Raw genomic sequence first — 72,089 nt, 5'->3', positions numbered from 1 at the left:
TAATATTTAAGCACACGGTAAGTTGATAATTTACAGAGGGAAGGGGTAATTCGAGCTTTCAAAAATAAAGGGGGACACGCCTCCGCGCTGCCGTAACTGTAGGGGGGAGGTTGGTAAAAAATAAAGAGCTTTTTGCGGTCGTGTGCCGCGAAGCTATATTCAGACCAACATTACAATGTATGTATATCCCACATATGTATTTTAAATACATGTGTATAAAAATACAGATTGAAAGGGTTAGGAAATATCTTTTAGTACATAATACGGTATATAGTATAATGAAAATGGACGCCTAGGAAAACGTTTAGTTAGTATTTACAACATTTTGAGTATGTCCAAATAATTGTTCGCAAAATCTGGATTATCTCCAATTACAGGAGTTATTTTCATATTATTCAAAATGTTGTAAATAAATCATCTGGTCAAATTATAAGCTTGAATAATAAAAACGAAAATGATATTTTCTGGCGTTTCTCATGGATGTGATTATAATCCAGGATTCAGACCTCACATACTAATAACAGAGTTTCTGCTCAATAAAAAGCTTATTTTCATCTCACCAATAGATGTCTCAAGTGAAGTTCTAGTGATTCAAGAACAATGTTTCAAAATTGGTTCACATATATACCATAGAACTTCCAAGAATTTGAGTAGTGTGGTTGTCAATAATGGGTAGAATTGGTAAATGTTAAACGTGTGTAAAGTGATCACTTAAACCAGCCTATGATGGTCGTCAGCCCCGTAAATGCCCAGACATCCATATTTTTCTTTATCCCTGATGAGATGTCAAAAAATAATTTAGTTAGTATAATGATTCTTTATGAATTTTAAAGAAAACACTCGTTTTTTAACACTAGAGTTGTATTTATTTTATTTAAAAAAAATAGTTAAAATAAAATAAATACAGCTCAAGTGGTAAAAACAAATGTTTCCTTTTTAAATTTATCATGTCTTACCACAAAGTGAATGCCGAAACAATAAATAAAATACGTTTCTCCATATTAATTATTGATTCGGCATTAACTTTGTGGAATGACATGTTACCAAACTCTGTATATACCTGAATTATTCTATTTGCTTGTTAGTTTTGCTATTCACCTGTGGATGAAAACGTTTAGTTTTTTAAACTAGTCATATGTATTGAAATAAACCTCATTAAGTGGTATTATATAAGTGTTTATTTAATAAAAATTAATGAACGATTTTTCGTTGTTTCAGTGCTTATACCAGAAGGTTTTTAATTGAATTGCCTAACGTCCTAGTGACTCTAAATATAGCTAAGGCTTATGCAACACCGCTTATCATGACCCTATTTAGGCTTCAAATGTATGAGTTTTAGAGCTTTTACCTACTTGCGAGTGGATTTACTTTCTATGTTATTAATATTTGAATTTAGTACTTGACTTTAAATTGTCTTAGTAGATATAAATACATAATACATATCGCTCACTCCTTTCAAGAACGTCATAAATCAAAAATCGTCAATTTTCAGTTGTGCATGTTTTCAGAATGCCCAGAATATGTACAGTATCCCAGCAAAAGCGGCATATGTTTAACTTAATATTTACCCGCCACAGGGCAGAAAGTGTTGTTTTTGCATTTTGAGGAAAAGGTATTGTTTAATTGTTTTTTAAATATACTAAATATTTTTCGAATGGAGAAAAAACCTTCAGGTTTTACTTAAAAAGATCTGTTGCTCAGTAAAAAGTTCAGTAAGTGGCTTGATATTAATTTTTAATACGTCGTGTTATATTTTAAACTTTAAAAACGTTCTCCTGAAAAATGAAGATTTTTGATTTATGACGTTCTTGAAAGGAGTGAGCGATATATAATGAGCTTTTAAAAGTATTCTTCTTTATCTTTGTTGAGATGTCAATATAGATGAAGAATATTTGGCACACTCCAAAAAATGTTGTGGTCAATTATTAGCTACATAAAAATTGAAAATCATTTTCAGGCGTTTCCCAGTATGTAAAATAATCCGGTTAGGATCTTGCATACATCTAAATAAAAGGGTCTCCGCCAAATAAAAGCTTTCTTAAACCAACCATAGATGACTCCCGTGACCTCAAACATAAAGCATCTGAAGAAATAGTGGTATCTGGATAAATATTACCAATAAGTCGATAGAAATTGCTAAATTTATCGTATTTGTAAAATTACTATATTTAATGTCTGTATTTACTATCCAAACAACTACTCTTTGATACTATTATGTATAAATCAATACACAATATGGCTCCAGAGTATCTTAAGGAGCTGTGTATTCCGGATGAATTGGTTGATAGACGTCTCACGCTTCGATCGGCTACAACATCTGCAATGGGCAAAGTTATCTTACCAGCTCGCAACCAACGCACTAAATTTGGCAAGCGTGCCTTTGCTGTTGCGGGACCGACGGCGTGGAATGCTCTTCCACCAATGGTTAGAAATAGTGAGAGTGAGATGATCTTTAGAAAAAGACTAAAAACACATTTGTTTGCTAAATCATTTCCACCATAATATTTTCCCCAATGAATTCACCGTGAAGCGCCCTTGAGGTATTTTTTTACGAAAATGGCGCTATATAAGTTATCCAAATTTATTATTATTATTATTATTGATATTTCAATGAGAAAAAGTAACAATAGTACACCTTTCCACAACTGCTTCAAATCCGTCGCTAATGATGAGATAACATGTGTACCACGTCACCAAGTCAAAAATGAATTGACCATAATATGTTCATCTCTTCATCTGCTCCTAAAGCCCATAATAGGAACGTAATCTCTTCCCTGAACGAATCCTCACGACCCAAATATATCGAGAGCGAATAATGATGCTATCATCGTGCAGAACGTGCGACTTATAATGTGAATCTAGTGTTGCATTTTATTACGTATCGATCAATCGAAAAACGCATTGATTTCGAGAATAGAGCCATTGAAAGGTATGCTTATTCATATAATCATCTTTACGTCAGTGAATGTTTTATTTACCTTTAAAAAAATTTGCTAGATGCAACATATGTATATCTACAAAATACTTAAAAAAAAATTCATTGTTTGATTCGCTAGTCACTTTGTGGTGTTGTCTATCCATTAATTTTAATAAAATTAAACACTTGAATAATCCACTTAATTGAGTTTTATTTTTATTTACGACTAGTTTCGAAAACGACAATTGTATTCATCTTCTGGTACAAATTAAAACTAACGAATAAAAATATATTTAGGTTAATAAATATAGGTAGGGGGGTTAAGGAACAACATTTTTTGTAAAAGGAAACATTGATAATAATGGTGACGTATTTTGAAACAGTATATTATTAATTATTGTTTTATATGAATTTAAATTTTTATGTATTTCTAAATTTTCTAAATTATTCATCATTCGATCTTTATTTGTAACAGAGTGTAATAATTTAAGTGTATGAGAGTCAAATGAGTGGTTAGTTTCCATGATATGGTTTGCTAATTCCGAAAAATAATTACTTGTTAGTCCACGACGATGTTCTCTAATTCTAATTCTTAGACTTAGAGATTTCTCAGTCTTAGAGTACAGAGAATTCTCGCAGTTATCCATTAAATTTAAATGATACTTGACAAATACCACTTTTTCTTAAAATCTACATAAATTGATACGTATTTCATTGCGTTTTATTTATTGGACGATTTACGTAGCGCCGTTTACTTGAAAAATCACTTCAAGGGTTTCTCACAATTTAAGCACCATTATCAAACACTGCCATCATGATTGAAACACGTTTCATGATAGTTTTAAGAAATTGTGGTAATTTTCAAGTAAATTTATGATTAAAATTTGAATTTATTTGTCCAATAAATGCAAACGTCGAAGTATGCAAGTGTGTGCCGACATACTTCAACAGAGATCTGTGCAAACAAAATAGACCCACGCAACAACTTGACCATAGCCATCCGATTCCCCGACAAACATTTGCAATAAACAAGTAATAGTTATATTTTCTAACAAACAAAGGAGCCTGAGTTCCCACGCCGTTTCTACCTGAGCCTTGATGTTAAGATATTGACGTGGGCATATTAAATTATTATTGATCCTTTTGCGCAAAAGCTTCCGATCAGTCATCCCCTTCGGGCACACATGGGTCCACATTCACACGGGGCGTACTGGACAATGAGTATTGCCGAATCCTTTATGCGGGGAAAGTCATAATACCCTTTATTCCGTCACATTGCATATTATTATTTATTTAGAATTCTTCGACTGCTTTCACAACAGATTTTCCCATGACGAACAGATTCTTGACTCACGCAACGCATAGGACTTGTGGGCTGGTAAACAACGATTATTATTGTTGCGGGTAGTCCTTTATGACGTGACATTAAGAATGCGAGCAGGTAAGCAAAACTGTATTATAAATGCTATTTTTAAATTCATATATCGATTATAAATACTTTTGCGCGCATAAAATTTGCGAGGTCATAGATATTTTCATATAAAATTGTAAAAGAAAAACACATGTTTTTTACCACTTGAGTTATATTTATTTAATTACAACTACTAGTTTAGATATTTTTAAATGAGAGTAATGAAAGAAAATAAAGTATTTATTTACTGCTAGCTTTACCCGGCTACGCATTTCTGTGGCTTAGTCTGGTTAAATGAAAAAGAAGGAATACAGAAAGTACATATTTTAAATGCATATTTACATTTTGAATTTATAATCAATTTAACAATGCTTGTGAAGCAATGAAAATATAAAAAAAAATTAAAAATGCAATCGAAAACATTGAAAGTGCTAAGCAACAATAATTTGGTAAGAATCACGCCATTCGCCATTCGCAATGTGTATTTATCAGTGTGTTTCTGTTATGTTCAATAGATGGCGCTGCCATTGCAGTATAAAAAGCTGCCTTTAAAAAAACTTATAACAGCTGTATATAAAAACAAGCGCGTATTTGAATGCAATGTTATGTCAAAATTTCAAAGTAATCGGTGAAAATCGGATTTAAGATTTTGAACAATCCAACATTTGTTACTTTTAATTTGATAAGTTTCCTTTTTTCATTGAGTTAATAAAATGCGAATATTAAAAACTTAAAAAATGTTTTAAATTAATAACATGATCGAATTCTTAAACAATTTTTTTTTTAATTTTAAAAAATTATATTAATGGTAAAATCTAGTAAATAAGTATGTAAGTTATTTGTTTATTTGTGTTTTAATGCACCAATAAAAATATTTATTGAAGCTCGTATAAAATTATTTGCCTGATTAAAAAAGGTTAAAACTTGTAAATTTGTATTTCAGTTCAACATAATATTCATTTTGAGTACGCAGTGCAGTACATCATATAATAATTTTAGCAGTCTGTGCGCATAAAACGATAAAGTTTAGTGCAAAATAAAAGAAGGATGTTTCGAGGTTTATGATTATGGAGCATTTCAGTTTGGGACTGTAAGGATCACCGAGTATAGATGTATAGAACAAGGATAGGAATGGGGTCGTCACACTTTGCGGCTCTTTCACTTTTACTTTTAATTTCCTAGAAGGATGATGCCCGAGGATGCAACCCATATCAGGGGAGCAAAACCATCAAAAAAACACGTCGTGAATATTTTATTTTATTTATTTTTATAAGAGAGAAGAAGAACTGAAATGCCAGATGTGTAGATTTTTCTTCAATTACATCGCTTTATTTTTATTATTTTTTAAAAATATTTTTTAAATGTAGGTAAGTATATGTATATTTTATTTGAACGTCAGTGTAAATATAATACTGCATACAAATGAATAGTTAGGAAGAAATACCAATAACACGCAATATACAATTCTATATGTTAATCTTTTTAATAAATAAAATTGGGAATAACACCACCATTTAAAATAAATAAAACGTCAACTTTATAGTTTTCTCCACTTTCTTGTTTCATATATTTATTGATTTTTTCAGTAGAAATAACTATATACATGTAGTGGTTGTTTTATTATATATTATAAAATGCAGTTCCTCCAAGAAATGTCACTTCAAAAATTAAACCCCTTTTTTCTGTATGTCAATGTGTCGTTGTAACATGTTAATACATGAATAAAATAGTGATTTCTATCTAAAAAAAATTAAGAAAACATAAGCGATACTTTTTTCTTAATCAGTCTATCTTTTTTATTTCGTATTCCATACATTTAAAAAAACTATTTTTTAACTATTTTTTAATATAACATTAATTAATCTGATAAAATGTTTACTCCAGCCCTTTAATATGAATTATAATAACAGTAAAACTAATAAACATTTTTAGGCAAATATTTTACGTATCGTAATTCTTATTATATTCTTTAGATTATGTTACGGATCCTTGTGGAAGTACTTAAAAAATAAAAATACGTAAAATAATTTAATTGCGATTAAATAAAAATTGCATGAATATAAAAATTACAAAAATATTTTTATTTTTGTATTATTTGAAATTGGCCTATTATTGGCAATGGTTTATCATCCATGTCGACTTTTGGCAAATCTATTCGGGTTACAATTTTGCCCAATAATGCTGAACACTTTCAAAGGAATATGGATCTGCAGCAGGTAGCTGGTCCTGAGACCTTCCCTCAGGCTTTTAGGGCCTTATTAAAAACCATGCAAACACCCAGTCTCGACGATCAGTGTCGAAAAATGCAAAAAGAAAAAGTCCACAGAAACGAGAATAAGTGTTTCAAGATGTTGTGATTTCTACGGTCCCTTACTATTCAAATGGCTTATGGCAAAAAATCGGTATCTTCCTCTTTGACCGATCTACATGTCTCCTGTTACAATAGAATGATCAATATGTCCCGAAACAAACGAAATTTGGGTTGCGGGTTCGATCCCAGATAGGATATTCGGCCATTTTGTTATTTTCTTAGATTTATTTCTAAAAAGGGTGTTGTATTTCTTGTTGCACAATACGAAGAAAACAAATCATCTATAATATTTATGCGCTCTCGGGAAGGATTTGTAAAATGCATTTTGTTTGGCCGAAAAGAACACGAATTCTCGGTATTCATGTATCTTAGATCTGTGTACAAAATGTCAGAAAAAGTTATTTAGTTATCTACTATAAAATATGTTGTTTTATTGAAGCAAAAATATAATATATTATTATAATGTGTCTATTTATGATTTCAACCTGCATTTTCGTATAGTTGAATTATTGAAATGAACACTTATGGTAAATATGTCGATAATAATAAAAACAGCATATTAATAATCGTCGGGTATGTATGAAGAGATACATGAATGTAGAAGAGGCGAAGACTGTTTGAAAAGACAGGGTGGTGTGGCGTTTTGGTGTCGATTTTCTCTGCCTACTCCTGCGGGGAAGCGGCGTGATGGTTAGTTAGTTAGTTAGTATTTGGCTCATTTATCATTCACATAACGATAAAACCGAGAGAATAAAACGCCATTTTGTCTTTGCAAACAGTCTTCGCTTCTTCTACATTCATGCAACTGCTCGTGCCCGCTTTCAAATATTTAAAATACGTCAGCATGCCAAGTTTTTCTCGGGCTTCCTATTTTTCTCCACTCATTCGATTCACATGCCCAAACCATCTCAACACACCTTTCTCAATTCTATCCACAATATTTACCTCAGCCTTGCATTCTTTCATAGGGATGTAGATCACCATTCGAACATCTATCATCTTCGCTTTCGTCTGAGAGATCGTTATATGTATTATTCTTCTTCATTACCTCCATTTACATCTAATGGTATATAGGACGCTGAGTCACATTGATGCAATGTTTAGTTTTTACGCTTCAGGCGTCAGTCCAAGTTAATATTAAATAAATATTATACTGTAAAGCCCTTTCATGAATTTCGACCCTCTCTGGGAATCGAACCCAGGGAATCCAGCATGGTAGCCAAACACAACAACCACTGCACTATAAGAAGACGAATGTGCGGCAAAACGAAGGATGACAGAATATAACTAACTAAGTAACTAACCGTTGCGCCGCTTCCCCGCAGGGATAGGCAGAGATAATCGAACGCCACACCACTCTGTCTTTGCAAACTTTCGCCTCTTCCACATTCATGCATCTCCTTATACATGCCTTACAGAATATTCGCCATGTAAATCATCCGGACAGAATATTCGCTATGAAATATCATCCGGACAGAATATTCGCTATGAAATATCATCCGGACAGAATATTCGCTATGAAAATATCATCGGATAAGATAAAATCTAACACCGAAACTACATTATTCAATCTTTACCCTTCTCATGTTTTTTTTTAAATCGCTGAAGCAATTACGTGTTCCCTTATGAGACTGTCCATTACGCCTTCGAGTGACCAAAACCGTTTATCATTTCTTCCCCTTTTAAATTTTGGCGTAACCCGACACAGAATACCCTCAGCAAATATACCTGCCAACTTTTGTGTGATGCTGCGATTTTCATAACATTTGGTATACCTTCATATCTAGCTAAGATATTAGTGAGACACCGTTTGCAGAAAATATCGGGTGACTTTCGATATTTTTCTAAATAATTTGTGAAAATTTAAAGGAAGACTTTGACCAGATTAAGTTATTTATTTGGTAAAACTATGGTACATTTCTAGCTAGGCATATTAGTGAGACACCGTTTTATTTATTTGGTAAAACTATGGTACATTTCTAGCTAGGATATTAGTGAGACACCGTTTGCAGAAAATATCGGGTGACTTTCGATATTTTTTCTAAATAATTTGTGAAAATTTAAAGGAAGACCAGATTAAGTTATTTATTTGGTAAAACTGTTGTACATTTCTAGCTAAGATATTAGGAGTCACCGTTTGCAAAAAATATCGATGACTTTTGATTTTTTCTTAATAATTTGTAAAAATTGAAAGGAAGACTAAGACTAGATTAAGTTATTTATTTGGTAAAACTATGGTACATTTCTACCTAAGATATTAGTGAGACACCGTTTGCAGAAAATATCGGGTGACTTTCAATATTTTTCTAAATAATTTGTGAAAAATTAAAGGAAGACTTTGACCAGATAGAGTTACTTATTTGGTAAAACTATGGTACATTTCTAGCTAGGATATTAGTGAGACACCGTTTGCAGAAAATATCGGGTGACTTTCGATATTTTTCTAAATAATTTGTGAAAATTTAAAGGAAGACTTTGACCAGATTAAGTTATTTATTTGGTAAAACTATGAAACCTTTCTAGCTAAGATATTAGATACACCGTTTGCTAAAAATATCGACGGCTTTTGATATTTTTCTAAATAATCTGTAAAAATTGTAGGGAAGACTTAGACCAGGCAGAGTTTTTTGCAACATTTTGAGTGTGTCCAAATACTTGTTCACAAAATCTGGATTATCTCCAATTACTGGAGTTATTTCGGGTGCGTATAAGAGTGGAATATATTTTTATGAAAAGAGATAAAATAAGTAAATGATCTCAAAAGACTTTACTGGTATATATATATGTAGACATAGGAACAGAGGAGAAATTAGTAAAATTATACAGTTTATTAACATTATACTTTTAAATCCTGTAAAGATTGAACAATATTGTAAAAAAACGAGTTAAAAATCTACTGAAGTTGTATGGTTAAAATGAAAATAAAAGTCTAAAAGTATTTTTAGTTACACTATAGATTCAAAATAATAAATTCCCAAAATTTCTGCTATCGCAGAAACTGATAGAAGAAGCAACAAAGGAAATTAAATAATAGAAAGGGATCTCCACCCTTGAATGTATCTACTGAAGAACTCGTATTTGCTCTCTTTTCACCCATTCCTGCTCTTCATAATGGCATTGAAAATAACCCACCCCTAATAACAAGCAAACAATATAAAGCACGATAGTAAAAATGATCATACTAGTTTGCGAAACTGTGATATTCATCCAATAGTAAGGCAAACTTTTTTGCTAGGTGGTGAAATTACCAAATTTTTCATTTGTTACATTCAAGCAGCGGTTGTAGGAAATTAAAAATGCATTTGCGTCAGAATATTGCACTTGCACTTTTTACCTGAGTTACGCATCATTAGGATTTCGCTAAAATATATGCGATGGATATAGGATTCATGCAATAATACACATGTATTTACTTTTATTTACTTTTATTTAAATAAATAAAAAAAGGCGTTTAATTTGTAGAGGTCCATATTTTCATTTCAAATATTAAAATGAAACACAGATTTGAGTCTACTAAGATGTTCATTTGATTTAAAACAAAAAATTACTACTGTACAGTAGTTTGATAATTTAATGTTTAAAATATATACTTATATGGACTAACTAGACTCAAATTAGTGTTTGATTTAAATATTTAAAATTTAAGAAAATATAAATCGTTAAATATACAAAAAAGAATAGTGAATAAAATCAGATGTAGAAAACAAAGGCTTAAAAGCAAAAATTAAATTAGTAGTACACAATTGATTTCAGGCACTAACCCTAATGTTAAAGAGTATTGAGTGGAGTTGGCAAAAGAAGATGAAAGTAGACGAATGTGCGGGAAAGCGATATTAAATAGATTTATAATTCTTAAAAACCCCAGAACTAACCCTTCAAAATTAGTATTTGAAGAACTTAATGAACCAACAATTGAAGATATTTTTAATAAAGCCTCTATGTTACAAACTTTTAAAGAAAAAACAACTGAAGTGCAATATTCACGTAACTCTAGATTTCCTAATAATTTAATATTGCTCAGATGTAAAACAACAGCAGCGTTAAACCATTATACGTACGTTGGTAAAAAAACACTTTATAAACTTCCGGAAAACTAAAAATCTATAAAAATTTTATTAAACCTTTAAATCTAAATTTAATAAACATATAAGACTCACCCCAACCTAAACTCCATACCGAGGAATATTTTTTTATTCATTTAATCTACTTTGTTATAATTTGCTTTGTTTATAAAAAATAGTAAAACGAACTCCCTCTCTAAACACAAGTATCTACTTTGTTAGACTACTCTGAGAGGTAGAAACGTTATATTTTCAATATTTTGTATATTTACCAAAGGGAAAGTAATATATGTTATAAATGGAAGCAGAGAAAAATTACACAAAAATGTCAGTTTCTACAGAAAGTCAAGATGTTGATAATATGTAGACGAGGAGATAAAACACGTGAAAATAATAATACGAGAGAAAAGAATGTCATACCATTCTATCTTGAGTGCAAGTTAAAAATTGTATCAATTTTATGACCGAAATGATTTGAATGAGTTGCAAATCAATTTATCGATCTGGGTACCTACCTACCTGGGATGAATCTCCGCATTCAATCACCCAGGTAGGACTTTGAATATTTGAAAAAGAACATTATGAAGATCTACAAAGGGGATGCACGTGTACGTCGGGAGTAACATTGAGGACGACATGCAGAACTCACGAAAGCGAAAACATTCAAAGGATAACAATGGTAATAAAAGACGGATACTTTCGGTTTCTAAGACGTGGTACTCTGATTATGTTCTCCGCACATACCGACATGCATTATACATGAATGCATGGTTCGTGTGCAATTCGCGTATAATCGCAGTTAAAATTTCTTGCAAAATATGATAAATCTAGTAGAATGTAAGGCTGAACTCCGTCCGCCTCCGTGGTGTAATGGTTAGCGTGTTGGAGGTCCCGGGATTTTACACTCTAATATTAATTAAATATCACCCTGGACTGGTCCATTTTGGTGGTTTGGTCGTTTGGAGCGAATGGATGACGAGAGAATGGCTAAGAAAATATAATTGGCAAATGTGAATAGGAGAAAAGAACGAGAATGGCTTGGTAAAACCAAATCAATCTAATTTAATTAATTGATTCGGCAGTCTTACTTTGTAAATACCACTATTTTAGTGGTATTTAATATAAGATAGTGGTATTTACTAAGTGAAACTTAATAATAAATCAATCGAACTCGGCAGGTTTTAGTCATTGTCATTGAGTTTATTATTATTTATATTTTTATGAATTTCTATTATTTCAAAACGTAGCAGTTTATAACTTTTCGTATTAATCATTTTTAGGATATCTACGTTATGGATGTCATATTTGTGATTTTATCTATTAAATGGTCGGTGAAGTCAGAAAAATTATAAATTACTAAACATTATTAATGTTTCCTGATTCTTGTTTCGAATTTTCTAGAAGTCATACCAATTTATGCATTTCTAGTCACAGTTTAACTAATCTGTGTTAATTCTTAGTAATCGTGTATAGTATGTGGATATCCAAAATGCATTAATTCATCTTTATCCTTCATGTTTCATTGGAATAAGGTATCCTTAAAAGTGGAAGTGTTTCATTACACAAAATTTATAAAATTAGACAGTTCCGTGAAGGAGGCAAACATATTTTTATAACCATTTCCCCTGCGCATTTCCTGACCGCAGTTTAGTCCTTTTTACACAATAAAAGGATCGATACCGCGATCTATTAATTTTCAAGGAAGGATCGTGTCTAATTTATAAAAATGATGTTTCTTAGAATATTTGATTATTAGTACTTCGGCAGACAGGTTTTGGCAAAAAAATATTATTTTAGCAAGATAAGTTTTTTACTTTCGTTTTTTAATGATGTATATCACTGGCGCTTGAAATCACAAAAAAACTCAGAAATCCACTTATTGTTATTCTTAACACCTACTAAATAAAAGGCAACAGACGGAGAACATTAAAAAACACGATTTTTCGTTTTTAATTTGTAGTTGTATTACCAATCTAAGCCCTAGGATGAATAGATAAATAATAATAATAAATTTGGATAACTTACATAGCGCCATTTTCGTAAAATAATACCTCAAGGGCGCTTCACTGTGAATGAATTGGGGAAAATATTATGGTGGAAATGATTTAGCAAACAAATGTGTTTTAGTCTTTTTCTAAAAATCATTGGTGGAAGAGTATTCCCCGCCGTCGGTCCTGCAACAGCAAAGGCAGGCTCGCCAAATTTACTGCGTTGGTTGCACGCTGGTAAGATCACTTTGCCCATTGCAGATGTTGTAGCCGATCGAAGCGTGAGACGTCTATCAACCAATTCATCTGGAATACACAGCTCCTTAAGATACTCTGGAGCCATATTGTATATTGATTTATACATGAGTAGGCAGAGTTTACACTTAACCCTTTCGGGAAAGCGTAACCAGTGGAGTTTGTGAAGTAAAGGGGTGATGTGAATTTAGAAATTCCAAAAATCAGTCTCGCTGCTGCGTTTAACACTGATTGCAGTCGAGTCATTTTATTGTTTGGTAGACCCGTGTATATACCATTACATATATAGATTAGTACTCCTTCTACCAGTAAACTCATCTTCTAGTTCTTTGTCAGCCGTTTTTCCACTGCTGCACACAAATCTCTTCTGATCCCTTCCAGACTTCTCTCGATTTTTGATTTTTCATTCCACTTACTACCAGTGAAGGGGACAATGTCATTGCCCATCTTTTCTGGGGCTGGCCTATTCCTCTCTTCATGTCCCATGATCTCCACCGCAGAACTCTGGATGCCCATCTGTCCATTTCTTGTCTCGAAAGATGACCCGCCCATTGCGATTTCAGTTTGGCAATTCGATCTATCCTAAACTCATATCCTATGGTACATTACATATCCTAAGTAAACTCATACATATCCAAGTAATATCATAAACTAAATTAATGCACCTAAGTCAGTTTATTCCTTAACGAGAAAGCAAGCGCTTTTGCCTAGAATTTTTCACTCAATAATTATTGCAAGAAACTATAATCACTTTTAACTTAAAGAGTAACCCACGCACAAGTAGGAATAAAGTTGGAGTTTAAGCAGGGACATGCTAAGCGGTATTGCATAGGCCTATCTAAATTTTGGAGTCACTGGAACGTTAGGAAATTCTAAAAAAAATAATCATTCAAACATACATATCGCTCACTCCTTTCTCATATATCGAAAATCGCAAATTTTTAGTTGTGCATGTTTTCGGAATGCCCAGAAAATGTACCTACTATATCCCAGCAAAAGCGGCATATTTTAAACTCAATATTTACCCGCACAGGGCAGAAAGTATTGTTTTTGCATTTTGAAGAAAATAAATTGTTTAATTTTTTTTTAAATACACTTAATATTTTTCAAATGGAGAAAAAACATTCAGGTTTTACCTTAAAAGATCTGTTGCACAATAAAAGGTTCAGTAAGTGGCTTCATATTTATTTTCAACACATTTTATTATATTTTTAAACTTTAAAAACGATCTCCTGAAAAATCAAGTTTTTCGATATACCTATATGACGTTGTTGAAAGGAGTGAGCGATATGTATTTTAATTAAATAAATAAAATAAAAACAAATTTTATATACAAAATTACTAAAGAACATTTAAATTATATTTATGTTGTATATACACCTATTTTATAGTTTCTGCAAAAATGTTGTGTTTCATTTGCTCAAGTTTCTCGTACACAAGCTTCTGCGAATGTGAGTAAGCAGTCCGAGTGCCATAACATCGATACTAATTTATTTTTCTACCTAATCTCTCCACCATTTCCTTAACCATATAACATTCCTATTATTTATCTTGAGCTCTTCAATTATCTTCAATTACGTGATCTCGTTAATATCTCGTAAAAAACCTGTAGTATAGAACAAATCAATAATATGTAGGGTTTTCACTCTTTAAGCTTTCATTCCAATATTTTAATTAAAATTTTGCAAAATCCCTAAAGATAGTCAAGGCCCAAAGATCGTTACATTGAAAGAGGGTTGTGATTGATCCTTATTCGTGAAAGGAAGATGAAATCCTTTTATAATTATTTACGAATTCCTTTGAAAGTGAAAACATCCCCCGCCGGACCTCGACCCTGGTTTAGTGGACTGGGGGTGTCAGGTTTCCATGGGAACATTTTGTAGAACTTCACGTAAATTACAAAAAAAACACAAGGGCCGCTTTAAAATAAAAGATTTTTGAGGGTAGATTAAGGCTGATTAATTTTACGTCATATTATATTTTTTTTAGTCATCATTAAAATTTTTCTTTCACAGTAATAGTAATATTTATCTATTTATTGGACATTTTAAATAGGATCGTTTTCGTGAGCAATCTCCTCAAGGGCGTTTTACAAAGGGCTCTAATTTCCAGTACTCGATAGCTAAAAAGGCTTGAAGTGAAATAAATATGCTTATAATTCGTTAGAAGCAGGACTGCTTCGAGTTGTTGTCATACTAAAAATATGATATGAAATAGAGAAGAAAAAAAACTAGGATTAAATTAGGATTATTTTAAAATAATAAACCAGTCTGACGATGTCAATAACGACGAAACCCGATCCAAGTGATCGAAGAACGAAGAAACCCGATCCTTGTGATAAAAAAAAATGAAAGTGGATATATAGTTGTTGTATTATTATATAAAATGCAGTCCACCAAGAAATATCAGTGCAAAACTTAAATGTAATAAAATAATAAGATTCTTCAAATAAGTGTTAGTTAATAAAAATATATTATTCAAAAATAATGGTAACAAATGGCATTTTTTTAAATTACATAAGTTGTGTAAAATAACAATTATAAACTTTTATATATTTTTTTTGCACCACCTTGTGTGTCTTGTCGGTGGAGTTCTTTTTACATACGGTTTTCTCTTGTTTTTTTTTATTATCTATTTTAACCTAATATACACACAAAAAAGAGAGAAAAATCCAAGTAATGTAAAACAGTAAGTAAATAAAATAAAGAAATGGAAATATATCGAGTAAAATAATTGTAAGTGAATTTCTGTTTAACTGAAGGGAAATCCATTAATTTTATAGTAATTTTCGGCTCCCCAATGTTTTAACATTGATTTGAAAGGTAAAATTTAGTATTTGATTTTCTTTCACAATCGTTTTGTTAGGGTTGAGAGTTTGAAAGCTGATGCTCCATCCACCCCTGTATAAATTTGCCTATTTTACCTAAAATTCGCAAATAATAAATGCGTAACAATAATGCAAAAGTGGTCGGTTGCGTAACACAGAGATGGAAACCATTCCCAAGGCTATTCAGCAGTAAACAAAAGGACTCGGCAAAAAATGTGTTTTATTTAAATAATACAGGAAATTGCATTCTCATATTTCGCCAGCGAACTAAACACAAATGTGGTTATGTAAAAAATGCTATAATGAACGATCGATTCGGGTCTCTAAATGGACGCTGAAATCGAAAGCGAATTTGAGCTTTTACTTGCTTAGATTTTACTTCTTCGTCATGGGAAGCTTTTATTCATTACAACATGTAACTAAATTTCTAGGATGCTAAGGTTGTATAATAATTTAGAGAATACTGATAATGTCATCATCGACATTTTTAACGACGGGGTTAGTGAAATCATTTTGAAATAGTCTTGAATTTTGAAACTTATGTAGCTTAGTGTAATTTTACTATGAATTATTACTTCAATTTTTTTATTTAAAAAAAATACAAATTACTTTTAATTAATAGATTTATATTATCCACTGACACTTCGTGATGGAATTGCATTTTTAATATATTATTAGATTAAAACCAATATTTTTAGCTTTTCCACTTTATTTTTATTTGACCAGCGACCGGGTTTCGTCGTTACCGACATCATTAGACTGGTGATGTAGGTTAAATTAAGTGGTTAATAATATATTATTTTAATTGTTATTACTCTTTTTTACAAACAAATTTCTATTTTATATGTCTTTTTTAAACCTGCACCTGTATTTGTTTTATTTTTCATATGGTTTCCTGAGTGCGTGGAAGTTTTTGGTATCGTAATGGAAGGGTAATTATCTATAGCCTAACTATGAGTATTTCAATGTTTTAGAATTAGTACATAAACCCTGATAATGACAAGGTTCTTGTTGAAACCGGTTGGAAAAAATGTACCAATAAAAAGTGGTTAAAAAGTAATTTTTTATTGCTTGTGAACCACAAATAAATAAATAAATAAGAGAGAGATCGAGAGATCGACCTACAAACATTTATTTATTTACTTATGTTATAATTTATTCTTTTGTCTAAATAGTCTTTACCCGTTTCATGACAGACTGAAATAAAAGCATAATATTGTATTATATCATTTAAAAATTAGTTGCCCTTTTCACAAAGTATGATCTTTTGAAAGTATGAGCTTCTATGATATACTAAATACAATAAACAAATAGTAATAAGAATATAACGTACATGAGTGGTTCTTAAAAATAGTAAAGCAATTCGTATAAGTTAAAACATTCTGAATAAATTGTATCGTATTCGCTATAAATAATAATAAATAAATTTGGATAACTTATATAGCGCCATTTTCGTAAAATAATACCTCAAGGGCGCTCTCTTTATTTCAGTCAAATTTCTTTCCAAAATTATATACATTTCCCATGGATTTGACATTTTTTTTAAATGTAAGGACTATGCAAGGACTATAATTAAGTGACTTGATATGCCTTTGTGGTTTATATAATAGGGTAATAAGGCAGCTAATGACAGTTTTTTGGTGACGAATTATCTCACCCCATGATGTTACATTCTTTATAAATCCATTATTTCTTATACTATTTTAGTGTTTCAATGGCAGTTTAATATATCGGCCATGTCTACATATAATGTTAGTGTGTGCATATAAATAACTAACTATTGCGCCGCTTCTCTGCAGGGGTGGGTAGAGAGAATAGAACGCCATACCACTCTCTAATTTGCAAACATACTTTGACTCTTCGACATTCATGCATCTCCTCATTCATACCCCTTTCAAGTATTTGACATACACTTATTTAATATTATATTGACAATTTAAAAAAACAATCTGAATCTGGTCTAACTTTTCATTACAATTTTTTCAAATTATTTTGAAAAATATCGAAAATCACCCGATATTTTCTGCAAAATTTTATATCATACTAAACAATAAAAATCCATACTATTTTTTGACATCTCATCAAACATGAAGAATATGGAAGTCTGGGCATACGGGACTGACGACCGTCATAGGCTGGTTTAAGTGATCGCTTTACACACGTGTAACATTCACCAATTCTAATGTATCGGTCGTCAGCCCCGTAAATGCCCAGACATTCATATTGTTCTTCATCTTTAATGAGATGTCAAAAAATAATGAAATGAAAATAACTCCTATAATTAGAATTAATCCAGATTTGTGAACGAGCATTAGGACACACTTAAAATGTTGTAAATAAAAATCCAGTTACATCGCCATAGAATGAAATATGTTAAATCAATGCATAGTACTTCTCCAGAGTAACTACAAGACCTGTGCATTCAAGACGAATTAACTGTTGGATGTCTTACGCTTCGATCAGCTACAACAACTGACGTGCTCGCATCTAATAATGCACTATATTTTGGTTGATGACATAAAATGCTCTTCACCAGCAATTAAAAATAGTAAAAGATCTTAACAAAAAGAACTTAAAACGCCTTTGTACAAATTAATACCATAATTTTCTTTTTGAAATTTAATCACAGCGAAGCGTTCATGAGGAAGTATTTTACCAAAGTAGCGCTATAAAGATTATTTATATTATTTTTGTTGTAAACACCATAATTGATTAAATTATAAACTTTTAAAGTGGAGTTTTGATATGTGAATATGAGTACATATTTGTGTAAGCTAAAATACATATGTACATTTTTACTTTTCATTATAAAAAAAATCTTGGTAGGTCTAGTACCACCTACTCGACAAAAGTATAGGCACCTGAGTATGCAATAAAACGGATTATAAAAAATGGATCTTCTTCCTCAAAAATTGTTATTTAATGTTTATAAAATATTTCACAAAAAGCGAGAGTAAATCCTGGATCCAGCCTTTGCAAAATGGCGAACGTTCATTCATGATTTTTTCGGCTCTCTATTTTTGATAAAGGAACCAACTTTTCATCGAAGGATTTGATTTTTTGTCCGAGCATTATAATAATAGAAGCATGCACGATATTTGAAGAGCAAAAAATCTTATAACACCGAGTTCCCGATACTGATAAATAAATAATCCTATGAATAGGCGGGCACTGATCAACTCATTGTTGTGGGAACATGCGGAAATAGGATATTGGTCTATTCAACTTCTTAATATGATGCCAGATTCGGCAAGGCATCCATTCGCGTACCTACAAGCACCTGCCCGTCATAACTTGGACAAATTATTATTAAGATATACTTAAATTATTTTAGATGCAAAAAACAAATTATTGTAGGTATATGTACTTTAGTAAACAAGGGCTTACGGCTTTCGTAGGGTAGTTTAAGCGATTACTTTATACACGTGCAACATTCATATTCTACCTATCATTGACAACCACACTACTTAAATATCGGTAGTTATATTTATTCATCAATTAACACGTTTTTCACATGACACCATCTAAGCTTGAGTTGAGTAAGTTTTTAACTAGCCGAGACCTTTATGAAATGTATGTAAGCATTCGTCCGCCTCCGTAGTGTTATGGTCAGCACGCTCGGCTACCGTTCTGGAGGTCCCGGGTTCGATTCCCAGGGGGGGCACATGAATATAAGTGATTTTTTCACTCTAATATTTATTCAATATTACCCAGGACTGGTACCTGAAGCGGAGGGCTGATCACCTTTCCTTCGTATGTATATATATATATATATATATATATATATATATATATATATATATATATATATATATATATATATAAATATATATGTATATATATATGTATATATATATATATATATATATATATATATATATATATATATATATATATAAATATATATATATTTATATATATATATATATATATATATATATATATATATATATATATATATATATATATATATATTGTATATATATATTACTGCTAATACTGCTAATGTATTCAATGTATAACCAGTTCTGACCCGAAAATAGTTAAACTATTATAGTCATCATCATCATCATCATCAGCCTGTGTCCGTCCACTGTTGAACGTAGGCCTCCCGCATGAGTCTCCATCCTCTTCGATCCTCCGCCTTCCGCATCCAGGTCACTCCCGCTATTCTTCTTATATCGTCAGTCCATCTTGTAGGGGGTCGGCCGATGCTTCGTTTGCCAGTTCTTGGCGCTATTCCAATACATTTCTTCCCCATCGACCGTCGTCTCTTCGACAGATATGTCCTGCCCATTGCCACTTGAGTGTGCCTATTCGTTGAGTAGCATCCACTGCTTAAGTTCTTCTTCGTATTTCCTCGTTTCGGATTCTATCTTTTAGCGACACTCCGAGCATGGATCTCTCCATAGCACGCTGGGTGACTTTTATTTTATGAGTAAGACTTGCTGTTAGATTCTACGTCTCTGCGCCATAAGTTTATACAGGGAGGATGCATTGGTTAAACGCCTTAGTTTTTAGACATTGCGGAATTTTCGCTTTAAAAATGTACTTTAATTTTCCAAGTGCTGCCCATCCCCGTTGTATGCGCCTGTCGATTTCTTTTGAGAAGTTATTTCGACCAAGTTGTATTACTTGTCCCAGATAGGTATAGTCGTTTACAACCTCTATTTGTGTTCCTCCAATGGAAATAGGGTCAAAGGTCTGGGAAATATGACTATTATAGTATTAGATATAAATTATAGTTACTATTATAGTATTAGATGTAAATACTTTATTGTTGACCATATTAACTTATTTTTTAAACAAAGATTACATGAATTCTTAAAGCTTTTAAAAAATCGAATACGTTACAGCAATGCCGTAAAAACTTATGTTATTTAAGTTTTCCACATTTATTTAAATGTAGTAAACCAAAAAACGTATTTTTTTAGAGTAATAATTTCATAATTTCAACCAAACCTTTTAGATTTCAAGTACCCTTGGGGTGAATCAATTGAATAAAAACTTTACTAAATCCGAAGGATTTCTATATTAAGATCTGGAACAGGCAGTCAATTTTCTTTTTTTAGTACAAAAGTAAACCACTTTTTCTTTCGGTATTTCTAAAAATATAAAATTAATTATTTCAATATTTCTGGGCACTTTAGTAAGAATAACGTATAAAAATCGGTTTAAAAAAAATGTCTTTTCGAAGAAAAATTGTGGATGGAAAAATATATTTTAAAATATTAATTTTCTCGGAGAACTGAAAGTTACACGATTTGTTATTGTCATTGACAGTACCCTATATTAATTTAAAATTTTAAAGAAAAACATGTATCAGAATATAATTATACAATATAAGTACACAAGTTTTATTATTCCTGAATCCGCTCTTTTTTTATTGAACGGCCATCTTCTATATATTGAAATATTTGATGGCCGTTTAAAATCGTTACCGACGGACAATACCTGATGCGCTTTTAGGATCGCAAATAGTAGGATCATGAGAATTACTGTCAAATTAAATTGACAAGTGACATTTAAGGACAAATTTGATGGTCCTCGATACGCTTTTTTGAGGCCTCGAGATTCGTGCTTAAGAAATCGAATACACGGACAGATGGCAAAATAAAAGATTTTTAGATTCGCATTTTTGATTTTCGATCGCTCTTCTTGGTGGGTTTCGTGCTACAGTTTGCCTGTAAAAAATACAGTCAAGTTATAAAACTAAAAAAAAAACTAACTAACCATCACGCCACTTCCCCGCAAGGGTAGGCAGAGAGAATAGAACGCCACACCACTCTGTCTTTGCAAACATTCTTCGCCTCTTCCACGTTCATGCATCTCCTCATACATACCCGCCGTTTATTACGACTCCTAACCTGACCACTTTCAAGTATTTGGCATACCTGATCGTGTCATGTTTTTCTCGGTCTTCCTCTGCTCCTTTCCCAATGACATTCGCCCCATAAATTTGTTTAACCGTTCTTTCCTCACCCATTCGTTCTAAATGTCCAAACCATCTCAACACACCTTTCTTAATTTTATCGATAATGCTTATCTCAGCTTTGCATTCCTTCATTATTTCACTATTCGAACATCTATCATACATGTCAAGTTTTTGAACGCACAAATAGTTTTGAGCAGTTTCATTGTCAATCGACACATAAATCTGATGAGAACTTATATTGTAGAAATATATCAACATATATGTATATTATATATATCTATATAAACAAAAACAGTAAATCTATTTGGATACATGTCAATTATTCAATTATCTATAATTTTTCTCCGTAGTGCAATGGTCAGCACGATCGGCTATCGTACTAGAGGTCCCGGGTTCGATTTCCAGAGGAGTAGGTCAAATAAATATAAGTGATTTTTCACACACTTATTCAATATTACACTGGACTGGTACCTGACGCAGAGGGATGATCACCTTTCTTTCGTGTGTTACCGATCAAGATGAAACTCCATTTATATGATGCGTTTAAGGGTTTAAAGAAAAAAAAACTTGTATTATACATGCATTAATAATTCAAATATATATCTGACTTAGAACATGTTTAGTTAGTCAGCAAATGTAATAAAAAAGGATATCAAGAAATGTAATCAAATTTTCATTTTATAGAGAAATTATAATGATATTACCTTTTTTTATTGAAATATATTCTATATAATGACTTCGATTGAAATTATACCTATATTTCTACATATTAGTACATATTTCTGCATATAACGTCAGATGAATTCATGTAGGCTATGTTAGTTTAGTTAGTAAATATTTTGGTCGATATCTTGTCCATTATGGAGTTTCTTTAAGGGACTTGTGATAAGTCTATTCGATATGATGAATTATGTGGTCACGACTAAAAGCCCTTCTTACATTACTTACACAGATCTATCACTCTAAGGTTATATTTATACATACGAGCATACCTAGTTCCCTAGTTGTACTGAAAATGAATATGTACTGAATTCTTATATGGAAGGGGATTTCTGGGTCAGATGTAACATTTTGGTTTTTGACATTCGCGCTTATTGTGCTTGATTGAATAAGTAACCATCACTGGGCGGGTAATTCCTCCAAATAGTTTTATTTTTATTTTACAGGAGATAAATTATATTAAAAAAATGGACATACTTGGAAATAAAAAGATTTTAGATTTTGGAACAGGTAGATGATTTCATATATTTGGGTAGTATGTTTTCTAGGGATGGAAAGATTGATAAAGACATGGAAAGGAGAGTGAATGCTGGGAACAGAGTGAATGGTGCACCAAAATCAGTTTTAGCAAATAAAAATCTATCAGCGGAAGCTAAACTGGCAGTACACAATGGAGTTCTGGTTCCAACCCTTATGTATGGAAGCGAAGCATGGAGTTGGCAAAAGAAGGATGAAAGCAGACTGAATGCAGTCGAAATGCGATCCTTCAGACGAATGTGTGGCAAAACGATGTTTTATAGATGTTCGAATGATGAAATAATGAAAGAATGCGATAAACATTATCGATAAAATTAAGAAAGGTGTGTTGAGATGGTTTGGACATGTGGAACGTATGAGTGAAGAAAGAACGGTTAAACAAATTTATGGGGCGAATGTAGTTGGAAAAAGAAGCAGAGGACGACCGAGGAAAACTTGGCACAATTAGATATGTCAAATAGTTGAAAGCGGCCGGGTCAGGAGTCGTAATAATCGTCGGGTATGTATGAGGAGATGCATGAATGTAGAAGAGGCAAAGAATGTTTGCAAAGACAGAGTGGTGTGGCGTTCGATTCTCTCTGCCTACCCCTGCGGGGAAGCGGCGTGATGGTTAGTTAGTTAGTTAGTTAGTTAGTTAGTTATGTTACATCTTAAAATGACCAATTATTAAAGATTTTTATTTCGAAAAGCATCGTAATGAGTAACTTTAATTGTTATTTGTTAGTTTGAGTAGAAAAGAAGAGAAACGCGAAGTTACTTTTAACCCGTGTTACATTAGGCCTCGGTATCCCCCATACTAATATTTGGAAATACCTACATGAAACGTATTCAAAATGTATTAAGTAGGTAACGTTTTTCCGATAACATAAACAAAGAAAGTAATTAGCTAGAAAATTAAGGTTTTTAATTAAAAACAAGGTAACAGCCCAAAAGATAATTAATTTTTTGAAATATAAATCTCGTAATTTAAATATTCATGAATTTAGATTTATCAAGATACCCACTCGAAACTTCTGAAGAAAAAAAAGCGAAAAACGTATTTCATTAAAAATACGTATAATCAAGTACTTCTTTAAAAAATACTCGACGTTTTTCAAGTTGTAATATATTTTTCGAGATGAAAAACAAAATGGAGGAAATTAATTAAGTGTTTTAATTAGTATACAAAAATTATAGAATTTCAAATGTTCCGAATAATGAGTAATTACTCTGTAGATTTTAATTAAAACACGATGACTCGCTGATTGCCAAAATGTGCGGAATAGAAAGGGAAATGGGAAAACAATGTCAGACGCAGCCCTACTCGGGATTAAAGCCTCGTCGCGGCTACAGGGGGTGGGGGCGGGTGGTCGCGAGGGGCTGGAGGGAGGGGTCTCTTCTACCCCCTACCCCCTACCTTCAGGCAGCCCCCCAGCCTCCCACTGGGTCAGCTGACTGCCGGTTCTGACAGAAATGACGGCAAGAGGAAATTGCCAAAATCATTTCAAAAGACGATTCCACGGAGATGAATCAATCGCGGATGTGCTGGATCCATTCATTTTGTATAGGAAGCCGCGAAAATGAACTTATTTATAATAAGGTAATTAGAATCGCTTCGACGGGCTCATATACCTAGAATTGTTATTAATACGTGCTTAGCGTTGGGATATTAGTTACCATACTCATATTTTCCTTTTATCCTTAGTAGCAAGGAAAATATTTAAGAGATATCGCTCATTTACTGCAACAACGACATAATTCAAATTAACTTATTTCCATATTAAGGAAATAATCATAGTCATAATCTTTATTGTAAAATATTAGGTAGCCAAAATGAAATAAGCCTTTGAAAGTAACGACATATCAATTTCATATTTAATAATAACAAGGTATTTAAATTACATATTAGTTTTAATTCATTCCTTTTGTATATTTGTCCTCCTTGAAATCAGATTATACTTTTAAAAAAAGCCAATTGATTGATAATTGGTATAAAAATATTTCAAAATTAGAGAAACAAAAAAAAAAAATATTAACTGATTTGGCAGTCACTTTGTAGTCATATTTATTCAATTTTAATTTACGTTAAACTTGGTAAATACTAATGTTTCTTAAAATCTCTTAGGACACGGTTTCGATACGTACATTACGCATTATTTTCAAAATAATGGCGTTTGAAAATGACGCAGAATGCATCGAAATACGTGTAAACATAGATTTTAAGTAAAAGTGGTATTTGCTAAGTAAAACGTAAATTAAAAGTAATAACATTTTCTCAAAATACCAATTTATAAACAATCGAGACAATTTGAAAAATCATTGTCTTAAGAATCTATCGAATTCGAAATTTTTAAAAAAATATATGCATTTGAAATATTTCACGGCCTTACTTATTAGCAAGTGTTTGAACCATTATTCATAGAAATATCAAAATACGAGTGTATTAAAAAATATGAGCATTTTTAAATTCATTTTGATTTATTTATATTTTTAATTGAATTATTTTTTTAATTTAAAACTTACTTGTTTTAACAACATTTCTTTAAATTTATTGTGACACGTGTTTCGTTGTATGATTTTAAGAAATAGTGGTATTTACCGAGTAAAACTTAAATTATAAATGAATAGATTTTAGCATAAAGAGACTGCCGAATCATTTCGTGAAATAAATTTTGGTAATGATCAAAATAAATATGAAAAATGTACAAAAATCATATAATTTTGAACACAGGATTGATATTTGCTTTAAATTTGGACGACTGTACCTACTTATTCGTAGATTAGACATTTTTAAAGTATCTCCTTACACTAAGTACCCAAGGTTCTCAGTTCCTAATTGAAAAGTCATTAATTTTAATAGCGCGTTGTTGCTTTCCGAGAACTCTGGTTGCCTTGGTGCTGAAAGGAGGGGCGGTCCTAACGAAAATCTCAAACCGATCCGGAAATCATAAAAAATAACGTTAGTAATTAAATTTCGATAAAAAGTTCCGATCGCGAGGGGTATTAATGTGAAAATGCAAAGAAAAGAATTATCCCTTTATTTCGTCTCGTAAATTATTTTCCGTTTTTATTACGGCGCTGGCGTTTTGGGGATGGGTCTTTATATTAGTACAAGGATGAAAAGTGGTGGTGGTGTGAACAATTCGGGTGGTAAGATGTCGGGTGGGGTGAGGCGGAGGGTGGAGAGGGTGGGGGATGTAAATTAAGCTTCTCTGATGACCCCTAGGGGATATTCTGATCTTTGCTTTGTACGGACGATCAAAGTATCATTTTAGCCATGTTTTATTATAATATCCGATAAAATGTGATACAATTTCCCCCGCTTACTTAAGGAACTCAAAAGGTAAGTTACTGACTTATTTTCACAAATTTAGAATATAATATTTCTAGCGTGTATAAGTCTTTGTTCACGAATCTGGGTTTCTACACTTAGTTATTTATATTGACATCTGAACATGATGAGGAAGAATATGTAAGTCTGGGTATTAATAGGGCATACGTTTCGTAAGGGTCTCATTTAATAAAAAGGTTACTCAACTCAACCATAGATGGTGCCGTGAACTTACATGTACGTGAACGTGTCAATTTTAGGATACATATACAAATTTTGAGTAGGGTGGTTGTTAATCATGAGTAAAATGGTGAATGTTACACGTGTATAAAGTGATCTTTTAAACCAGCCTATGACAGATCATAAGACCTGTGAATACCCAGTAATCCATATTCTTCCATATCGAACTAGAACATTTAAAAAAAAAACTTTTATACATACATTTTGTGATTGGTGGTGAAATATTTACATATTTAGAGGAGAGTTAGTATCAAAAATCAAAAAATAATTCATTAATTCAGGATAACAAAAGATCATATTTTGATACATTAATGATAGTAGATTATGGAATGTTACTAAGTAAACGCCAATACTTAAATAAGTACTAATGGAATTAATATCTGGTATTGCATACATTTTAATGAGTGGAATCTTTAGTTTTGAATATTGAAATGTTTTGAATATTGAAAGCATTAACTTTGTGGATCATATTGATATATTATTTCGAGAAATAAAAATACTTTGTGTTTTGATCCACTCACATTTTTATTAATCAACTAGTTTCGGCAACAACCTGTTGCCCTCTTCAGGGTTTCATTTTTAGTGTTCATCTTTAGTGTTTTAAATCTGAAATCAGTAAATCCTAATAATTAAATAAATAATAATGAAATTAACATCTGGTATTGCACATATTTTAATGGCCGCAATTTTTAGTGTTTCAAATCTGAAATCAGTAAATCTTAATAATTAAATAAATAATAATGGATTTAACATCTGTATTGCATATATTTTAATGGGCGCAATCTTTAGTGTTTCAAATCTGAAATCAGTAAATCCTAATAATTAAGTTAATAATAATGAAATTAACATCTGGTATTGCACATATTTCAATAGCCGCAACCTTTAGTGTTTCAAATCTTAATTCACTTAACAATACTAGATTTCAAGAGCCTTCCGGTTTTTAATAGTTTATATTTTCCATTGTGTGAAATCTATTGAAATTGAACGCAAATATGATGATTAATAGTCAACACATTAAACTAAAAACAATTTATCAAAACAGTTTCTATCAATAATAAAATTATAAAAATAATAAAAATTCTGTTAATAATAAAATTTATTCAAAACAGAACTCAATTTAAACAGTGAAGATCAGACACGTTAAAAATATTTTAAAAACAATATTAATTGATACGGCACTTACTTTGTGGTAATATCCATTTGTAATGTAGGTTTTACTTGATAAAGACCACTATTTCTTAAAATTAATTTTGACATGTGTTTTGATGCATTTCGCATGATTTTCACGGTGTTTGATAATGATGCGAAATGCGTATAGGCTATAAAAATGTAATATTTGTTTATATTCACATTTTTTTCATTCAATTTTGTATCCTTCAGTTTATACTAAATTTCTGTGATCCAAACTTCTTCCGAATAGTAGTTCCAACAAATACTATTTTAAACTTAGAGAAAAATGCAGAAAAAATAAATTACAGTTGACAACATTTTGAGTGTGTCCAAATACTTGATCACAAAATTTTTAATTGTCTGGCGTTTCTCATGTGTGTGATTATAATCCAGGATTCGAACCTCACATACTAATAAAAGAGTTTCTGCTGAATAAAAAGCTTCTTTTCATCTCACCAAAAGATGTCTCTAGTGAAGTTCTAGTGATTCAATAATAATGTTTCAAAACTGGTTCTTATATGTAGAAATTCCAAGAATTTGAGTAGTGTGGTTGTCAATAATGGGTAGAATTGGTGAATGGTACACGTGTGTAAAGTGATCACTTAAACCATCCTATGACGGTCGTCAGTCCCGCAAACGCCCAGACTTCCATATTCTTCTTCGTCTTTGATGAGATGTCAAAAAATAATATGAAATTACAGTTGCATTAACTAATTAGAAAATGATCTTTAGAAAAAATTGAAAACGCTTATTTTATTTGCTAATTTTCCACAATCTCCTTTTCTCCTATTTCATCACTGAGAAGCGCCCTTGAGGTAGTATTTTACGAAAATGGCTATATATAAATCATCTAAATTGTTATTGAATAAATCAATTTTAACAAATTATAACTTTTTTTGTAAATTTAATAAGCACCACGGTATCAATTCTTATCTTAATGTGAAAAAATATTTGTAAAATAAATTAAAAAATACGTGTGATTTAGTTTATCCGCAAAATTCAATTTTGATCAAGGTATTTATTGATTTGGCGTTTAATTTGTAGAACTCCATTTTAATTTATGTATTAATTTTAAATCAAACACAGATTTTTTGAGTCTACTAAGTTGTATTTTATTAACAATAACACATAAAAAATTATATTGTGACAATTGTTTCGCCTTGATAGGGCATTATCAAACGAATGTCAAACGAATTATCAAACAATTGTCACAATATAATTTTTTATGTGTTTTTGTTAATAAAATACAACTCAGTAGACTCAAAAAATCTGTGTTTGATTTAAAATTAATACATAAATTTGATCAAGGTTATATTGACGAGTTGCATGGTTATACGTGTAGTATTATGTAACGTTATGCATTAGGTAGTATTAGGTACGTGTGCCAAAAAATGTCCTAGTTTTGCATTTTATGGACCACGTGCCGAAAAGGTCTTCGATTTGTAGCGAATATCTTGCCTGTTGATGCCATCTGACATCACCTGACATATTCACGACGTGTCCAGATTGGTCCGACTCCATCAGCCTCGCAGCTGGAGGCCGAAGAAGGGCATAAATTGGAAAATAAGAAAGAAATCACATAATCGAATACAGCGCGTAAAAAATATCAAGCAGCGTCGTCACGACTTTCCTATACGTTTTGTCAAAAGACGACGAAAATCGTAAATAATTTTTTTAAACGATTTTTTTAATCAACTGACTTTTCCTAGTACGTAAAGATAATTGCATGGGAGAATTCCTATTCAATGTTATATCTATATACCTAGATAATTTAGAGTTATGTGGTTGTTCAACCATGGATAAAATGTTTTTAATGTTGTGTTGATTGTTGTAAAATGTATAATATGATCATTCATACAAGTTAATATGAAGTGGACCGTTTTATTAACTGACTAGTCTTCCCATCTTTTACTCTTCCTTTTTTGTTAAGGTATCAATAAAAATCTTCAAAACTTATTCTGATGATTGCTTAATTTTTATTATAAAATATAAATACTAACAAATTTATTATTTTCTTGGATGTTTTTTGCAGATATTTTGTCGAACATTTTACAACACTTTATAAAATAAAACTAAAACTTTGTTGGGAACCACTTTTATCTCCAACAGATATCGACAAGCAGAGATTGATATGGATAAACTATATATCCACCCCTGAAGATGACAAGGTGTTTGTTGAAACCGTTTGGAGAAAAGTACCAAAAATAAAAGTGGTTAAAAAAGAAAACATTGTCAATTTGCAAATAAAAAAACGAATTTGAAAATTGGATAGTCATTTTGGAGAAAACTTTCTACATTCTCGAAATTCGAGAATGTTAAATACAAAATACAGCGCAAATGTCAGAGTCTTAAATTTCTCCACCCATAATACCTACCCCACGAAAGAAAGGTTGTTATTTTCATCCGAAAAGAATGAATAACAACGAGATTGGTTCTGTCTACTAGGTACCTACCATACTATAATAATACTACTGCTGCTGACCAATGCAATCTTTGGGATGGTATTGGGTCGATTCAGTAAATGAATTCTTACATTTCATGTTTGAATGAGTAGGATATACCTGATCATAATGTATGGATGCAATTGAACCAGTTTCAAATTAGGTCAGGACTACTTTTCAAGCGCTCGCCTACAAGAAACTATTTTCAAAACTTTCGTAACAAAAATATTATAGAATATTGCTAATGGCAAAATATTCATTGGTGGTTTTTAGTCAGATCTAATTTTTCATAGTGTGCTCAGATATAAAATAAGATCTAGTAGGAAAGCTCCCAAAAATCGTTGGCATTTAATCGAAATTTCAGATTTTCATACCATAATTACTATTGGTTTACATTTAAAAATCGTATGTCATCATTAAATTCAACAATATATACGGTTAATGTAAGAATAAATAAACCTCTGCATAGCTTTTCCCAACATTATTTTATCGACCAGCGACTGGCTTTCATCGTTACTAACATCATCAGGCTAGTGTCTGGTCTTAGAGGTCACTGGTCAATATAATAAAAGTGGAATTAAATACTTGTTCTATTTAATTTTATAAAAGATTAAACTAGAAATGTCAGTAAAAAACGTAAACATACGTTAAAGATTCCAAAACTACTCTACGCGAATCATAGTTTTAAAAAAGTTCACTGCAAAAAAAAAACATTTATAGGTAAATTACTGCAGTTCAATAGAAGAAAGTATAGAAAAATCTATTTCTGCAGTAAGAAATAAAATTCACAACATTTTTAATGTATTACTTGTATTTTAATGTAATACTTCTTCACAAATTTAATTTTTCCCCAATTAGTTTTTAGATTTTAAGGAATATATAATTTTATTAATATACAATTAAGCGATTAGCTCAAAATACTTAGGCTTCCACATTCTTCTTCATCTACTTCTTATTCTTTTTAATGGCTTTTCACCCGTCTTGGGTGTTATAGCCAGTGTCGAGTTATTATTATATATGTTGAGATGAAGTAGAAGAATTACAAAAAATATGGTGAAATAAAATTATTCTCAATAGGCCCTCCTGAATTTGTTCCTGATCGGTTAGGATGAAATGCGTTATAACCACATCCTTAACTCGAACCCGAGACGTTTTGGTACAAAACGTTGCATGTGTCACTAGTTTTTTTCTCTCCGGTAAGATGACCCTAGCTAAGATGGAATAAAAGGCTGCACCGGAACATTGTTTGCGGCCGTCAAGGAGTGACAGCCAAATACGCATGCGCCTTGTTATTCTGAAAAAAATAAACATCCTTTATTGTGCCCCGAAGCATTTCTATAAGGACTAACAACGGTCATCCTAATATTGCGTTGTATGGCCGCATGGAGTATGACGTAAAGGCCTACCGTATTCGTCAGATTAAATTATTTTTAATTTTAGTTTTACTTGGTAAATATAACTATTTCTTAAAATCCACTGTGACACGTGTTTCGATGCATTCCGCATCATTTTTAAACACCGCGCGGTGTTTGAAAATGATGCGGAATGCATCGAAACACGTGTTACAGTAGATTTTAAGAAATAGTGGTAATTACTACGTAAAAATTACATTAAAAACGGATAGATTTTACCGCAAAGTGAATCAATTAATGATAAATAAATTCAATAAATAAATTAATAAATTCAATTATATTTGATTTATTTATTAAATTAAACAAAAAGTAAGGAATGCAGGGCTGAGATAAGCATTATCAATAAAATTAAGAAAGGTGTGTTAAGGTGGTTTGGACACGTGGAACGTATGAGTGAGGAAAAAGAGTCAGAGGCCGGACTGTTACCTGAAGCGCAAGAGTGATCGCCTTGCCTTCATGTAAATAACGCTTAAGGTAATACCGCGTCAATACGATGCAGTGCTCTATGCACCATATAAGGGTAAGAAAGAAAGTATTTGAATAAACATGAATGAGGTGTTCTGGTCAGTATTGTATATTTGCAATTGACATCAATCGCACGTGTTCCTACTTAAAATTAAAATATTAAAATTCCGAAACAGAACGATATACTGTAATATCAAAGTTGCAATAAATAATACAAATTCCTGTTTCCTGGATACAAAGATACATAAAAAGGGGATTTTAACGTATTTTTACAACCCCTTTCCGATCTGAAATTTTTGTGTACGTCTATGACCATTGTCCAGATTCATGTCCGGATTGCGACACAATGCTTGTATGGTTGAATACACTTAGTTACACACATCCATACATGAATTTACACAGTCAAAAGTGTCCGTCAGATCCAGAAATTTATAAAGGAGGCGGAGGCCCAAATGTCTTGTGTCCGAGACAACCAAACGAAGGGGGTGACGATAAAAATGAAGCAATGATGAGAATAGTATTGTTGCTCTTGGAAAAATTATTAAGCATGTGCATTTTCGTTTAATTAATATTTTCTATGCAATATGTTTCCTAATATATGACATTGCAGATTAAATTAGATAATTTATCTTTTGTTTATTAATCTCGTAAATACATTAGTATTTGGGTTTTATATATCGTAGTCGTACAGGAGAAAGTAACCAACTAACAAAACGTACAATGTTCAGGAGGGCCATTTAAGTCACTTTTGCTTGGCAAGAAAATTAAGTTGTATTTTATTAACAAAAACACATTAGTTTGATAATGCCCTAACAAGGCGGAACAATATTAATTTTTTATGTGTTTTTGTTAATAACTTATTAAAACATAAATTAAAATGGAGTTCTACAAATTAAACGCCAAATCAATAAATAAATCAATGCAGTTAGCCATTGTCAATATATTATACTTTCAAGTTAAAAATCGTTTTGGGATTTTTTAGGGCTTTAAGCTAGTAAGATATCAAATAGTCAATAATCACGTTTTTGTAAAAAATGCACTTGGTTACTTTCTCTTGTATGACTACGATATATTCGAAGCAGAATTAGGCAAAATTAATAAGCAAGACATTTACAAAATTTTGAGTGAGTCCAAATACTTTTCCACAAATTTGGATTGTCTTCAATAAGAAATTATTTATTTGCATTTTATGACATCTCAACACAGATTAAAAAGTAAATGAAAGTCTGGACATTTACAGTGCTTACGACTGTCTTAGGCTTGGTCAAATAACTAGACCAAGCATAAGATGGTCGTAAGCCCTATAAATGCCAAGACTTATAAATACTTCTTCATCTATGTTGAGATGTCAAAAAAATGTAAATCGAGGCATTTTTTACGAAAATATTTTTTCTCATATCGTGGGTACCTACTATAAAAAAATTAACTCGAAAATATGAAATTTTGACTTAATGATGCATATTATGAAATTTTTAACGTTCTATAAACTGGCAAAACACACTAAGTACTTTGAAATGTCATATTATGTGGTTTTAAAAGTAAAATCAACTTTAAGTTTAATAGCGGGTATTTTATGCAAGCAAAAAGCTTTAAGTACAGGGATTATTTTAACAGGGATTTTAGAGTTAACGTTTTTTGCCAGTATATCTGCGATATGTGGTATTCCTTCGTTAAATATTACAATATAATATACCCTTAGTGGGCAGTATACTGATGTGAGTTTTATCAAGAAACGCGGAAGGGGGAAACAGCGAGATGTGAGATAGGGTGAAGAGGACACAGTAGATACATGCATATAACGGCTTTACATGTATTGTTACGCGAGATGGCGATAGGGAAGCTGCGTATATAACTGGACAGTCCCTCGGCCCTAGCATACAATAATACATTAGCATTCTGATAGGGGTACACGCATGAAATTGATGAATTATTGCCGCAATAAAGGAAGGAAATAAAAATGTTCAAAATTACGCAATAAAAATCATTATCACTAACTGATTCTTAAAAATGGAACTGGTACATTTATGTTTATATATATTTATATATATATATATATATATATATATATATATATATATATATATATATATATATATATATATATATATATATATATATATATGTATATATATATATATATATATATATATATATATATATATATATATATATATATATATATAAATATATATATATATTTATATATATATTTATATATATATATATATATATATATATATATATATATATATATATATATATATATATATATATATATATATATATATATACACGTAGCGTACTTGTCGTATTTAGGAAGGGACTGCGTTCTACAAACTATATTTATAACTGAATTGATTTTTTTTTATTACGAGTAATTTGGAAACGTAAAATTAATTCGATGGTATATTAAGTAATAAAGTAACAGTAAAATTTTTCGGAATTTTTTATTATTTTTTTAAATTTACTATAGCACGTGTTTCGAGGCAAAAGATTTAATGAAGTAACTTACTAACCTGTTCTAAGATTCTTAGAATTTTTCCTAACTTTTTAAGATCGAGGAAATGTCTAGATTCTAGATCATTAGTTTAGTCGAAATATAAATGCAATAACTGAGATATGTTACGACTTATTGAGACAAATAATAACCTTTAATTAGAAGGATTATTTAGTTGGATATTGGTGATTTTTTAAAGAATAATATTTAGATTGTATATCCGGAATCGAATTTGTGATGAAGAAGAATGTGAATGTGCGGTTATTTACCCCTCATATGCTAGTTTAAGTGATCATGATTGACAACTTAAGTTTTACTTAAATTTTTGGAACTCATACATATATTATATACATAATTCTCACGTCACTTCATGAGTGAATTCGCGGCAGTATCTACATTTTTCGATCATTTAATGATTTAAGAGATAAGAATTGAGATTTTCCAAATTAAATCGAATCTGTGCTGCCTTTAATCCCTAAATACAATAGATTTTTATTTATTCAGACGTAAAAAATCTCGGAATGGATTATTTTTTAAGTATTTATTACAAATTCCTTTTAAAAAATTTGCGACACAACGGACACGAGCGATGTGTTTATATGATAATACTCTTGCATGATGGGACAACAATACGAGACCGTTGGTTTTTAAATTTTTTCGACCTCTTTCCGGTCGCATTAGTCATGCTGACCCAATTTTTTTTATGGAAACATCCATCTGCATTATAAATGCATCTACCTGGAGATATCGAAATGGCCGGAGAGTTATCCCCTAAGAAAATAAAAACACAATAAAGCTGACCCTTGCGAATGCTGCAAAGAATGGAAAAAATAACGATTATGCTTCTCCTAAAGCTACCGCCGTGTTTATCAAATGAATTTCAGGTTTTTTTGCATGCAAAAAGAAGGGTGGCTACCCTAATGGTCATCTGCCGCGGGGACCACAAAAAACACGACGAACAACGTGTTTTTCCATGTTACAAGAATATTTAGAAGTGTATCTACATACATGATATTAACTCATCTTTATTTCAAATCAAAGTTGGTAGGGACAGAGCCCCATTTGAAAGTAGAACTTGTACTACTTAGACTTCTATTATTTTATAAAAAATAAAGCATTGGTATTGATTTATCAAACGAACAGGTAAGAAATAAATATAAAACTGCGTATAAGGTTTTATTATTACAATAAACATTGATTGTAAGTCCCTCTCCAAGCAGAAGAGCTTAGTCTTTTTTTGGAGAGACACAGCGTAACTACATAGTATAAGATATATTATTGCTAGAAATGTCGAGTAAATGAAATAAATTTTAATATATTTTTTTGTAACTATATTAAATAAATTTAAAAATATATATTTGCATACGACATTTTTGTAATCAGAATACTATTTTCCTGTGGCATAAGACAGTGTGTTGTATAATGACGGAAATTTTATTGCTTAATAAATAATGATAAAATAAAAATGAAATATGTTGTCACATTGGTGAAAAGTGACATTTGATTATATTTTTTGCAAAATGACTAATTTTTTTAGTATACCGAAAAGATCTATTCAAATCCATGAATTATTCCAGCTGAGTCTATAAATTTTATTTCTTCTTCTTCTTATCCCTATTCGTACCAATAATGCATAGGGCACTGCATCGCATTGACGTAACGTCATTTACATGAAGGCAAGGTGATCAATCCTGCCCCCCTGACCTCCTTTGACCCCCAGGACCTCCAGCTTGGAAGCCAAGTGTACTAACCACTACAATATGAAAATGGAAAAATTCGTTAAAGCGTATTCGTATATCCATTAATAAACTAGGATTTAATTTATGTTATTGAGTATTATCTAATGAAATTTAATTAGTTTTTTTTTATTTCCATATAACTACTTTGAAAGGGTTTTATATGTTATTAAATCTTTGATATGGCCAAAATGAGTTTGTAAAATATTATATTATTATTCTACAGATATTTTCAAATGATATGGTATCGTTTGCCCTGTATGTGCATACATATCATACTCGAAATAATATTTTAATTATATTTATTATTTAAGTAGAATAGCTCTTTGTTTTTGACAATATATAGCGTTTTTCTTGCTAAAATTCATTTAATGCACAGAAATATTTTTTTAAATCAAAGTTATAAAAAGATTTTTATTCCATATATGTATTATTTTCCCCGTTTCATTTGCGTCATTTCTGTTCACTCTTATTTTCATTCATCTAAATATTTACCTATACATGGAAATTTTACATTTTTATATGTGTGAGTTAATGATAATAAAAGCATATCCGAGTTATATTTTTTTGCAGAAGCGAAAAAAATACGAAACCGCCGCATTTTTTTCAATTGAAAGTATTTCCGCAATTGGGGATAAAATCAATGAAATTCGATCTAAATTTTAATGATATGGTCGAAGCTGCTTCCGCCTCATAGAACACCTTTATGCAAAAGTTCAGTATGAATCCATCAACTGGAATAAATTGAGATGCAAATAATCTGCGAATATGAACAAAAAAAGACTTTCATTTTCTTGGAATGATATAAATATCCGTAAGTTTTATGAAACATTTTTACAAAGTGCATTTCAATATTAGTATGCAAAAGAAGACTCGCTCACCGCAATACCTGCCTGGGGACACAATACGAGTGCATTATATTGCAATCAATTACCGGTAACGTATTTCTTTACTATGTTAACTTATTTTTAACGATTTCTTGTAAGAAGTTGAAGAATCAATGTCTCCTAAACTGTGGAAATAAACGAAACTTTATGATACAATTATAAACACTATTATAACATTAAGAATAACTTTGTTTTAAAATTACTATATTTATTATAACTCAATTATAATGACTACCGGTTGTGGACTTCGAAACCAATCGACGTTATAATAAGGCTACAATAATTTTATTTCATGAATTGGCATTACACTTTGCGGAATAACATGATGATTTAAATATAAAAAATAAATACTTGCATAAAACTACCTTTTGGTTTATTAAAGTAGGCACAACTAGTTTCGAGAACTACAGATATTCTTAACAGATGAAAATACAAACTGTATGTATCAACATATTAAAATGTAAAACTGTACGAATTTTAACTTTTTATGAAAACATCTATAGTTATGGAAACAATGTAGTTGTATCTACATTAATAAACTAAAAAAGTATATTAAACAAGTGTTTTAATTTTTATATTAAATGTTATAACAAGATTTAACAAGATGTACATAGTTAGTGCATCAAATATTAATTACAAATAGTATAATTTCGCAGTGATATAAAGTAGACACAGTATTGAACAAAGAACACATTTTTTTCTAAATGGGTATCTGTGGAATATACTTGAATAATATTAAAAATATTCAGCATATATACAATACAAATACATATATGTATTATAAAATATTGTATAGCCATTTAAATTCGTTTGGTTGATATCTTTTAGGTGACATTTTGTAGTAATTTTAGTTGTAATATAAAGTAGGAACAATAAATTAATTATAAAATATAAAACATTGTATACGTATTACGGTATTATGACACGATATTATAGCGTAAGGCTTCCACTGAACTTAAAAGAAGTAATCGTAGTAACTTTGTATCTTTACATCACATCGTTTGATGAAAATTATGTATTTTTACAAGATAATGGTGTATTTTTTAATGTAGTGCCCTATATGCGTTTGGGTGCTAAGAATAAAGTAGAAAGAATAATTTAATAAAATAAAACGGTTTTAGAAACCAGTGTGTTCGTTTCGTTACAAGTTTCTAATTGTTGCTTTACGTATTTATCCGAAAATTCTAACCAATGATTACCATACAAGAAAGTCTCATTTAACATGTTCAATGGTATGCAAGACTGGTTACTCCCGGAGATTTTGACATTTTTGAGGCTTTTCTACCAATTGTTCCGATCCCTTATTCTCCAATTATTTGATGTGGATTCCTGATAGGAAACTGAAACGTCACGGGGACGTAACGATCGATCTCCTCCATTGTTTGACATTTGATTGCAGTTATATTATGTTTGGACAAACCAGTTTGGGGACATTTCACCTTTTGTCAACTGTAGGAATAATTTTTACAACGGTCGAAAATCAATCGGATTTGGGAAGAAAAAAACATTTTATATGAAACCAGTAAACACGCCCTTTTTGGCTATTATTAATTTTTACATACAAAGTTACATTTTCTGAATGTAAATCATGAGTGAATTCATTTCTCTTACATATACAAGTCTATCAAAAATGACCGTTATTTTGTGAAATCTAGTTATGGTTGAATAATTTTTCTTAATTGGATGCTCAAGTTACCTCGCCTTTTTATTGCAGACTTAGAATGCAATTGAATCAAATGCATTTTAACCGCCATTTCTTAATATATCGCTCACTCCTTTCAACAACGTCATATATAAAAAAAATATTTTTCAGGAGATCGTTTTTAAAGTTTAAAAATAAAATAGAATGTATTAAAAATAAATATCTAGAACCTTTTACTGTAGAACAGATCTTTTTAGATAACACCTGCATATTTTTTCTCCATTTGAAAAATATTTAGTTTATTTAAAAAAATAATTAAACTATACCTTTTCTTCAACATGCAAAGAAACCCTTTCCGCCCTGTAGCGGGTCAATATTATGTTTAAAATATGCCGCTTTTGCTGGGATATAGTACCTTTTCTGGGCATTCCAAAAACACGCACAACTGAGAATATACGATTTTTGATATATGACGTTGTTGAAAGGAGTGAGCGATATGGTATGTATGTATTTGTACGAAATAATATATATATTCTTGTGCCTGTGTTATTTTGCGTGTATGTACAAGAGCAGTTTGACGTTTAAAAGTAAATTGTTGTTGCAATTATTTTAATTACGAATTCACTGATTGATGTGTTTTCAAATAGGTAATTGAAACATTTAAACGGCAATATCAGGTGTTGATAATTATTTGTGAAGCCTGGAGATGTATGTAGGTATGTTGATTATAGGAATATAATTGTGGCGACAACACTGCGAAGCGGATGTTCATATAATTATTTTGTAATTTTCACTTTAATTAAAAACTAAGAATAAATTTAGACAAAGGGAATACCTATAATTATCAATAATTTAATATGTTGAAGATGTTCAAAGTTTGCCAATACAATATACAGAGTTATGGTTCCGACTCTAAGTTTAGCATAGAGTTGGTAAAAGAAGGATGAAACTAGAATGAATGCGATCTCTCAGACGAATGTGCGGCAAACCGATGTATGGTAGATGTCCGAATGCTAATTTAATGAAAGAATGCAAGGTCGAGATGAGCATTATCGATTCAATTAAGAAAGGTTAATTGATATGGTTTGGGCATATGAATAGAATGAGTGAAGAAAAAACATTTTTTTTTAATTAATGAGACGAATGTAGTTGGAAAAAGAAGCCGAAGAAAACCAAGGAAAACTTGACATGATCAAGTATTTAAAATACTTGGGCGTGCGATTTTGTGTGTTAAACTCGTAACTGTCAGCGCTGAGATTATCAAACGTTGTCGATATTGATATGGTGTTATGTCCCTCGTTTTGTACATTTTGATCAATTGATTCGGCAGTCACTTTGTGGTAATATCTATCCATTTTAAATTTAAGTTATATAATTGTAAATAAAACTATTTAAAAAATCAATTATGATACGTGTTTCGATGCATTCGAATCATTTTCAGATAGTTTGAAAATGATGCGGAATGCATCGAAACGCGTGTCCCAATAGATTTTAAAAAATGAAATATTTACTAAGTAAAGCTTTAATTAAAAATCGTACCATTTGTCTTTGACTTGAACTTCAATCTTTCTCCTTACCTCTTTTCCTCCCTCCCGTCTCACTCCCAGGTATTTTTATAAACGTGTAATCTTGTAATTGGAGCAGTACAAGTACTTGTGTTGTAATACTCTTACATGTTTATAAGTTGATGGAACTATTCTGTTAAATTCCCAAATAAAATAAATTAATGTCGGTCATTTTGTGTGAAATATTCTCCATTTTGGCCCGGGTATGCAGGTACGCCCTAATTATTGGAATATCTCGTTCGACATATCTAAAGTAAAGATGGATGGTCGTAAATCAGCGGACAACTCTTCATGCGGCAGTAAAAATTATCTAGCGATAATTTGTAAGCTCGGGAGCAGGTTAGACGCTAATGCCTGCTCTATCGGTGAAATAATCCCGGTTAGGCCCGTTCCCATTGCCACGGAGCAGTGTGATTGTGTAATGTCGCCATTAAAGAAGACATGCTCCTTAATTTATTGCTAGCTGATGGAAAATGTATCTTGCCTACTTGACTTGGTTGGTAAGCGAGGTATCTACAAACCTTACCAGAAATCTTAATATACAATATACAGTGAAACCTCTACATATCGTTTTTAAAGGGACCTATTGAAATAAACTATGAATGCGGGATAAAGAAGTCAATACACAAGGAGATACGATCGAGTAAAGGTACCGTCCTCTCAATCTGCATAACCATTAGTTGGTGGAAATTTCAAGAATACAAGTTTTAGATGTAAATAAATGTATTTATTAAAAAAATACAAAGTTGAACAGAACCCAAAGATCTTCAGACCTCTTCTGCTGCATCCATCACACAAGCTTTCGATAGTCTGTATCCCACACATTGAAATATTGTCGTCGAATGTAACAAAATTCAGAAAATTTAAAAAAAAGGAAAAAAACAGACAAATTATATCAAATATGTAGCATAATTTAAACGAGGAATGCGGTAAAATGGTAGATAGAAACGATCGATGCGATATATTTTTGTATGATATGAATATCAGGATAGAAGAAATAAACGACACATCCGGGAAAACGATTATTCGAGGAACGATAGATAGAGGTTTCACTGTACATATATTTGTTTCATATTGTTACTTAAAATTTTACATTTTAATTTTTAAATATGTAATGTTGAAGATGTTGCGCGATGGGGAAGAGAAAGAAGACGTTTCTGGAGAAACAATGTGGGAAGAGCGAGTTCAGATCGAGTGGTGAGGATACCAGCGGACAGCAGCATAAGCGGGATCAGACCCCCAGGAAGACCACCTAAACGATGGAAGGATAGCTGGTCTTCCACCTCCCAGGAGCGGACCGGAGAGTGACAGGACCTAGTCCTAAAAGAAGAAGAAGAAGAAGAAGATAATTCTACTTAAAAACATTTTATACTAGTTACTCTGTGCACCTCCAAAAAAAGAATACACTCTTGTGCTTGGAGAGAGACTTACACTCATTGTACCTATGTAATTAAGGATAATATTTTTTTCTTTGTAACGTTTTTTTTTCTTAAATTTTTTATATATGATAGGATATTTTTTTTTAAAGAAGTTTTAATTTTTCTTTGAAGTCCGTAGGTTATTAAAATATTTTAATGCCGATATATGTAATTTTGTTCGAGTTGCTTGCTGTTGCATTTTGTTATTCTAAAAATTATTTTGGAATCTCAGGGATGTACTTTTTTTGGATTTAAATAATTAGCATTTTTCAATAATTGAAAAAAAGATTCTTAAAAAAAAAATCTGTATTGAGGACATGAAATTTTGAAGCAATAAAATTGTTTTTGAAAAGTTATAAAAGAAAACTACTATATATTATATACAAGTCGCTTAAAATAATATTTAATTGAAATTCAATATTTATGTTTAAAATAAAAGTACAAATATGTATTCTTATATTTAAATAAAATACTTCAATAATCAGTTGAATCTTAATCCTTCACATGAATCACGAAACATTTTATTGAGAAAAACATCATACGTATAAAAAATGATGCTGCGTAGGCACGTGAGGGTTAATCTAACCCAAGAAGGGGATTAATTTAGTTGTATAAATAGAAAATCTCTCTTCAATGATAAATATGACGTAACAGTATCAATGAAATATTATTTTGGATACTTTACGAGGAAGAGTACCTAGCGAATGGCTGGGTCATTTTAAAAAGAAGGATAGTTGTAACTGTCTTATCCAGCAGTCGCCAAACTATATAGTTAACATAAGTATGTAAATATTATATAATCATCTATCATTAGTTGGTTACATTATTTGATTCAGGAGTCATTTTGCGATAAAATCTATCCATTTTTAATTTTAGTTTTACTTGGTTATAATAATAATAATAAAACCCTTATCCGCACCCTAATGGTGCATAGGGCACTGCGTCATATAAACGTAGAGTTTTCTTGATCGTTTACACATGAAGGAAAGGTGATCAGCCCTCCGTTTCTGGTACCAGTCCAGGGTAATGTTGAATAAATATTACAGTGAAAAAAACACTTATATTTATTTGACCCCCCTGGAAATCGAACCCCAGACCTACAGAACGGTAGCCGAGCGTGCGGACATTACACTTCGGAGGCGGACAAAAGGCGTTTTACTTGGTAAATACCATAATTTTAAAAATATATTTTGACACGTGTATAACTTTAATTTAAATATTTAGTTAGTTTGTTTGCGATTTATCATTCTACACTTGATAAGGGTGTTGCTCATTATTCCTATTTATATGTTTAATAGAACTAAAGAAACGAAGAAAAAAATCCAGTTCCCTGTTCTTATGATTATCTTTATCAAACGATTCAGGGAAATCGTTACAAATCATCTCGTCTTCCTTCTCCAGTTTTTCATTCAAAGCTTTTGACTTGTGATGTGAAAAAGTTCAAATTTTTTTCACCAATAGTGCCGGTCGCGCAAATTTGTGGCTAAGCCGCACTCAAGAGGCCAATAAACAGCGTGCGGCTCGCGAGCCACGGTTTGATGATCAATGGTCTAATCCATTTAGTCTATCGATTTCAGTCAGCTTGTCTTCATTACTAATATATGCAAGAAATAAACACATACTAAAGCATCTGGTTTTAGTATTTATTTAGAACCACTGAAAGTTTACAAAATAAAGTGTGGGTATATTTTTAATGCTCTATATACTAACAGGCTTACATATAGCTCACTCTTTTCAAAAACGTCATAAATAAATAAAAAACTAGATTTTTCAGGAGAACGTTTTTAAAGTTTAAAAATATAACACAATGTATTGAAAATAAATATCAAGCCACTTATTGAACTTTTTACTGTGCAACAGATCTTTTTAGGTAAAACCTGAAGGGTTCCATTTGAAAAAAATTCAGTATGATTAAAAAAATAATTAAACAATACTTTTTCTTCAAAATGCAAAAACAACACTTTCTGCCCTGTAGCGGGTAATTATTAAGTTAAAAATATGCCTCTTTTGCTGTGATATACTACATTTTCTGGGCATTCCAAAAACATGAACAACTGATCATTGACGAATTTCGATTTATGACGTTCTTGAAAGGAGTGAGCGAAATGAAAGCTTATAACTAACTTATCATTATATCTAACACAAGCACACGTTTAGTAAAAAATTATTACAATTATAGTGTAATTATTATATTTTACATACTCGTATAATTTTATTTGGCCTCCCACCAATCTAATAATGTCGGTAACGACGGAACCCAATCACTGGTCGAATAAAATAAAAGTGGAAAAGAAAATATAGTTTAGTTTTATTAAAATTTGAATAAAATATGTATGTAGATATTATAATAGTATAGTTGAAGAAATACCAACATATGGTGGTATTTAATGTCATACTTATAAAATTTATTTATCTACATAATTTGAGTTTTTATGACAATGGGTCCCTTTTTTAAGAAAAGCTGTGGGGAAGATTTTTTACCATATTTATCTCCCTTATGAAGTGATGTTTGCCCATTTGCCCTTGTTATCTATCTAAGTGAGATAATTCGGAATGAATATATCATCTCTTGCGGCAGCAGCCGACTGGGTTCACAGGTGACAATCTCTAGGTGAAGTTTATCTACAGAAAATAGTTGCTATTGTTCAAGAGGCACACTCCCAATCTACTTAGGGGATGCTACACCTCACGCTCCCTTCTGTTTTTTACGACCAGTGGCGGAGACTATGTTTGATAAATATTATTTTCATATCATATTATTCACAACTTTTTATAATTGCAAATGAAAACACTTGTTTTTTTACCACTTGAGTTATATTCATTTTATTGTTAAAATAAATATAACTCAAATGGTAAAAAAATGTGTTTTCATTTTCAATTTCTTCATGTCTTACCACAAAATAAATGCCGAAACAATAAATATAATACTTTTTTTTAAATGTGTGAAAAAGCACAGAGTAAACTTTACAAAGTAAATCTTTACCATATCTGATTCCGTACATTTTGATAAGAGAAAGATGAATTAAATAAATCCCACATTATCGAAAATATTATAAGTATAATATAGTCACACCACATTTCATATGAACTCATAGATTGAATTCAATTTCTTGAGTTTTTATGTCCCATGTCCCTTAAAAGAACCTTATGTAATTGTTTATAGGATACTGTATCCGATAATTCAAAATCAAATCGATACTATCTGAAACACTCCCATACACTCTAATAATTCTTTAAAAAGAAAAAGAAAAAGAATATAGAGTTATCATTATCGTAAATTTGATAAAACAATGCGATCAGTGCAAAGTTTATCAGTCTAGGGTAAAATAATGAATATTACAGTTCTTAGTTTTAAAAATATTACAATTTTCATTAAAATCAATGCAAAACGCATCGCTATAACACATGAGAACGATATTGTAAGGTTATGGAAACGCCTGTAATAAAAGTTGATATTAATGATGTACCTACTTGCTGAGAATCGCATCCGGGGCCTCAGGGTACCTAAACGCGCTAATTAAGAAACTGCGTAAATGATTTTAACATACGACAGTAAAATAAATTAAATAAAAAGTAATATTGCAAATCCGGTTTGTCGCGCGCCACTGGAGTGACTGCAATCCGCTGCACTTTTTTACTTCTTTCCTCCCAGAGAGGGCACCACTGTCGCATCTCTGCACCAGGGCGCGGGTAGGGGCAGGGGGCGGCACGCGCGTACGCGCATGCGCCGCGCAGGTGGGAACTTTAAAACACGGATAAAAAACAAACGACCCGCGTTTATTTCTGCGCTCCGGATAAAAAAATCTCAATAAAGAGAGGAAGTTGCATTCTTTGTGGGGAACAACTAAAAATATCCTCGTGCTACGATTTTTTTCACAATGAAGCGCGTCAAGTCGAGGAGAGTGTAATTAAGGATGTGAGGTTTACTTAGGGGGATTATTTTATGTATGTTTTTACCCACGGAAATAGCCTTTTCCTATTGGTGATACATACATATGCAAAGCCTTATTCAAATTGGGTGCATATATTTATAACAATGAGAAAAAACCCATCTTACATAAAAAATACGTATGTAGACACAGATTTATTTATATTTTAATTTATATATATATATATATATATATATATATATATATATATATATATACATATATATGTATATAAATATATTTATAAATATAATATATATATATATATATATATATATATATATATATATATATATATATATATATATATATATATATATATATATATATATATATAGTAAGAGTTCCTTATCAATACAAATATTTTTTTATTATGGAATCTAAATTTATCACATTTATTTATCCTATATGGTCTTTATTATTATAATTAAATTAAGGAAGTCATTTTATCTCCATCGTCACCCAATGGTGCATTGGGGACCGCAATTGATGTCTTTCGTTTCAGATTCTTGGATATAGGAGTAAAATATATTTGTATGGATGACGTATGGTAAATGAAATCTAAGGTGAAGGACATTAGTTATTTGGAACAAAAAGTGAAAAAAACAGATATTCAGAAACCACTCGGTGTTACATACGTTTAATCTCAATGGTTTCTGTATGTTTGAATTTGATTTAAGTAAGAATCCTTTCATGTGGTACCCTATGATGAAAATAAATTCAAAACATACTTTACATATAGCTTGAACGCGTCAAATATTGAAATACCATATTATAATGTAAATTGTTCAAAATTAAAATATAAGTAAAAGAAAATTAAATTATTATTTATTATACTATTGTACTTTTTTGAGGTCAAGCATCCTTTTGGTCTTTGACCTTAGAAACACTTTCGTATTAGTAGGTACATACATACTTTGTCTTCCTAATGAAACACTTTGTTTGATTGAAGTATATCAAGTAAAATATTTATTCAATGTTTCCTTTCATCACGTACACATTATATTTCATGGGGTTTCGAACCTAAAAAACATGTAACGATTACTTTCTAATAAACGTACGTATGAACATTTAAAAGTTTAGACATAGAAATTAAATTAAATTTTGAAATATAATATAATTTTCAAATATCTTTGAAAATGCGTGTTACATTGAAAAAATAATATGAATGTACAGATAAAAGTGTATATTTAAAATGGAGATGGATACATTATTTGAAAAACGAATATGGTATCATCCATTGAAAATACAATTCATACTTTATTAAAATAAAAATTCAATAATGTATCCATATCAGTTTTTTTGGGTCCTTTCAGGTGAATTTTATTTTCTTATGGTTTTCTTCATCATGCATTTTTGGACTGCTTGTTGAATAAACTACAAAAGACTTAAACATACTACTTAACTAAATTTGTAGAGCAGTGGTTGCGACCCACAAAGGTTCTTGGTTCGAGTTTCTGAACAGTTACTTCTTCCTTGGATTTGCTTATTTAATATTGTTATAAGTTATAATCAATTTTTCCATCAGAAAATTATATTTGTGTAGCTATACCATATGTATGTTTCGAGGAAAGTGTTTATAGAGACATAAAATATAGTGCTATACTTTTTTATTACACAATACTCTTTTTTTCAAATCAAGAGGATGTCAGTAGTACTTATCTTTACTATGGAGGATGGTCATATGGAAAAGAGTAAAATACATACAATACATTTCTTGTAAAATAGTGTACTTTTCTTTTATATAACAAAAATTGATACATAAAAATTTACTGGATTTATTTAGAAAGTTGACCCATTCCGATAACCTTTTATTTTATTTTATTATTATTTTATTTCATTACTATTTTATTATTATTTTTTTTTTATGTCCGCCTCCGTAGTGTAATGGTCAGCATGCTCGGCTACCGTTCTGGAGGTCCCGGGTTCAATTCCCAGGGGGGTCAAATAAATATAGGTGATTTTTTTTCACTCTAATATTTATTCAATATTACCCTGGACTGGTACCTAAAGCGGAGGGTTTCCTTTCCTTCATGTGTTAATGATCAAGATAACACTGCGTTTATATGATGCAGTGCCCTATGCACCATTGGGTGCGGATAAGGGTTTGAATGAATTATTTTATTTTTGTCTATTATAATCTGTTTCAATTGTTAATTCTGAAAATAATTCAAATATTTATAATCAATATATTATATTATATTTCTAATCCAGAATGCGAGAGAAATGTTAAATCCTTTTTAACATTTGAAATAAGAGGGCAAAAGGGATGTGGTCTCTACTAATTTTTATTTATAATTTCGCTGTTGCATATTTCTAGTTTACGAAAAAAAATTAGGTTATTCCGTAACTTTTAACAAAACTAAAAATAATGGGAACATCTGATTGAACAGACACAAGTGTTTATTTTAATCGACAACGAGCGAAATTCATAGAATTCTCTATCAACTATTTATCTCTTAAATTTTATATCAACAAGCAAATTTGTCTAGTTCAACTGGTGTATCCTAATATATGTACATACAATATTAAATAATCTGTTACTGGATGCTCACCGTACAATGCAATGGAACGATAGTTTGTTTTTTTTTATTATACACATTAAAAAAATGTTAGAAGGCAACAAAACTTGAATAAAATAAAAAAGTTTTATTTATTTATTCGGGAATTGTACAGCTTACATATAAAAAAATGAAATAAAACAATAGTTACATTAACAATAATAAACATTACATTACACTGACAAAAAATTGTTACGATAAAAAAAAGCCAATTAAACAATTCCACAATTATGTTATAAAACTATTAAAAAACATTCAGAGTTTAAACAAAAAACAAAAAAAAACAAAAAAAGGGTATTATATAAAATAATAGATTGAGCAGGAAGGAGAAGGAAAGGAGAGCAATTAATAAGGGATTTAAGTATAACAAAATTCATTTATTTATTGACTTGGCGTTTACTTTGTAGAACTCCATTTTAATTTATGTATTAATTTTTAATCAAACACAGATTTTTTGAGTCTACTAAGTTGTATTTTATTAACAAAAAACACATAAAAAATTATATTGTGACAATTGTTTCGCCTTGTTAGGGCATTATCAAACGAATTCGTTTGATAATGCCCTAACAAGGCGAAACAATTGTCACAATATAATTTTTTATGTGTTTTTTGTTAATAAAATACAACTTAGTAGATTCAAAAAATCTGTGTTTGATTTAAAATTAATACATTAAAAAAAATCATTTACATTAATACATCCATTTAATCACATTTTGACTGTTTTTTTAATAAAAAAATCTAAGTTCTGCCTTATTAAAAGTGATATTTAAATATCAATAAAAAATGTCCGATTTCAGTTAATATCACATGTATAAATGTTTCTGAAACTTATGAAAAATTAATAAAATTTAATTATTAATTGATTTAAAATAAATTATGTTGGATAAATTTTAAAAATATTCGTTTAAAAACAAATAAATATAAACGCATGTACAATATATGAAAATTTCATAACATATTTTTAAACGTTTTATGTTTATTTTTAATTCAGAAAAAAAAGTAAATAATTTAAGCCTGCTTTTTGACATTTGATATTTTAATCTGAAAAAAAGTCACCTTAATTAGGTAAATGTATATTTGTTATATCATTTCTTGTTATAAATACACATTTATCATTAATAAATATTCAACTTTTTACGCCTCAAGAAAAAATTCAGAAAAAATTTACGCCTCAACCAATTCATGCAGCTCCACATACATACCTACCGATTATACTCCTGACCCGACCGCTAAAAAGTATTAGGCATACTTAATGATGCCAAATTTTCCTCGGTCTTTATCTGATATTTTTTGTTAATTATAAATTTAAATATGCATCTAACATTTAATTTCTAATTGTAATACGTAAACTCAAAAGAGAATATATTTATTTATTAGTAAATTTAAACATCATATTAATCTCAATTATTATTTTAATCATCTAAATTATCTGACTGTAAAACCACTTTTCTGTGATATGAATTACAGGTTTTATTACATCGATTGCATGAGGCGATTGATTTATTACAAGTCATTAAGAAAACTGAATGTGCGTTTCTAAATTGCAATGATATCGCTAAAACTATTAATACATATGTAATATTATTTATTGAAAAGACAATTTGTTCATACGAGTACTAAATATATTACAATCGTTTGATAACATAATATTGTCTATGTAAAAAATGTATTTAAATTAAGTACAGTAAAGTAAATTTTACTTATTTTTAATATATATGTAATAGAAAGCAAGTGGTTCGAATGTAAAAAAATTTTTTTTAGTAAAGTAAAAAACCGCCTGTAACACACATCGCTCACTCCTTTCAAGAACGTCATAAATCAAAAATCGTAAATTTTCAGTTGTGCACGTTTTCGGAATGCCCAGAAAATGTACTATATCCCAGCATAAGCGGCATATTTTTAACTCAATATTTACCCACTACAGGGCAGAAAGTGTTGTTTTTGCATTTTGAAGAAAAGATATTGTTTAATTATTTTTTCAAATATACTAAATATTTTTCAAATGGAAAAAAAAACCTTCAGGTTTTACCTAAAAAGATATGTTGCACAGTGAAGAGTTCAATAAGTGGCTTGATATTTATTTTTTAAAACATTGTATTATATTTTATACTTTAAAAACGTTCTCCTGAAAAATCAAGTTTTTTTTTATTTATGACGTTCTTGAAAGGAGTGAGCGACATATCTGAAATATCTGTGTAGTTACATATAGGTACATATTTCTAAAATAATTTTTCCTGTGAACAATTGAAATCGACCCCCTTAGTGTTGATAAATTCTTATACAGACAACATATTTAAAGCGCATCCATTTTTTTTTCATTTTCATGCAACATATCTTTAATGCAAATTCAATTGGATGTACTTTAAAAAAATAACTTTTAATAAATAAAACGTAGGAAAGACAAAAAGAAAAAGAAATTGTTTACTTTATTGGACACACACACATGGCCACATCCATTTGAAACTAGTTATATAAAACTACTTTCATTTTATCCTATCATTGAAAGTGCTATAAAACATAACTATAACGTGTGATTTGACTATTCGTGATTACGCAAATTAAAACATAAAAATGAGATTGTGATCTACTCAAATATATATCCTTTCTCGACTCCGTCGGCGAAATGATATACAATAATCCTGCCTTGTTAAAAACATGCATTCGTCAGTTATTAGGTTGAGCTTTTATGTTAGATAAGGATTCCTTTTTCGTAAGGATCATTATCATTATAAAATAACGAGTATATTTTTACGTAAAGTTATATTACAATATTATGTAATTTTTTTAAATCAAGATTTTTATTTATATTTTTTACAAATACTAAAATTCTTTCTGGTACGAAAAAAACAGAAATCGAGTTGTGGAAGAATAGAGATTATACAACTAGTTTTAGCCATTTTTTTTTATTTCATGATTGTTATCAACCATCACGGTTGATTATGTAAAAAAATCTTATTCAAAGATAAATAAATGATTTTTTCCTAAATAATGAAATAAAAATTCATTTCAATATGAATGTTTAAAAAACCGATGCTTAGTAATTTAGGGACTACAAAAGATTTAAAAAAAAATTATTTGGTAAATACCACTATTTCTTAAAACCTATAATGATAAGTATTTCGATGCATTCCGCATCATTTTGAAATACAGTAGAATTTTTTTTATTGGTAAGTGCCACTATTTATTAAAATCTATTAGTATCACTTTTAATTAAACTATGATGAATGTAACGAAACACGTGTGTCAAAATAGATTTTAAGAAGTGGTATTTACCAAGTGAAATTTAAATTAAAAATTTATATTACCACAAAGCGACTGCCGAATCAAATAATGAAGACTTTTTATTGTATTTTCGTGTTATTTAAGTGTTTATTTTTTATTGAAATTTTGACTTAATTCAAAGTATTTTTAAAGAAAAAGAGGTAAAATAAAATTATCTCTTAGTAAATTGATAATTCGTAAGTTTTCATAAAAGTGTTGCAAATAAGTGTACTTCCAAAAAACCTGATATTTGTTTTTAATAATATATTACAAAATATAATATATTATTTTCTATGGCATTTCCATAAATGAAACAATATAATATTTGTAAAATACTGACTGATAAATCGATAATGGTAAAATGAGCTATCTGCAATAATTGACACTCAAACGGAGAAAGGGAAAAGCTCCCGTACACACACGGTTCATGAATGTGCACACACCTACCGATTCATGCGGCAGGGGAGGGGAGAGTGTTTTCCTTACTACGTGGACGCCGGTGGAGGGGGCACATCCCGGGAGTGGGGGCCGATAGGATCTGCCCCTATCGTACAGAGTACGGGAGCTTTCAGTGTTGCGGTAGGTCAGTCGCAGACCGGCCGACATCATACAGTCCACGATCGGTGGCGTCGACAGACGTCTCGCAAGCTTTCGAAAATTCAGAAACACACGCAAAACTTCAATCTCGAAATTATCAAAAACAATCAATCCGAAATGCAATATTCAAATATTACGAACATTTTTCTATTCTATGCGTGTTTTGTTTTGTATTTTATGAATTGAATCCCGAGTGACATTTGGATGAAAAGTTTGAAGAAAAGTTTTGTTATTGAACGTTGAGTGGAAAACAAACATTTGTGATATCGATACCTTTTTCTTAAATTGAAATTATGAAGAGCTGCGTGAGTTGCTGAGAGGGATGGCTTTATCGTTGCAACCAAACCAAAACAGTAGAGGTAAGTTATTTTTTAAATTATTTTTATTGTGGTTTCAGGTAATCTTATTTAATTACATCAATCAACGATTACGATTTTGAACATCAAAATATTAGTATAATTTTATAATTACTTTACGAGTTGATTTATGTACTTTGATTTAAAATTTGTTTAATATTTTATTTCAAGGTTATATAATTTTATTAATATTTGAAGCACTAACTTTATGATTTTACATTTTATAATTAAAATGTAACTTACTTTTAAAATCACTACAAATTTTTATTATAACTTAATTATTTTCGAAGCTAACCGGTAGACATTATATTAAGTTAAAATAAAATATTAATAGTGATTTTAAAACAAAGTTAAATTTTAATGATATAATATAATTTATTCAATTTTATTTTATTAATAATTATAATTGAACGTCGAACAGGTAAGATTTTTGATTATTTAGTGAGTTATTATTACCTATTATGTTAATATTAAGGGACAAATTGGAGAAAAGTTTTAAGAAGAATATATAGTACAGGCTCGGCCCCTTAAAAAATTCATAAAAAATACTAAGGGGCTATTGTCCCCATGGAATTTTCCATATTTTTCTCAAGACTTAACCGCTATTATGAACGTATTTAAAAAAAATCTTGTTTATTTGTAAAAAAACACAAATAGGTATTGAAAAAAAATACATTCGTGTCTTTCGTCAATATTTAATGTTTATTTAAATGTATGCATAATTTAAATGATGTATATCTTGAATATTTAAACATGTATGTTTAACAATTCAAAATTCTTCATAATTTTTTTAATTTAAATCGCGGCGAAATAAATGGTTTGCCAATTGAATCGTTAGATGGAGGTAATAATACATTCCGTCGGATTTCCATTTAATTTTTATGATTAGGTATAGTGTTTTTTATATTTATAATAATAATTTTATTTATGTGAACATTTTAATATGTGGAATATTTTTGTAGAATAATTAAATAGTAATTTTGATTATTGAGAAAATAAATCAAACTAATTAAATGATCATTTAGGTATATTGAACAGTACGGCTTTTAAATTACATATTACATAATGTATCGTTGTATGTAGATAGATGATTTAAAAAAAAGTATGAATAACAGCATTTTTGTTACTTTTATTTATTATTTTTAGGACAAATTTAAAGATTTTTTAAAATCATTATACTATGTAACAGTTATTCATCATTTAAATGTAATTAAACATTTTTAAAATATTCCATGTCAGGTGTATGTTTTTTAATGTTTAAGTTTTGTGGAGTTGTTTAATTGTTTCAGTTTTATTCGATATATTAGTACAATTTAAAATATATATTAAAATATTCCTTTTTAAAAATGGAATATTTAATTTGCGTATTTTTATAAAAAGATTTTCTTTTGTGGATTAGTAGGTACCTACCGGGATACCTACATAACTGCCGCCAGTGGCGTACTGCAGATTTTTTCAAGAATACTTTTGTAATAATTATAATATTAATAATAAATTTGGATAATTTATTTACCGCCATTTTTATAAAATACTACCTCAAGGGCGCTAGGCAGCTACGTGCACACCTACATAAATGCTACCGTATACAGTGGCGTGCTTCAAATTTTAGTTCGTAGATACGTGGGTACCTACTTGCAAACATACATAATTGCTACCAGTGGCGCACTTGAGATTCTACAAAATATTTTTATTTATCGGTGATTCTTTAAAATAAAATCAAATAAAGCACCGTTTATACAGAAGACATATAGTTAACAATGATTAAAAAATGGCCAATGTACATAGAGACGTATTTGTACAAATCATTTTTTTGCGTCTAATTTAATGTAATTATTATGGATAAGATATAACGAAAATGTAATATCTTGAGTATATATCGAAACACGGTAGAATTCTGGATAGATTCGGAAGTAAGTTGTTCCATGCCTCGGGATTTCAGTAAATTATATATTAAATACCTTTAATATGACTTGATAATGTACATATTGTATAAAAACTCAAATAATAATATGTTTCATATTTATACAAATATATAAAAATACTCGTTAGGATAAAAGTAGACTGAAAGCAGTCTTAGACGAATGTGCGGTAAAACGATGTACGACATATGTTCGAGTCGTGAAATAAGGAAAGAATGCAAGATTGTGATAAGCATCATAGATAAAATGAATAAACATGTGTTGAGATGGTTTGGACATGTGAAACGAATGAGCGATGAAAGAACGGTAAAACAAATATATAAAGCGAATTTAATTGGAAATAAGAGCAGAAGAATACCGAGGAAAACTTGGCACAATCAGATTAGTCAAATACTCGAAAGAGACCGGGTCAGGAGTCGAAATAATCGGCGGGTATGTATGAAGAGATGCGTGAATGTGGAAGAGGCGAATAATGTTTGCAAAGATAGAGCGTTATGGCGTTCTATTCTCTCTGCCTACCACTGCGGGGAAGCGGCGTAATGTTTTTTTAGTTAGTATGTTGAAATTTTCGTATATTAAGGTAACGCGTGTTAAATGCGCAATATTGAAATGGATTCCGTAATATTTTATTGATAGAGCATTGATATTGTTTCCCGACATCGTGTGTGACATTTATTAGCTAATATGATTAGACGTATGAACTTTGAAACGGCGACTGCAATTGTTTGCGATATTCGCCGGCCAGTTTTATTATTTAATTCAATTACTGTCACCAGTTTCAATGAATATATTAATTACTATTATTGAAGTACATTACTGATATTAGTATCTTATTTGTATTAGTCGAGGAATGAGAGCAAGTGAATGGATTCATGAATATATTTCTTATATAAGCACAGATAAACACAAAATTAATGCATTTTTTTTTATTTTAAAAAATAAAATTGTCTGTTAAAATTTTTATAAAATATTTTCCCTCGATCGTCATTAGGTAATATATTCCGTGTCTGTCGAAAATATACAGTTTTTATTTTATAATTAAAATAAAACTTTGTTTTAAAATCAATATAAATTAATAATTATAAATATTAAATAAGTTTATAGTGATTTTAAAACAAAGTAACATTTTAATTATAAAATGGAAAATTACGAAGTTAGTGCTTCAAATATAAATTATAGTTTTTATTTTATTTATTAATATACGATAGAGGTACTTTTGTCACAACCAATGGTGCATGGTGCATCAATCGACAAGGAAGGCGAACAAGATTGGAATGCGGATATCGTAAGTGGAGGAGCTCAGAGTGAAGCATAAGCTTCATAAATGGGTAAAGAAATAAAGGAGGAATAGTAGAAGGGTAATGGAAAAAGCAGCAATAGGTACTCAGGGTTGCATACCCGTAGTTGTACAAGGAAAACTGATAATTTACGACTGCTCGCTACTGAATCGCTTAAATAGGTACCAATCAATATTTCCAATAATGTTGAAAAATTGCATTTTCTCACTGTTAATTGCTGTTTTTATTATAAGCCAGTGAATTCAAAATTCTTGATGTAATTTAGTGACCTTAAAACGATAAAATATTATGTATACTCAGGTTATCAACGTTATCGCAGTTATTTGAGGATACAGTTGTCCTAGAAAATTTAGGTTGAACGGATTGAGTTGCTGCAAGAAATTGGATACTTTACTCACCGTTTGTATTTTTGCAATATATATATTTGAATTTAAAACACGCATTACATACATACAGAATATTATTGAATGCCATAAATATTTCGTTAGAGTTATTCTTTTAATATCGAAATATGTATGCCTGAAAAAAGTGTATATTATAAAAAAGAATCTTAAGAAAATATCCCATTAGAATATTTTAACGTTCATGTAAGAATTAAATCGGAAACCTATACCATGTAAATTCTATAAGAGATTTATGATATATGTATGTAGGAGTTCCAACTAATTGAGTAGTGTGGTTGTCAATCATGGTGTTATTGCACCTAGAGAAAAGCGAATTCGCAGAGCTAATTTCCACATTTTCTGGTATCTTATTTATTTATGTATTGGAAAACTAACAGAATATTTTAAAAAATAACAAAATACAATTTAAAAAAATATATACTAAATTTGCAGTTATAGATTTCCACTTTAAAATAATAAACAAAAAAAACTGTTCTGTAGTATAATTATCAATATTATAAGTTACAATTCTTAATCTTATAGACATCAGCAATATTTTTCTTAAGCGTTTTGAAATAAATATTAATAATGTCTATTTGATTAAGCATTTCATTGCACATATCACAGGCTCTATTTATAAATGAATTTAGGTTGGACTTGGTGTGCATTTTAGGGATTTTGAATAAAGTTTTGTTTCTGGTCTGTACTACCGAAACTCTAAAACTCTGAAAAAAAGAGATAAAACCTATAATCTCATCTTATCAACGTATATGTAAGAAAATAATTTTTGGGTAATTTATAAAACATTAATTTCGTACAGATATTTTACCAAAATTCATTTTTGAATCGAGTCTGTGTATTTGCAATATAATCTTTAATGAAATGGACATCAATAATTTTTCTTCTAATACGTTTAAGAGAAATATTGTTGATGTCTATTTGACTAGTTGATAAAGAAAATTTCTATTATTTGATAAAAAAAATATGTAATGTAAGTTTATTGTGTGGTTATACTTTTATGTACCTATAACAGTTTAATTTAATTTTTAGATTACTTAAGTGAAAACCTCTAATTGGAATGTTTTTTTTTCAATTTTATTATATTACGTTATTTCTGTTAAATATTCTGTTAGTTTTTTAATAAATAAATAAAATATATAAATTAAATAAGAAATGAGGAGACACTGTTTTTGTTTCATACTCGCTTGTGTTATGAAACAATTTAACCTACTGGAGCGTTATTAGAGCCGTTTTCTTGCAAGCGTTGCAACCTAACCCCATATCAGGTAAACGTAACATATTACGTACATATTTAGGAAGCACCATGAGCAAGAAGCCACAACTGGTTGATCCAATTAAAAGTTAATACGCACTACCAAATTTTTGCTTAGGTTTCCTAACCCAGTTTGAAGTACCCATTACTCATTTCGAATGCTGTTCGTTCGCCTACAATGCGGGAAAGTGCCTTAACAGTTTTTTGACGAGTTCAAGTGTCATTGGGAGGGACAATAAAATAATTGTTGGACTATTAAAAACATAGTGGTACTGAAAATTATAGCGGTGAGCATATCTTGATTTACGCCTATTGACTTTATTATACTTTGAAAAACGGCATGCCTTCAAAAGATGATGAAAACAACAACAAAAAACGGACAAATAGAAAAATGTAACAAACATAAGAAATTCATTGATTGATTTTATTTAATAAAATACATATAGGATGTATGTAGTTCTATCTGCCTCTGAAGTATTATCTACTATGTACCGATTTTGGCTGTCTTAAATGTTTTTTTTAACACTTATTGACTACCTAACCATTACAACGCTTCCTCACAGGGGTAGGCAGAGAGTATAAAACGCCACACTATGTTTTTGTAAACAATTTTCACCTTTTCCACATATGCATATCAATCTCCTCGTGCGTACCCACCGATCATTCCAACCGAGCATGCAAAGTCTTCCTATGCTTCTATTATTCTAATAAATTAGTTTTACTATTTTTTTCACTCATTCGATTCAAATTTTTTCCACTTTATTATAAAATACATACTAACCCAGGACTAGTTCCTGAAGCGTAAGACAAATCAAAATAATTTTGTAATTTTTCAATGTCGGATAATTTATACAGCGCTATTTTCGTAAAATACTACCTCAAGGGTGTTTATAAAGACGTGGATAATGATTCCCTGCCTTAATTACCATTTTGTCATCAAGTAATTAACGATCAATTTAATATTGATACAGTGCCCTATGCACCATTGGATACGAATAAGGAAGTTTAATAATTTAACTGATTAAAATTTTAAATTTTTTAACACCATTTGTTTCAAAATATATTTTTTTATTAAGAGGAAACGTTTCAATTTGCAAAAAACGCGGGTAAGGCTTTTATTATAAGTACATATATTATTTTATAATAAACATTTTAACATATCTATTTCTATTATTTTAACGGAAAAAAGCTGTTAGTTTTTGTAAATATCTAATGGTGAAAAGGATGTACTTTTAAATCCTTGCTATCTCACTCTTGTTTTCAGTTCGTTCACAACACTCGAACGGAAGCTAATTACTCAATAATAACACAAAAGGCTTACTGAAAAGGGTTTATGACGTCATTTTCATTTTACAACCCATTCATAGGGTGGGTTACGCAACATGTGATGGGTATTGTCGTTAATGTTCCACTAATAAACCTTTCGGTGAGCTTTCTGCTAGTTTTTTGTGACCATTTTGGAAATAAAAGAAACGTAATCATTTTTACATCGGATAATTATACTACGTTATTTAATATATAAATGAGAATTATTTTTTTTATCAAGTCTTAATCAACAGATCACCATTTTGAAATAATAATACTTTTTGTTTATGTAATAAAACCCTTATCCGCACCCCAATGGTGCATAGGGCACTGTGTCATATAAACGCAGTGTTATCTTGATCGTTTACACATGAAGGAAAGGTGATCAGCCCTCCGCTTCAGGTACCAGTCCATGTTAATATTAAATAAATACTACAGTGAAAAAATCACTTATATTTACTTTACCCCCCTTGGGAATCGAACCCGGGACCTCCAGAACGGTAGCCGAGCGTGCTGACCATTACACTAAGGAGGCGGACAAAAATACTTTTTGTATGATATCTAAACATATGTAATAATAATATATTATGTTACTGATATTTTCAGATGTTTGTATCGTATATCCATATTGTAATGAGTAGTATGTAAGTAAGCTGTATATTTTTAACACTCCATATACTCCAAAGCCGTTAGGTTATTCTAAGCAACATAAAGGACTCACAAACTTGATTCTACTTTGGTATATACCGTATCTACAATAATATATTATTTTATTTATTATTTAGAGATCAGTGTCCAAAAAAGGGTTATTCGTCCCACGTGTGATATTTGAATCCAATTGGAGAAATCAATATACTTTATAATAAATATTTAAAAAAAATCAATTCATGGCAGCACCAGCTGTTATAATCTTACATCTAACATACGAACGGAACCCAACTCCAGTGGATGTATTGGGCATCTTTAACAAAAATAATGACGTTCAATAATGAGAACAATGCTGAACGTTATAATAAAAATAATAATTTTGGGTAATTTACACAGCACCATTTTTGTAAAATACTACCTCAAGGGCGCTATACAGATATCAATTATAACATAAAATAATAATTAATAAATTTAAAAAAATGTAACGTATTTTGAATATTTAAGGCATTAACTTTGTGGATCATCGTAATATATTACTTGGAGAAATATCATGACTTTGTTTTTTATTTTTTGACATCTCATCAAAGATGAAGAAGAATATGGAAGTCTGGGCATTCACGGGGTTGACCACCGTCATAGGCTGGTTTATGTGATCACTTTACACACGTTTGACATTTAACTTTGTTTTTTGATCCACTTATTTATCTCAATAAAAATAACGTTTTTATACAAGTGTATAAAGTGATCACTTAAGCCAGCCAAATTCTAGGTCACAAACCTAGGAATGCTCAAATTTCCATCTTGTTTCGTATGAAAATGAAAGATATTTTATCTCATTGAGACGCATATAATATAGACAATGTCACATCTTAGACACACGATATAATTTAAATTAGTCTAAACATATATTTAATTTACATAATTTATTATGTTTTAATAGAATGATGTGTTTAATACGTTATTGTTTAAGTATTTTAAAAGCGTATAATACAAACAACATATTACTTGCATATGTTTTGGTGTATTTTAATATATCTTATATTCAATAATGATACTTATAATTTACAATACCTGTTTCTTTCAAATGTTGAACAATCTCGAGATTACTTGAGAGGGATTAATTTCCTCGCTAAATATCTTACATAATTATTAAATTCCTTGCAAAAAGTATTTCCATTTCGCTTCCCCGAGATCCCGTGAAAGAGCCACTCAAGCAAGGAATTCTCAAGTTTCCTATACTCGGGAAAGTTATCACGTTTTTCAATTACGCCCTCGTTTTCTTATTAAATTTATAATTATTCCCAAATTTAATTAAGAGTTCTCAATTAATAACGCCCGCCCAGACGAGAGTCCTCGGGCGCCGCCCTTGTTTGGAGATGAATTTCCATTAATTAAAACGTAGTTTGTTTCCAATTTAATATCTTCTGCAAGATCTGGGTTTAATTTAAATTAAAGTAAAAGACAGAGCTGCGGATAATCAGGCGCGACTCCTATCCCTGCAGGTACTGTGTTATACCTACCCACTCCGAGCTTTTCTACAGGTTGCTTTTATATTTTGCGAGGGCGTTGAAATTTTCCCGCCCTAGGTATCTTACCTGGATGTACCTACAGCCCACCTACACAATTGCCACTATCTCTATCTTTGCACGTCTAAATATATTATGCTAAATATGTGTACATATATTTTTATATATAATGCATTAAATGTTGGTTTGTAATGTATATCTTAATTATTATTGAATAAATTTAACTGAATTGAATTGTTATTAACGGGGTATAACTGGTACAACGGATGATGCGAAAAATATAGATCATCGCTTACCGAGAAGTTGGAAAAATAGGATTTAAATTTATATAAAAGTTGAAAAAAAAACACAATTTCTAATTTGTTTATAAATAGTAATTTTTGCAACTAATTAATCGTTGATCTTACTTGAAGAGGAACGAGATAAGTTTAACTCTCTATATTATTATTTTTTTAATATTTTTGTTTTTATTTGGAAAATGCGGAAAAATATTGCGATATGCTCCGAAACGTGCTTCGAAATATGCTTCGAAACGTGCACAATTGATTTTATGAAGTAGTGGTATTTACTTAGTAAGACTTAAAAGTAAATTGTAAATAATTTACCTCAAAGTGACTGCCTAATCAATTATATATGGATTTTTTTTAGGATGAAGGTGATATAGAAAATGGAGAATTAATAGTAGATACAGGAAAAGGAAAATTTTAGTTGTGACTAGGGCACTCAGGGTACTTATCCGTAGTCGTACAAGTGTATATAATATGTACTTGTCTTATTATAAAAAGGAAACTAATTATATTTCACATATAAAAACCATTGTTAACTTTATGGTATGGTAATTTAACACTCTCCTCATCAATCATCGTTCACATTATGTAATACCATTAAAAAGTGTCATTTTACTTGGTATTATACAAAATAAACGATAAATGATAAGAAAACAAATTAATTCGTGAGTTCACGTTTTTTAATTAAATCAACAGTGTAAATTTATATTATTTATTGATTCGGCATTAACTTTGTGGAATGACGAATTGATTTTTTTCTACAATTAAACACTTGAATAAACCACTTTAATGAGTTTTATTTATATATACGACTAGTTTCGAAAACTTACAGATGTTTTCATCATCTGGTAAAATTAAAACATCAAAATGAATTAGTTTTCGAAACTAGTCGTATTTATAAATAAAACTCATTAAAGTGGTATATTCAAGTGTTTAATTTTAAAAAATATGCAAGAAAATGAAAAGAAGATGAAACAGAAGAAAAACATATTAAATTGCTATATAGTTCATATGCACATTTGTATGTAAGTAGGAAGATCCACCGTAAAGGATTAAGACGAGCAACTGAAAAGAGTGGTTAGAAAATGGCCTTAAATATTCATATTTGCTTTGGTAGCGAGGGCCCATTAGGTCCTGTCCCCTAGAGCGGCGTCCACCTGCGTTCCCTTTCCCGCCGACGCCGGAGGTAAATGATAATAATAAAGGAATAATAAAGTAGGTCTCTCCTTCATTATTATTATGCCTAAAAACAAAGCGGGCGGCTTTACTTTCACTTAAGTGGAAAGTTTGGTAGGCGCGGGAGACGGCGAACGCGCACTCACCCCGGCGGCCATCTTAACTAACTCTAATATTGATGAATTGTGCCCCCTTTCCCCCTCCCTCCTATCCCCCCCTGCCCAAGTGCCGGGGGAGGGGGCGGCGGTGACTAAACAAACATCGGGGGGAATGATTGATAAGGTAAAACTTATGGCTAATTGAATGCGAAGAAAGGAGTGATTTTGCAAGATCTTTACGTTTCCGATGTGTTGCTAACCCCGCGTAATACAGACATAATGAAACGTTTAAGAGCTTTATTCGGTAATAGCGAAATGAACGTATTTGATCAATTTGAGCTCTCCGAAGACATGATACATCGCTCACTCCTTTCAAGAACGTCATAAATAAAAATAAAAACTTGATTTATCAGGAGAATGTTTTTGAAATTAAATTTAGTATTTTCATTAATTGATTCGGCAGTCACTTTTTGGTAACATCTTTGCATTTTCAAACAATGTGCGGTGTTCAAAAAATATGCGGAATGCATCGAAACACGTGTCACAGTGGATTAAAAAAATAGTCTTATTTACTTAGCAAAACTTAAATTAAAAAGGAAATAATTGTAAAAATGCGTATTTTGTAGGTCAACTAGGAAAAATGTTTGGTGTTCCCATCGACTGAGGTCACTTTCCTCTCCATATCAATTAGTGACCCAATGGAATTCCACCCGACAAAGGGTCCGATCACCATCCGGGCCTTCCAGTTTGCACAAAGGAATACGTTGTAATGAATTGAATTTCCAAATACAGCCTTCATTTAATCTGCCGAGGTCTAGAATTTTATTCGGGCAGAGGCTTTATCTGTGATTAAAATCCATTTCTCAGAGATAATGCTTCCAAGCATTGTTATTTTCTAGAGATTAGTTATCTGGTTTAAAAAATGTTAAATAATCTCCATCGTGGCGAATTTTCATGATTGATTTAGAAGAAAAAAATGTGTGTAATTTTGTCATCTGTTTTCAAAAGCGCATAAATATTTCTGAATTAGGTTTGCGCAGTGTTATCTTGATCTTAAATTAAAGATAGCAAGGTGGTCGATGTTAAATTTTGGTGACAGTCAATTACGGTAACAAACGACTCCACAAACTCAAATAAAACCGAAATTGGAAAGAACCGATTAGTAATTATTTTATACAAGCCTAATTTATCTGTTAAACAACAATAAAACATGTCAGTAATTGATTCAACAGTAACTTTATTGTAATATTTATCCATTTTTAATTTAAATTTTACTTGGTAAATACCGTTATACGTTGTAATCTATTGTGGCACGTGTTTTCATGCATTCTTAATAGTTTGTAATGATGCTGATAGATTTTTAAGAAATAGTGATATTTACCATATTATATTTTTAATAAAAAATTAATAAAAATATAGATATGTTATTTGAACTCTCGCCTCTGAGAGAAAGCAAAGTAGATCAATTTTCAATAAGGAAAATACTGGATTTGGTGAATATAATTCTCACTGTTCTATTAATTTATATGGCAACATTTTGCGTGTGTCCAAATACTTGTTATCTAAAATCTAGAATATCTCAATTAGAAATTTAAAAAAAAATATTATTTGTCAAAAACTTGGAGATGTTAAAAAAAATTTAAGAGCATTAAATAGCATGTGTATATTTTTGAGACCGTATAGATTTATTAGGAAGTAGTGATAGTTATGGTTCAGGTAGGTATTCCTGTGGCTGTCACCAGATGACATCGAAAGTTTGCTTCAACACTGTTATAGTAAAGTAGCATGTACGTAAACATATTGGTATCCCCATCGGCTGCGGTCGGACATACTGACGATCATTTCCTGTGTCTACCGAAAAGGTTCGGAGCATCGTGAAATAGTTTAAATGATTAACTGTCGTTTTTTTCAGGATGCCAAAAAGATGCTTCCCGTAAAATGCAAATGGCACGCATGTAAGGAAGTCCCGTCCGGAGACATGTGCAGTCAAAAATGTCCACAAAAATCTTACGTTTCCTCCTCGAAAAAATAAGAGCATATAATATTATTTCTAGTTCATAATTTGACGCGTTATAATCGAACCCCTTGAGATATCTGTAAGGGCCGATGCTTTACTGATCCACCTGGATGTCATTGAGAAAACAAACATTCTTACGCTATTTTAAAGGATAATACAAAATTGCTACGTCAGTCGAGGGGGTGGAGGGGGATGAATGCACTTCGGGCGAGCTCGACGTGTCCGCGTATCAATAGATCGAGTGGGGACGCAAAATTACGCTCGCATAAAGGGACTAGGAAACTATACGCGTACACTGTTGTTGGAAATGATAAATGACAATAAATTTCGGTTTCACAATCATACCTCGCTATTCTTTTCCATTCACATTCTTACAATAAAAATAGATACTTTTAATTTTTTGCAATGCATAATCGTGTCCCCGGGGCGACGCATTGTGCTCGAGTAAATATTCGACTATTGCACTATCACGTCGCTTCAATTGTTGCGTATAAAGACTTATCTATAGACACGAGTACCTATTTACAATCTATGTAATATTAAAAAATGTTTTTCTTTCGTTCCCCAGGCGTAGTGTGCGTGCGGTCGCTGAGCAGCATGAAGCAGGAGGGCAGCATGGGCGGGCTGGGCAGCCTGGCGGGCGGGGACCCCACCTACCCGCCGCTCCTGAGCGCTGGGCAGCTGCTGGCCAGCCACACGGCCGCGCTGCTCGGGCTGCCGGGCCTGCCGCCCTCCCTGTACCACCGCGCGCTGCTGGCCTGGCCCCCCTGCCCGCCCAGCCCCTCCCCGCCACCGCGCAAGCTGCACAACAACAACCACATCGTCACCAGCAGCAGCGGAGACATAGATCACGAGAAGAAGCCGAGGAAGCGGCGCCCAGCCATGAAGAAGGAGCCCCCCGCGCACCTGAGCCCCCCCGCACCCCTGTCGCCCCCTTCGTCCGCTGGATCCCCGCCGGCGACCGCCGCGCGCGAGCCCCCGCGCGACAAGCTATTCACGTGCAAGGTGTGCTCGCGCTCGTTCGGGTACAAGCACGTGCTGCAGAACCACGAGCGCACGCACACGGGCGAGAAGCCGTTCGAGTGCGGCGAGTGCCACAAGCGCTTCACGCGCGACCACCACCTCAAGACGCACTTGCGGCTGCACACGGGCGAGAAGCCGTACAGCTGCCCGCACTGCCCGCGCCACTTCGTGCAGGTGGCTAACCTGCGGCGCCACCTGCGCGTGCACACGGGCGAGCGGCCCTACCGCTGCGCGCTGTGCCAGGCGCGCTTCTCCGACTCCAACCAGCTCAAGGCGCACGCACTGCTGCACAACGGCGAGAAGCCCTTCGCGTGCGAGCGCTGCGGCGGCAGCTTCCGGCGGCGCCACCACCTGCTGCACCACAAATGCGCGCGCGACGCCTACTCCCGCGCCGGCTCGGGGCCCCCGTCGCCGCTGTCCTGTAGCGACTCCTCCGAGGGGCTGGCGTGCCCCCTGCTGCCCGAGCAGACGGAGCCCGAGGACCTGTCCCTGGGCCGCCGCTACTACCTGTCCTAGCGCCGCAGCCGCTAGAGTACGCGCCAACCTAGACTAATCATCGCTATAGTCGCCGTAGTGACTCGCCCACTTGTCTGTATATATTTAATGAACGGGGTATTTACGTTTTTATATTTACGTTGTTCCCTTGTACAAAAACGTGGAAGTTTTTATTCTGGTATACAAGTTCCTCTCGAATAGAGTACTCTTCGGCCGCGACACTCCGCGCCAAGAATACTATGTTAAAGTCCCGCTTAGTCCGCTCGACAGCAGCGTCCCTGTCCCTCGGTGTATTACCCTCTCAACGGAAGTCTGGACCCCTTGTAGCCTTTCTCATTTCTTCATAGAGTACCGTACTTAATACCAAGATCTTTCTGATAACTTCATAAATATATATTTCTTAATTTATAAGAATTAAATTAACTATTTCATGATAGCATTTCTATTTACCCACTTTTTTATAATAAAAACAAAATATTGTGTTTTGCGAGACCTTGAATTGCCGCCATTCGTTAAGAAGTTCTTATCCGTAATTTTTCCCGACATCTTTCAGTTTTACAAAAAAATGCTTTAGTTCGGTAGTTGGGTAAGTAATGGTTGTAAAAGAACAAACCTTAGTTGACGGGGGTCGAAAGACCATAAATTTTATTGCAGGTTTTACGACAGACTCAAAAGATGTTGCAATTTTGGGATACGCCAATAAATATGCAACTATGCAAAATGCCTGTCATTTACATAATAGTACATATTTGCATGTTCTTGCCAATAAACATTTTATTGTTTAATGTTGGAGTTCTTCAGAAACAGGGCGATTTTTTGCGAAGTCTTGCAGCGTAAATCTTTTAAATCTTTTATTTGAATTATAATATCCAAGGACGATGTTTTCCGTTCAAACTCCGAGAGTATTGAGGGATTCTCATATTTAACAGTCGGGAGAACTAAATTCATATTTCAATTATGTGACAAACAGTCCGAAAGTTTAAATAGAACTTAACGAACAATCCGGTTAGTTCGGTTAATAGTAATAATATTCGAAACAGGCGGGCAATTCAGGTTTTCAGAGTTGACGCGTCTATCAACGCACAATAGATGCTAAGAATGACGCCGATAATTTTCCGTATAATGTTTCCTTCGATACTTGATATTGAATACAGCCATGACCCCAGCGGATTTTAGTCACGACAAAATGTTTACTTCCTCGATTTCCGATCGCGTATAATAACGGCTTATTTTGTCAAAATTAAACAATGGCGGATTATTAAGTCTATTGTGGAAGTTTGCATTCCATTGTAGTTAGTTGATCTTGGTTGAGAAGGAAATAATGGTCCAGATTGCCTTTGGGGAGTCATCCAATCGCTGCTTTATTGTTGACGAATTGAAACCAGTTTACCATTAGACTGGCTATATAAAACTATAAAGCTTTTGTTTGATTGAATAAAAGTGAAAATCTATACGCGACCTTTATTACCTCACTTGATGTAGACTTTGTAAATATAATGTCTTTTAGGGAGAATTACTCTAATATTATAAATGCCGTGTAATCTGCACCTAGGGTGGATAAAAAATACTTCAATATAAAGGCACTCATAGCTTCGATCCACTAATAAAACAAAATAATAGAATTTCTTTACAAATTATACTCAACAATATTTACAGCTTTTACGCGTTTTGTCTTCTTTATTAATTTTTAATATATTAGTTGTGAACCCAACCCTACGTGTATTTTATTTACCAGGCATTTATATCTCAATGGTGTTTGTATATACATACATATAAAATAGTATTTAAGAAAATATTCTTGTATTCGCATACGACGAAAGACAAATTTCCAAAGATTTTATTTTGCTGTTTAGAAACAAAATTAGGCATAATTTTTGGATTCAATCGGTGTTTCTCTGACCAATTTGTAAATATTGTATATTGAATAGGTTGCGGCGTTTGATGGATATGTGTGTTATACATGAAACGATGTATGGTGCCGGTACAAATTCATGTATTGCGAACGAATGTATGTAAATAACAAATTATATAAAACTGGATGTATTTAAAAATATTTAGTAAGATAATACGTTTGATGTGCCATCTTCAAATTGATACATAAATATACTCTCGATGTTAAATGATTTATCGGTTCTGAAAGCAGATTGCACTCCTTAACTGTGACATTCCGCGCGTGGAGGTGAAATCAATTTATTCTTTATAATCTAGATAGAATATTTCGAATTTATTATAATATAAATATTATATTAAAGATTAATAGCGTTACCTTTGGTTACCTCTCTGCTGTGCCGTGGTATTAATATACAATATATTATATTATATTACCTATAATATATATTATATTATTTTAACTATTTGATTTGAATTACGGGTATTAGTTTTAAATTATAATTTTTAAGTTTATTTGACAGGGTTACATATTTTATTTTCACCTGCTCTGTACGTTTTTTATCTTCAAATATGAGGACGTAATGCTATTTTTAACGATTTGGGGATATGTTAGTGTAATTTTTAGACATAAGTCGATATCATCTGATGCCAAATTTTCATTAACAAGAATGTACGATAACGGTTTAAGGTTTTTTTTCCAAAGATAAATTAGGAAAAAAATATGTTTTTTTTTAAAGACGCTCGTCAAATTAAAATATTGCATATAATTTCATTAGAAGGAAAAAAAGTTAAAAATAATATTAATATGTACCTTGAATTTAGTCATTTACTAATAATTATTGATGTTACCTGGCTCTGCCAAAAATGTTGTACGTTTTTTCCGAATGTATTTTTGTATTCCGAATCCTAATATTTTACGATATACATAATACAAATTGAAACTCACGGTACAAAAATCGATAATATTATACTATACTGCTAAATGATCAACGTAAAAAATGTAATTCAATAACAATTATAATCTACCTCAATGAATAAGAGTCATACCGAAATTTCTATATACATTCTACACTTTCTGTAGAAATATACGTTATTATACAATTTAGACTTAAATAATATTATTTTACAATATTTGCAAAATAACAAGACTGATTTTAAATAGAAACTATCTTAAATGCATATTAACATATTGAAGGTAGCTTTTTATGTTGACCTACACTCGAATTCAAAATGCCATATTAACAATGTACCTTTAAATAAACACGGTGTTTTATTTGATCATTTTTATTCACGAGATCTCTGTTAGATAGTTACCTAATTAACCCTTTTAAACATTAAGTCTCTTTGTTATACTGTTTTATTTTTTTTGATAATTATTTAATGTTTGAAGCACGGTGATTTGTATATTTTCCTAATTAAAACTATGAATTCACTTCAACAATCTGGAACATTGTACAGAAAACATTTTGTTGTTATTGTGTTTATCTGTTGTTGAAGTTAACGACTTTGTTCAACGTTATTCATTTATGAATACTATAATAACTGATGAATACAGTAAACCCTCCTATAACGTTGAGATGGGTGCCGCATTATCGGAGGGAAAGTTATAGGGGGTTGATGTTTTAAATTGTATTTTTACATTTTAACCAGCGGCAATGACTGAAATGAGTCATTTTTAAATTAAAATACAAATTAAAAACATTTACCCCCTAAAATGTCACCTCCGATAACGCGGTACTTATCGGAACTTTATAGGGGGGTTTACTGTACTATAAAAACGGTTGAATACCATTTTACATATTTACAAAAATATATCTTTAACCCTAGTTAACTTAACTGTATTTATAGATACATAGTAACTAAACATTCGTCAGGCGGACTACGCTATTAAAAAGTGAAAATTATGAAAAGTATTTCTTAAAAAGAGTAACTGGTTACATGACTCTTAAGTTTGGTTTATTAGGAATGAATGTTAGAGACATTTAACAACAAAGCCTGGCCGGTGCGGGGTGCAGGGAAGTAAGTGTACTTGACTTTTTCAGAGAAGGGCGTCGTCACGTGGACGAATGTTTAGTTATCTAGGGTTAACAAGTATTCGAATAATAAGAATATAATGAATAACGTGGTACAGATTTCGTTGTCTATGTTTATTTATTATTTCCTTCTCTATGGGATGTGTATATAGTTATGTCGATATTGTGACAAATATTATATAAAATGTGATGAATGTTCCCGGTTATTTATGACATACGAAGAGATAAATATTTTAATATTGTCTCGAATTAATCTATGTAAATCACTATGAATATAAATGGATGTAATATTATCCCTACAATTGTTCACTCATAACATATTACTATTGTACCATAAAATAATTGTCCGGTATATTATAATCTATTAAAATGTTTGTTTTTCTTTAATTTGAATTTTATTTAAATCCCCCATCTACATACATTTTTAAAAGGAATAACCCGCAAAGCCTGTACTTTTAGAGGCTTGTCTCAGCGGTGGGCTGCAGGGGGCTCGGGGGGCCTTTAAGAGCCCCTGGTTAAATTTGACTTGGGCCGGCGAGCCCCTTGTTAAAAAATTGACAGCCTACCCCTGCTTTAAGGTGTATCTTCCTACTTACCTTCAAATGAACATATGAACTAAATATATAGCAATTTAATATGTTTTTCTTCTGTTTCATCTTTTTAATATTTACTAAAAAATGTACTATACCTACATACCCTCTCGTCAGATAAATTTACACTGTTGACTTAATTTAAAACTTAAATTCACGAATTAATTAGTTTTCTTTTCATTCATCGTTTATTTTGTGTCATGTTTAAATGTCATGTCATGTCACATTATGTAATACCACTTAAAATGCCACTTTTAAGTAGTATCACATAATGTGAACGAAGAATGATAAGGAGAGTGTTAAAGTACTATACCATGAAGTTAACAATAGTTTTAATATGCAAAATATAATAAGTTACCTTTTTATAATAAGACAAGCACATATTATACACGCTTGTACGACTACGGGTAAGTAACCCTGAGTGCCCTAGTCACATCTAAAATTTTCCTTTTTCTGTATCTATTATTAATTCTCCATTTTCTATATCACAAGAAATCAATATTCTCTGATTGAATCAGTACATTAATGCAATTTCAGTGGTTAGTTTAAATGTATTTTAAAACATAAAACTCTGTTGCCTTTTGAAATTTCTCGATTGAAATCTGAGGTACGTAAGTTCATATGCAACTAATAATAAATATTTGATTCGTTGAATTAAAGAATTTTCTACCATAAAAAAATAAGTCAAATCTATATTTTATCGTTTGATATGCATATTAAGTATTTTATATTTTTTTATTATTATTATGTATTTTAAATAGTTAAATCAAAATGACACACCTCCCCCCCTCCCCCACTCCCTTCCCCCTCCACCCGCGAGCCCCTTGTTAAAAAATTAGCAGCCCACCCCTGGCTTTTCTGCAGGTAGGATAGCAAGGATAGGGAAGGTAAATGTGAAAATGATACAACATTTTGAGTGCGTCCAAATGTTGTAAATAAATTATCTGGTCAAATTATAAGCTGAAATAATAAAAATGAAAATGGTATTTTCTGGCGTTTCTCATGTGTGTGATTATAATCCAGGATTCGGACCTCACATACTAATATAAGAGTTTCTGCTTAGTAAAAACCTTCTTTACATATCACCAATAGATGTCTCTAGTGATGTTCTAGTGATTCAAGAACAATGTTTCAAATTTGGTTCACATATACTTACAGAACTTTCAAGAATTTGAGTAGTGTGGTTGTCAATAATGGGTAGAATTGGTGAATGTTACACGTGTGTAAAGTGATCACTTAAACCAGTCTATGACGGTCGTCAGCCCTATAAATGCCCAGACTTCCATATTCTTCTTCATCTTTGATGAGATGTCAAAAAAAAATTAATAAAAATATTGTGAAAATGATACTTCAAAAACACCCAGACCAATTAAAAATAAATCTTTTTTTAATTCATTTTGCAATTGGCGGGACCGAACCCGCAACGCTAATTTTGCAGTCGAGTATCTAACTAACAACACCACGGCGCATGCCTACAAATAGTATTATTATTATATTATGCTTGAATTTACATAGTTAAATAAGGATAAAGATAACGAATTACGAAAGCTAAACTGGCAGTACACAATGGAATACTGGTACCAACCGTAAAAAAATGCAAGTAAAGAATTGAGACGGCCAAAGAAGGATGAAAGAAGACAGAATGCTGATCCGATCTCTCCGATTAATGTGCGCAAAAC

The 72,089-nt window shown here is 31.2% G+C and overlaps 1 protein-coding gene across 1 annotated transcript; it reads left to right on the top strand.

The window, feature by feature from the left end:
- The first annotated feature begins 24,246 nt into the window (after positions 1 to 24,246).
- Positions 24,247 to 66,600, top strand: LOC148303578 (uncharacterized). Its single transcript, XM_088269709.1, has 3 exons — positions 24,247 to 24,387; positions 64,275 to 64,317; positions 64,948 to 66,600. The coding sequence occupies exons 1-3, from the start codon at positions 24,247 to 24,249 to the stop codon at positions 65,916 to 65,918; spliced, it is 1,155 nt and encodes a 384-aa protein (XP_088125835.1). The 3' UTR covers positions 65,919 to 66,600.
- The last annotated feature ends 5,489 nt before the right edge of the window (positions 66,601 to 72,089 follow it).

Source organism: Brachycentrus maculatus, unplaced genomic scaffold, assembly GCF_059751285.1.
Source record: "Brachycentrus maculatus isolate JH-2025_06_01 unplaced genomic scaffold, ASM5975128v1 h1tg000361l, whole genome shotgun sequence".
NCBI lineage: Eukaryota > Metazoa > Arthropoda > Insecta > Trichoptera > Brachycentridae > Brachycentrus > Brachycentrus maculatus.
The sequence above is the reverse complement of the archived record's forward strand: the minus strand, read 5'-3'. Positions and strand labels throughout refer to the sequence as shown.

Bases quoted from the DNA above. Each gene is read 5' to 3' on its own strand.
- LOC148303578 (XM_088269709.1), top strand. From the start codon at position 24,247: ATGTCAGACGCAGCCCTACTCGGGATTAAAGCCTCGTCGCGGCTACAG. The intron at 24,388-64,274 runs GTCAGCTGACTG...CGTTTTTTTCAG, and splicing joins GCCCCCCAGCCTCCCACTGG to GATGCCAAAAAGATGCTTCC. The intron at 64,318-64,947 runs GTAAGGAAGTCC...TTCGTTCCCCAG, and splicing joins AAAATGCAAATGGCACGCAT to GCGTAGTGTGCGTGCGGTCG.